Below are 72089 nucleotides of genomic sequence, written 5' to 3' on the forward strand. Positions count from 1 at the left end.
CAACATACTTGCGATCAGATGGAGCACGTCACTAAGGCGATCCATTCAGAATTTGCCACAAAGGCATCCCTTTCAAATTCCACCACAAAGACTATTCTTTACTACTATGTTTACGATTTAGATTTGTCTAAATCCACATTAAGTGAGGTTTGCCCATCATCGTCTTGGGACATTCTAACAGCCCATTTTTTAGTGCTGTTAGAATAGTGGCTTCGGGGCCACAAATACTACGTGTGAATCCATAAATATTATTATTTAATATTTAAGAATAATATATGGTGTAATGATCAAATTTTTTTTTTAAATTTTTAGTTAAATGGAAGAACAATTAAGTTCAAGTAGTATGACCCTAAAGTCAAGTGGTTTTAGAAAATGAGGTATCGAGACCTCGTTTCTATAGATCAAGCTGTAAATATTTTTCTAAATATTTATGGAGTGTTATTAAGGTCGTATTAAAGTTTCGTCAAGAAATTTTGACGTTTAAATGGTTAATTAATTGAAAAGGATTAAATTGTAAAAGATGCAAAAGTTGAATTCTATTAATTAAAGGTATCAATAGATAAGGTAAGGTAATTAAATGGACTAAAATGGAAAATAAACCATTATATAACCTAGTGGGTGGTTGGTGACTAATTTTATTAGTTTAAATGGTATATTTTAATGTTAAAAAGGTAAATAATAAGTATTAATTAAGGGTAAAAAAAAAGAAAAACAACATAAATTTGTTTGTGTTCTTCTTCTTCGACGTGAAGAACTCCATTTTTGGAGAAGGGAGATTCGGACAATTTATTTTCAAATCATGTGGCATATTTTAAGGCCCGTTTCTAATCATTTTTATGTTTTTGAGATCATTGCAACTAGGTCCAGTTAGTTCGTCCCTTCGTTTGTGAAACTGTTAAAGATTTTGAATGTTACCATTGATGAATATTTGTGATTTTAGATGTTAAATGATGAATTTGAGGTATTAGTTGTTATTTAAGTATTTTGTTAAGTAATTTTGATGAATTTAACGATTAGGGATTAAATTGTTAATATAGTAAAAATACAAGGATTTGGTGTAATATTGCTACAAATGTGGGTTGTAATGGATGCTATTAACACTCAGGCAGTATGAATTTTCAATAAAATTTGTTTATTTTCATGATTAGGACATATGGACTAAATTGAGTAAAAATGAAAAGTTGAGGGCAATTTTATAAAAATGTCAAAAAGAACTAAATTTCATAAAATGAAGTTGTATTCCTATCTAAATTAATGAATTGAATTATATTATTAATTTAGATCAAGAACGAGTCAAAAATCAAGAAGAAGAGAAAATTTACCAAATAGCCCCTATACTTAGTCATTGCTGCAATTTAGTCAGGTAAGTTTGTATGAACTATAATCACTTAAATGTTGATTAAATTAAATGTTTAATGTGTTGTTTTAATGTAAATAAATCAATATATATAATATGTTGTTTTAGTCAGGTAAGTTTGTATGAACTATAATCACTTAAATGTTGATTAAATTAAATGTTTAATGTGTTGTTTTAATGTAAATGAATCAATATATATATGATTATGTCTACATTATGAAAAATTGACGGTTATTGAGCCCCAATTGAACCCCAAGAATATATAGGATACAAATGACATGTCATTAAGGTTTTCATGTTTCGGGTGCTGGTCTTGAATGTCCTATTCATGGCTGAGGTCTTGCATTTGTTGCAGGTACTCCACAGCTCATGTGAGCAATGATGTAATGGAAAGGAAAGGTTATGGTTATATATTTAGCACACTTCGTGTGAGCTATCCTATGTATCCGATGATATTGTAAACTATTCAACTAGCATGAAAAGAAAGGAATGGTAAGTGTACAAAAGGAACCATAAGTGTACAAAAGGAACTATGTCATGTATTTATGAAAAGGGTTGAAATGGTAAGTTTCATTGAAAGTATGATATGTTAAAGAAAATGATGATTTCAAATGAATTATGTTCATGTGTAATGGCTTACCCATGTTAAATTCATGTAGATTATGTTTGAATATGCTAACATGTGTTGTTGTTGGTGCTTCGGCTTGTGCCAAGCTTATGGTTGGATTATATCATGATTAATCTCAATGATATACTTTGAAATGGTAAGTTTCCAAATGTAAATATGCTTATGTTCATGAAAAGGTTGTATGAGTCAAAAGATATATTTTCTTATGAAATGGCTTATCATGTGGTCGATCCCAAAAGAGTTATGTATAAATGCACTAACTTGTGTATTGATGATGATGTTTAGGCTTAAACTTGTGGTTATTGTTGATGTTTATGCTTATGCCTTATATCATGCAAATGAAACAGGTAAGAAAAGGTAATGAAACGATAAGTTCATATTGAGATGTAATTTGATGATATAAAAGGATTGATGAGTTAAATAAGGTACTTATACGTGAGAAATCTACTTATGCTATGGATGAATTTACCTATGTCATGGATAGATACACTAATTCATGAACTGATAATTTTATTTAAGTTTATGCTAAGAAAATGGAATGGAAAGTAAGTAAGTAAATGAGGTGGAAAGTAAGTAAATGGAATGGTTCATCGACTTAAGAAAAGGTTGATGATTATGTAATACAACTTATAAAATCCTATTATGTTAGGAATGATAAATATAAGTGATGTTGTTGGACTTACTCATTTGTGAGTTGATGGTTATATAGTTTAATAAATCTTGTGCCATTGATATAGGTTTATATTTACCTTATAAAGTTTATTATTGAAATGGAATATTATGTTTTAAGTTTATACGAGCTTGCAAGCATTCATTTCTTATGTAATTAATTTTCTTTACTTTACAGATTATAAGAAGCTCAATTAGTTTGGAAGCTCGACAGAGATCCATCACAATATCCAACATAACTATCGATAGTTTTTTATGTGTTGGTTAAGGTTATAATGGCATGTATAGGTGGACTTGTGTTTGTATTTAATTGAATGTTAGTTGCTGATATTGGCATGTATAAGTTGATTTGGTACCATTTGATGTTGGTTGGTTAGTGTCATTTTGGTACTTATAGATGCCTTATTAGTATGTGTTAATTTGGTAATGTTTTGATGCATGTTTCAATGGCCAATATGGTATGTGATGGAATAGTTTCAAAATAGTCAAGTTAGGTATGTTTTGGAAAGGTATTGGACTTGATGTGCATGATTAAAATGTGGCATGTATACATGGCCAATATGGTTGGATGGATTTGGTCATTTGAATTTGGCCAATATCATGTCCACACAGCCTGAGACACGGGCGTGTGACTTAGCCGTGTGTCTGTGACATGGCCATGTGTCCCTTGTAGATTTTAATGCATGCAATTCAGGTTGTTACATGACCTAGCATACAGCCTGGAACATGGGTGTGTGGAGCTATTTCGAGAGTTACATGGCATGGCACACGGGCGTGTGGCTTGGCCGTGTGACCCAACTTTGAAATTTTTCCCCTACAGTTCAAAATTGAACTGTAAGGGTCACACGGGCTGGGACACAACCGTGTGTCCCTATTTAAATTGTTACACGACCTGGCCACACAGCCGTGTGACCCATACAGTTCAACTTTTCCAACTTTTTCTTAAATGTTCCAAATGTTTCCGACTTAGTCCCAAATCATTTCTAAAGTTTTTCAAATGAATAATTTATGTCATGTTTGTGTTAGGGTATTAAATGTATGTTTTAAAGTTTTTATTTCAGGGTAATGCTCCATAACCTTATTCCAGCGACGGATACGGGTTAGGGGTATTACAGACATGCAGAGAACCTCATTAGAAAATCACCACTCTTTAGTTCTTTTCCTTCAAAGTTCATATTAGAGTTCGAGTTTTTAGTCCTAATGGACTCCATTAGACACCACCGTGGTGAACAAACAGAGAATCTCTTAACTGACTCTTCATTTATTCACACAAACTAATTTCATCCATACACCAAAATAGAACACACATCTCATAGCATAATTTCAGTCATATACATACTCAACCATACTTCAATTTCAATACTCGTACACCAATCATTACATACTATACTCTTCATGATTCAATCAACTTTCTATAGATGACTCACATTATGAACAATATAAATGCGGGATTCTGTATGGAACTCACCTGAATCTCACTTACTATATTTCAAAACTCAGATCTAAATATCCATTACGAACCAGCAGCAACCACTGCTTAGAAACATAATTTCACCATTGATACTCTTGTACATACGAATTAATTATCATTTCAATCACTAACAGTCCCATGCAAAAACCTTATACTTACAGTCTTGCTGCTCAATTACCAAATACAAATTTACTCATTCAAAGCTTAAAATGCAAAGCTAAAATACTTACCATGGTGTGAAGTAACTTCTTATCGTAATAGAACCTTAGCCTCTAGATCATCGAGGTAGGATACATTCAGATTTAAAAAAGGTTTCAGTATATACCACTTAAGAAAAAGAAATAATAAGAAAGAGCCCCTTTCAGAACACATTCTCACCTATAAATATGACTCATCTTGCGTAGTGGAGTTTAACAAATGTCATGCATATCAGAACATGTCAGCTTATTGGCCTACAGTTCCCGGCATCAAACTTACCAGGCTAAACTATACAGTTGGTTTCTACCCAGATTACTTAAAATCTAACCAGCACAATATGCCTTACACTATAGGCGTACTATACATTTGGCACATACCCATCCCATATTTCTGTTTTATTCCTTAACACGGACATTTCTTTAATACATGGTAAGACATTAGAAAATAAAATTCTTAATTACTCTTGTGGCGATCACTACACGCCAAAACATATACGCAAAAAATAATTTTTTGGGCGGATAACACTATGATAGACAAACTATTTACTGCTAAACACTGGAACTTTGCATTCACCAGATCTGGAGTGTTATAGAAATATTCATGTACCAATCAAAACCTCTAATGGTAAAAGCACTAAACAAAGAAAATGACAAACGATTCCAATGAATCCTCGAGAAACTCAACCATTTGGGGACAACTGTCAAGCCGATAAAAGAGGAGCTACATTTGGATGCCAAACTAGAGGAGGAAACCTATGTAAACAATAGGGTTCTAGATCCTTATTCAAATGCCTAGAATCCTGGTTGGAATGATCATCCAAACTTCAATTGGGGAGGTAACCAAAGAAGTGTAAATCAAGTTCAAAATTGATAAAACCCTCTTTACCAACATCCGGCAGTAAAACGAGCTGTAGGGAATCACCATGTTGTATGTGGTCAAAGATTTGACCAGCTAGAGAGGGAGATAAAAATAATGAAGATAGAGATTCGACAAGTCCAAGCAATATGCGAGCGACTTGAATCCCAAATAGACAGTCTCTACAACCAAATGATCTAATTGATGACGACATTGCTAAAACAAAATGACCCAAGTCTCCCTAGCAATATGGAGAATAATTCTCAGAGAAATGGGAAGGAACACATAAAGGCAAATGCATTGCTATCAGGTAAGGAATTTGAGCCACCAAGCAAGCCCATCCATGAAGAGGAGGAAGTTCCGAAAAACGTCGACAAACCCACGAAAGAGGAGAAAAAAGCCGAGCACCATGAACCAACTGAAGATGTATCAAAATTTCTGACAAAACCAGTAATATCAAATTAGAGCATAACAAAGATACCCCCAAAATTAAAAGATCAAGGTTGCTTCGTGATTTTAATAAAGATTGGGGATCAATATAGTAGCAAATCCCTTTGCGGTTTAAGGGATAGCATAAATTTAATGCCCCTATTGATCTATCAGACACTCGGACTCGGGGATCTCAAAAACACCTCAATAACACTACAACTTGCCGATAGATCCTTAGTGTTCCCAAAAACTATACTTGAAGATATATTGTTTAAGGTACAGGGATTTATAATTCTCATCGAATTTGTAGTCCTAGACTTTGAGAAAGATCGAGAAATCCCCATATTGTTGGGTGGGCCATTTTTAGCCATTTCTAAATCGATAATAGATCTCAAGTGAAACAAAATTAGAATAAAAATTGATAACGAGATACAAGTGTTTCAATGTGGTCAAGATTCCAAAAACGAGGGATTGTTTAGGTAAGAATGTTATGTATTATTCAATTTATACCTTAACAACCTTGATCAAAGGTATTTTCTGAGTGGTACGAGTATAAGTACTCATACAATTTGAGAATGGGACAAATGGAAAGACTCCAGTGGAGGAAAACAAATTGAAGAGCCAAGACAAATCAGACCGACATCTAAAGTCGACGGTAAAGTTCAAGAAATTAGTAGACAAGCCTTGTACCACAACATAAATTTTTAACCATCACACTTAATTAGTTTGTACATACTGTATATTATTTTGTTTTTGATTCATTAGAATTAGGAATTAGATGTGCATTTGGTGCCAAAATTAGAAAGAACCAGGTTTTCGATGACAACGGAGGAGCTTGACGTTATTAGGGTGCATGTACAGGTAACTGAGGACTGTCTACAAGTCCCGAAGAGGGAAAATTGAATATGTGTCATGCCACATCCTACCTAGGCCCCAACACAAACTTAAACACAATGCAAACAGGGGAACAACTAGCGTCGTGTTGTGCCATGCCTTCTCTGTGGTGCATCACGCGAACCATTTTCAAAAACTTTACAAATTTTTTTGACATGATTTTCAAAGATAACTCCCAAGTTTGCACGAAAAATTCAGCCCTATAATGTTTTTATCAACAACCAACACCCTTCAAGCCACCAACCTCAAATATTCTTCCGAATATAGTCATCTTCCCCTATGAAGCCAAAACAAGTTATTTGCGAAATAACAATGAATGGCAATAAGAAGAAGCATAGACGAAAACTTTGACCCATTTAAACGACACATGGACTCAATACAATCAAGAAGTAGTGTATTTCGACCAAAGAAGCAAACATTGGAAGAAACAATCGTGCAAATACAACAACACTTGGAATATCAAGTAGTATGCAATGAAGAATGTGGGAAGTTAGCAACCAGAGCAGCTGAGAAATATGAAATTAAAGACTTTCAATGGCCACAACCACTACCTAGGGGAAACCACTCCAAGAACGTCAAGCCCACAAATCAATGGAAAGCTAGTGATAAAAAAAAGATTGAGCTACTTATGGGAGGAAGACATTTCTGCACATCTTGAATATATGGTGCAAGGTATTGCCAACATCAAGCCAATTATGGATCACTACACTAGAAAATATGGCATAAAACCACCCCGTGGACGACACCATACCCACAACCATTCAACAACATAACCACGAATAGGAATGCGACAAACCAGATGAAGAGTGAAATTGAAAAACCAACATCAAGTGGTAGGCATATTACAATGCAAGGCAACACTACTAGAGATAATAACTTGAGGGAAGTGTAAACTATAAATTATATAGAGCTTTCATAGTTGGTAATGGCACCTTTTTACTTGAAAAATTATGCTAATCCCGAAATCATGATAGGTGAATTTTGTTTATATTGAGATAATGGGCATGATTTAATAAATTATGCAATTTTATGCTTTTATGTATTAATTTTGTGCATAATTTAATTAATTCATGCTACATATTAATTTCCACTATTTAATTGTTACAGTGGGACCATGGAGTTAATAATTTGTGAAGCTTATTTTAATTTTGCATGGACAAGAGATTTATTCCACCTTAGTTGGACAGCAAAGGCATGTAAATTGGGTCAAGATGAAGTCATTTTGATCTAGTTAAAGATGATTTAATTGAAGGACAAGTCTGACAACTAATTGGGTCACAAAATTGTCCAAGCAAGGGGAAAGAAGCCCGATACGGCAAGCGCATATGAGCAGCCCAAAATCTGCTTTTGGGAGAATTATTCAGAGGTCACTACACTTGGAGAACAATTAAAAATCAGCACACAACTTTTACCCATGAAACCGTCCACCTCCTTGCTTGATTTATGTTGAAATCAAGCATGAATCAACAACCAACAACCTCCTCTTTCCATAATTCATGGCAGGCTAAGAGTGAGAGAAAACTAAGGAAATTTCAAACTATTTTTTGTAAACCTATTCGCCATCCCTCAAGTATAAATAGACCTCCCATTCACCTTACAAAACACATCTCATATCTCATCTCTCATCTCTCATTTCCTTTCATCATTCACTAACCTCTCATTTTTATTTCCACTTCTATTTCCCTCTCATGCATAATGTAACACCCCTAACCCGTATCCTTCTCCAGAATAGGGTTATAGAGCATTACCGGAGTTTACAAATAAATTTTTAGACATTTTATTTCATCAAGTATTCATATTTATGACCAATTAAAATCAAAACATTTATGAGCTAACATTAACCAATTTAACTTATACAAGTCATTATAACCAGAATAAAATCATCCAAAATTACCAATAGAACCAATGGATAATGTGATATATCTCCAACAAGCTTCCAACCCAATCGAGCTTCCGATAATCATTTAAATGCATCAAATAATTATACATATTACCAATAATAATTCGATTCCAATAATAAAACACACACACATATATATAATATTCATTACCAAATAGCATTCACTTCAATTAAAATTATATAGAATATAGCTCATACGAGCTCACCGGACAAAATTGCAGAAATACCAAAATTTAGGGACATTTTGGAAATTTTCTATTTTTCTCATATTTCCACCCAATATTGTTCTAAATTTCATTCAATTTTGTAATTTAGATAAATAACCAATCCATTTCATGCAATTTGGTCACTTTTTGACATTTTTACAAATTTACCCTTAAAGTTTCACATTTGTTCAATTTAGTCCCTGGACTTAAAACATGTAAATTGGTCATTTTTAATGAAAACTCATGCTAGTTAAATAATCATATATTTTCCTCCTCCTCCTCTCCATTCCACATCCTTAATGTATATAACATGCTTATAGGTAACATTGTCTATAATTTCACCATTTACTTATATAAATTCATTCAAAGCTGTCCACTTGAGTTGTAGTCACTAAATTATTTATATCTTGAGATACAGAGCTCAAAATTAAGATCTGTAAATTTTATCTGAAACTATACTCGTATATGTTCTTACCATAAAATTTTCAAAATTTTTTTCTTAGCCAATAAGTACAGTTTATTCTTCAAATTCATCCCTATTCTGCTGTCTAACAGTTCCGACCCTTCTTCACTAAAAATTAATTATCTCCTCGTACAGAATTCTAATAATGTTTCCATTTGTTTCTATTGAAAATAGACTCATTAAGGATTTAAAAATATAAATTTAAGCATCTAATTATTTTTCTAAAATTTTTGATGATTTTCCAAAGTCAGTACAAGGGAACCCGAAATCATTCTGACATTGTCTCACAAAATTTATTATATCTCATGATTTAAAATTCTATTGCTTACACCTTTTCTTCTATAAGAAACTAGACTCAATAAGATTTAATTTCATCTTTTATTCATCCTATAATTATATTTCCACAATTTATGGTGATTTTTCAATGTTAACCTACTGCTACTGTCCAAAACTGTTTTAGTGCAAAATATTGATTATTAAGTTTATAACACTCTTATTTTCCTTCTCTACACTATTTCTCATCACTTTCTCTTATTTTCTCTTCACTAACATATCAAGAACATAAAACCTTATATAACAAAACCCTACATTAACATCAATTTCATACTTTTTCAATAATATCAAACTCAAAAATATATTGAAATCTTGATGCACTTACCTTGCTCAATTAATTTCAATCTTTAACTTGATTTTCTCTCTCCTCTAGCCTCTATTTCTTGAATCTAACTTGATATTATAGCTCCCCATAGTCTCCTTGTTATCTTTCTCTCTTGATGGATATGGAAATTCTTTTGATTTTTAGGTGAAAATGGTAATTTTTTTGAAGGAGAGACCAAATTGTAAAGAAAGCAAAACTTTCTTTCTCTCTTCTCCTCACGCTGGATGCATGGAAGATGATGGGTTGGTTGGTTTTTTTTTCATCTTTCTTTCCACATATATATACTAAATAATAAAATAATAAAATATTATTTAAAATCAAATTAAAATATTAATAAACTAATATTTATTTATTTAATTTAAAATAATAAAATATTATTTAAAAATCAAATTAAAATATTAATAAACTAATATTTATTTATTTATTTAATCTAAAATATCTCCAACATCATCATTATCTTCTAGATTTCTCTCTCTTCTAAATGACCATTTTGCCCTTTATGATCTTTTAAAATTTCATCCTTGAGTCATCACTTAATTTGGTAAAATTACGATTTAGTCCCTCAAAATTCTTCACCTTTTTCAATTTGGTCCTAATCCATCCATTTTTCTTAGTTTCTAGATCATTCCACCCTTAAAATATTTACACCTTTGGTCCTTCAACTTTTTTGTATTTACACTTTAACCCCTCAAATTTTGAATATTTACTCTTGACCCACAAAACTTTTCTCACTTTTGCGATTTAAGCCTTTCTTGAATTAATATGTCATAATATAGTTCCCAATGTTGACATAACTAAATATTACCCTTTTTTCCCTTTATTTCCTTATTTTACTATACCAAGGATAATATCTTACTGTAGAAATTTTCAAAATATTACATTTGTGGTCCCAAAACCACTGTTCCGACTAGGCCCAATTTTAGGCTGTTACAACTCTCCCCCCCTTCAGGGATTTTCTTCCCCGAAAATCTTACCAAGAGAAGTTACTTGTAACTCTCATAAAACACTTTCACTAACTTTCCAGAATCACTAATCGATTTAATCTCATATATCTCTTTCCAATGAATATATCTCTATATCATACTTTCTGAAATATAGATTTTTCATTTCGACTATCCGTCTTTATACTCGTGAATACACATGCTTAAATACATACAACTCAAATTATATCTCGATAAATCAGTTCACTCTAATAAAACAATTGAGTTGATTTCAACTATCGAACATTAACTTATCAAAATACTCTTTTCTTCATGTTGAGAATATATCTCAAACACACAATCTTTCAACATTCTTTTAGCATGAAAATCACCAGAATCACCACATTTTGGCTCTGGAATTTCATCGTAGCAAAACAATACACTTTCTAAATATGCATGCAAAACAGAACAATAACCGATCACAAACCGGCCATCCAATAGAGCTTTCTTCTGACATTATAATTAGCTAATATTCTCATAACATAAGAACTCTATTAGAAACTGAACAATTATACACATATCTCTGAGGATAAAAGAATATATATATAGAATATCCAGAAAAAAAAAATCATCGTGTTCATTTTGATTGTAATCGTCACATATAGGCATCTTTACCACTTAATTATCATTTCTCTCACTAATTTTGTTATCACGGACCTCACATTATTCCATTCACTAACAATCTGATATTTCTTTAAAAATTGAGTTCAATTTCACTGTTCAATATGGTTTATCATATAAAATTTGCTTAACACTTACCACAATTTGTCAAATTAGAGAACGTCCTACGGAATTGAGTACCTCATTTTCTCGATGCCATAGTCCAACTATGGTCTTACATGTAATCACATATCATATACCGATGCCATAGCCCAGCTATGGTCCTATATGGAATCACATATCACTTACCGAAAGTACTCATTCCTGCGTTCTACTCAATTTAATCTTCTAATTCAATTTCCAGCAAGCTAATTTTTTGTGTCACGGTCACTAATTTATTTGTATCAAGAGTTATAGGGCTTCAAATTGAATTTCGTAAATTTTCCCCAAAACTAGACTCCTATACCTCTCCACCATAAAATTTTCAGAATTTTTACTTCATCCAATTAGTACATTTTATTCTCTAAATATTCCCCTGTTTCACTGCTCAATAGTTCTGACCTCTCCTTACTAAAATTTACTTAACTCCCTATACAGAATTCAAAAAATTTTCTTGTTTCTTTCTCTTAAAAATAGACTCATTAAGGAATTAAAGCATGTAAATTTCAAGCCATAATTATTTGTTTACAATTTTTGGTGATTTTCCAAAGTTGGAACAGGGGATTTCGAAATCAATTTAACTCTGTCTCAATAAAATTAAAATATCACAAAATATACAACTCTTTTGCTTCCCCTTTTTCTTCCATATGAAAATAGACTCATCATCTTCAATTTAATACATTACTCAACCTCTGATTCATTTTTCACCATTTATAGTGATTTTTCAAAGTTTCCCCATTGTTGTTGTTCAAAACAGTTTTGTATTTAAAATTACTCTTTTGTACTTTTGATATTTCCTCCCATCTTACATATGGGTTGATAAATTTTCAAACCCAAATATTTCTCACATAATCTTGTCCACCATATATATATTCACCTTTCAAATTTTCCCGTTGAACACTCGGAATGTTATCCGTTATCGATAGATTCAACACTTAGCAACCACCAGTGATTCGGGGAATCAGCACTTAGCAACCCCTGTCACATTCAATGATACGGTGGAATCAGCACTTAGCAACCACCAATGAATCGGGGAATCAGCACTTAGCAACCCCTTGGGGGAATCAGCACTTAGCAACCCCCTTCACATTTAAAATACGGTGGAATCAGCACTTAGCAACCACCAATGAATCGGGGAATCAGCACTTAGCAACCCCTTAGGGAATCAGCACTTAGCAACCCCCTTTATATCCAAAGATACCGGTTCACATAGTAGCCTGCACATAGTACTACACATGTGACCATCACTATCCGATACACGTAGTAGCCTACACATAGTACTACACACGTGATCGAAGCTATCCGGTACGCATAGTAGCCTGCACATAGTACTACACATGCGACCTATCATTCTGGTACACGTAAGCCTGCACATAGTACTACACACGTGACCATCACTTTCACTTTTACATAGTGGCCTACACACAGTCTGTGCCACACATATGATCATTTCTGTCACTTCATTAATATCCCTTTTTATTCCGAATGTTCAATCAGGAAATTTCTCACTTTTTCTCATTTTTCTTTTTACCAATCAATGTCAGTTTCTCATCTTTTTCAATTTATAATAACATATTTAGCTTATATAACATTCACATTATCCAATCCAGTCCAAAAATCACACTTTGGAAATTTTACATTTTTTCCCCTAGAGTTTGACAAAATTATGATTTTGCCCCTAGGCTCGTAAAATAATTTTTATTCAATTTCCTTTAATTTTTGGTCTAGCCGACCCATTTTCATAACTATAGCAGTCCACAATTCTCACTTATTCAAGTAAATGTATATAAACACACATTCCGTCTATTTAAGTAAATTCGCTTATCATATTCAATTAATCAAATATGTTAAGCACATAGCATCATATGATCACCAACATACTTGGATGAGCCTATCACAACATAAACTCTTTTTTTTTCATGAATTTCTATTCTTACCTTTCCAAATTCCAACATAACATGAGCATATTTCATTTATCTCAATATTGTTTGCAACATTATCAAAAATAGCTCGGTTGAAAATCATCTCTGACTTAACAAAACAATTTTGTTAGAGCCCGAAGATATCACACTATCACAACTAATAGCATGACATGTATTACTAGACTTCACATATGCTACGTTCGGTCTGAGAACTAACTAAACTGTAGCTTTGATACCACTAAATGTAACACCCCTAACCCGTATCCTTTCCAGAATAGGGTTATAGAGCATTACCGGAGTTTACAAATAAATTTTCAGACATTTCATTTCATCAAGCATTCATACTTTGACCAATTAAAATCAAAACATTTATAAGCTAACATTAACCAATTTAACTTATACAAGTCATTATAACCAGAATCAAATCATCCAAAATTACCAATAGAACTAATGGATAATGTGATATATCTCCAACAAGCTTCCAACCCAATCGAGCTTCCGATAATCATTTAAATGCATCAAATAATTATACATATTACCAATAATAATTCGATTCCAATAATAAAACACACATATATATAATATTCAGTACCAAATAGCATTCACTTCAATTAAAATTATATAGAATATAGCTCATACGAGCTCACCGAACTAAATTGCAGAAATACCAAAATTTAGGGACATTTTGGAAATTTTCTATTTTTCTCATATTTCCACCCAATATTGTTATAAATTTCATTCAATTTTTTAATTTAGACAAATAACCAATCAATTTCATGCAATTTGGTCACTTTTTGACATTTTTACAAATTTACCCTTAAAGTTTCACATTTGTTCAATTTAGTCCCTGGACCTAAAACATGTAAATTAGTCATTTTTAATGAAAACTCATGCTAATTAAATAATCATATATTTTCCTCCTCCTCCTCTCCATTCCACATCCTTAATGTATATAACATGCTTATGGGTAACATTATCTATAATTTCACCATTTACTTATATAAATTCATTCAAAGCTGTCCACTTGAGTTGTAGTTACTAAATTATTTATATCTTGAGATACAGAACTCAAAATTAAGATCTGTAAATTTTATCTGAAACTAGACTCCCATATGTTCTCACCATAAAATTTTCAGAATTTTTGGCTTAGCCAATAAGTACAGTTTATTCTTCAAATTCATCCCTATTCTGCTGTCTAACAGTTCCGACCCTTCTTCACTAAAAATTAATTATCTCCTCGTACAGAATTCTAATAATGTTTCCATTTGTTTCTATTGAAAATAGACTCATTAAGGATTTAAAAATATAAATTTAAGCCTCTAATTATTTTTCTCCAATTTTTGATGATTTTCCAAAGTCAGTACAAGGGAACCCGAAATCATTCTGACATTGTCTCACAAAATTTATTATATCTCATGATTTACAATTCTATTGCTTACACCGTTTCTTCTATAAGAAACTAGACTCAATAAGATTTAATTTAATCTTTTATTCATCCTATAATTAGATTTCCAAAATTTATGGTGATTTTTCAAAGTTAACCTACTGCTACTGTCCAAAACTGTTTTAGTGCAAAATATTGATTACTAAGTTTATAACACTTTTATTTTCCTTCTCTACACTATTTCTCATCACTTTCTCTTATTTTCTCTTCACTAACATATCAAGAACATAAAACCTTATATAATAAAACCCTACATTAACATCAATTTCATACTTTTTCAATAATATCAAACTCAAAAATATATTGAAATCCTGATGCTCTTACCTTGCTCAATTGATTTCAATCTTTAGCTTGATTTTCTCTCTCCTCCAACCTCTATTTCTTGAATCTAACTTGATATTATAGCTCCCCATAGTCTCCTTGTTATCTTTCTCTCTTGATGGATATGGAAATTCTTTTGATTTTTAGGTGAAAATGGTAATTTTTTTGAAGGAGGGACCAAATTGTAAAGAAAGCAAAACTTTCTTTCCTTCTCTCTTCTCCTCACGTTGGATGCATGGGAGATGATGGGTTGGTTGGTTTTTTTTTTCATCTTTCTTTCCACATATATATACTAAACAATAAAATAATAAAATATTATTTAAAAATTAAATTAAAATATTAATAAACTAATATTTATTTAATCTAAAATATCTCCAACATCATCATTATCTACTAGATTTCTCTCGTTCTAATTGACCATTTTGCCCTTTATGATCTTTTAAAGTTCTATCCTTGAGTCATCAGTTAATTTGGTAAAATTACGATTTAGTCCCTCAAAATTCTTCACCTTTTTCAATTTGGTCCTAATCCATCCATTTTTCTTAGTTTCTAGATCATTCCACCCTTAAAATATTTACACCTTTGGTCCTTCAACTTTTTTGTATTTACACTTTAACCCCTCAAATTTTGAATATTTACTCTTGACCCACAAAACTTTTCTCACTTTTGCGATTTAAGCCTTTCTTGAATTAATATGTCATAATATAGTTCCCAATGTTGACATAACTCAATATTACCCTTTTTTCCCCTTTATTTCCTTATTTTACTATACCAAGGATAATATCTTACTGTAGAAATTTTCAAAATATTACATTTGTGGTCCCAAAACCACTGTTCCGACTAGGCCCAATTTTAGGCTGTTACAACTCTCCCCCCTTCAGGGATTTTCTTCCCCGAAAATCTTACCAAGAGAAGTTACTTGTAACTCTCATAAAACACTTTCACTAACTTTCCAGAATCACTAATCGATTTAATCTCATATATCTTTTTCCAATGAATATATCTCTATATCATACTTTCTGAAATATAGATTTTTCATTTCGACTATCCGTCTTTATACTCGTGAATACACATGCTTAAATACATACAACTCAAATCATATCTCGATAAATCAGTTCACTCTAATAAAACAATTGAGTTGATTTCAACTATCGAACATTAACATATCAAAATACTCTTTTCTTCATGTTGAGAATATATCTCAAACACACAATCTTTCAACATTCTTTTAGCATGAAAATCACCAGAATCACCACATTTTAGCTCTGGAATTTCATCGTAGGAAAACAATACACTTTCTAAATATGCATGCAAAACAGAACAATAACCGATCACAAACCGGCCATCCAATAGAGCTTTCTTCTGACATTATAATTAGCTAATATTCCCATAACATAAGAACTCTATTAGAAACTGAACAATTATACACATATCTCTGAGGATAAAAGAATATATATATATAGAATATCCAGAAAAAAAATCATCGTGTTCATTTTGATTGTAATCGTCACATATAGGCATCTTTACCACTTAATTATAATTTCTCTCACTAATTTTGTTATCACGGACCTCACATTATTCCATTCACTAACAATCTGATATTTCTTTAAAAATTGAGTTCAATTTCACTGTTCAATATGGTTTATCATATAAAATTTGCTTAACACTTACCACAATTTGTCAAATTAGAGAACGTTTTACGGAATTGAGTACCTCATTTGGTCCTAATCCATCCATTTTTCTTAGTTTTTAGATCATTCCACCCTTAAAATATTTACACCTTTGGTCCTTCAAATTTTTTGTATTTACACTTTAACCCCTCAAATTTTGAATATTTACTCTTGACCCACAAAACTTTTCTCACTTTTGCGATTTAATCCTTTCTTGAATTAATATGTCATAATATACTTCCCAATGTTAACATAACTCAATATTACCCTTTTTATCACTTTATTTCCTTATTTTACTATACCAGGGATAATATCATACTGTAGAAATTTTCAAAATATTACATTTGTGGTCCCAAAACCACTATTCCGACTAGGCCCAATTTCAGGCTGTTACACATAAACCCCCCATTTAGCTAGCAATTCCTTGAGAAAATTCTCTCTTGGATGACCACCTTGAGGAGCGCCCTACAAAGGAGTAATTACAAGGATCGAAAAAAGCCACCGCGATTAATTTCTAGAAGACTATCGGAATTACTTTAGAGTTTCTTCTTCCTTAATCTTTATTATTGTTTAATATGTTTGCAATTTTCTTTGTTTTTTTGAATTAACGATGATAGCTTAATTTTGTTTAGCTAAAATGATTACGTCAATTTGATAAAGTTCATTTGATTTATGTTCATGATGTTTTGTTCCTCAATCGTTCATGCTTTCAATTAAAATCATGCATGTATTTCATTCATTAAAATGTGATTGAATGCATTAGAATTAGTTGTTCAATCTTAGCCTGATGATAATTAATGGACGTAATAATTGAAAGGTGCATGCTTAATTTAGATCCTAGCCCAATTAAATTAAAGGTTCATAATAACTCGAGAGAGCTCTATTACCTTACATAACTTTTAGATTTGTGTGATTAAATTGTTTTAAACCTAATCTGTCCCTGTTACTTAGCATAAACTCTAAAAAACCCTTAGTTAAATATGGTCATGGTAGTATGCATATTTTTCTAAGTAAAAGATTTTAAAAGGACTTAATACTGGTTTCAGAAAGTTCATGCAAGATTGTGTTGTCATGGAATATTTTCCGGAACATTGTGAACATATTGAAAATGAACCAAATCAAATGATGTGATTATTCTAACCTACTCATGTTATCATTGTTGAAATCTTGTGAATTCTGCTGCTAAATGCATCTCATCCATATTTATTCATCACACTTAGGTTAATTTGCATTAGGGATCATTTTGCATCTAGTTATTATTTTTACATCCAACAATAAAAATTATTGTGTTTTTTTACCAAATTGTTAATATTAATTTTGTAAAATATTGATTCACATATACAGTCCCTGTGGAGACGATAACTCTTTTACTTACTTATTACTTGCTAACGACTATGTACACTTGCACAAACCCCAACATTACAGGAAGTGACAACAAAGAAGCAAAACAATCATACATCGACCACGAAAAAATAATAAATTCGATCACATTAAGAAAAAGAAGAGGAGAATTTGGAAGCTAGTGGTGGAGTCGGATCTTGATTTAATCTTTTTGCATTTTCTGTCTCGTGTATAGTAGAAAATATGAGTATTTTTTGGGGAATTTATACTCGTGTGTCATTAAAACTCATTTTTTAAAACTCATGATTGGTTAATGATTTCCAAAAAGTGAGGATGATGCTGTCAACTAGTTAGATAGCACCAATGTGTACTATAAATTTTAACCCAGATTCATAATTAATTTGTTTTCCATACAATTTTTGTAATTAATTATTTTTTACTATTTTTATAAAGAAACCCATAATCACGATACCAGATATTTTTTGTAAAATCATAAGTTTCCATACAAAATTGCATAAAATCCTTAATTAAAACCATAATTTAGGGTAAATTAAATTGTAGAGTCTATAAATACCATCCTGCAAAATATGAACAAATCAATTTAGTCAGATTAATAAAGAATTATAAGGTATGTCTGAATATTATTTTTTGTTCAAATTAATTTATCATCTTTGAATATAATATTTACGCCTTTTTTATATTTTCTCTAATTGACGTGTTAAAATTTTATGTTTTTTCTTTTGCAATAGAAGTTGGAAGTTCTTCAAAGTGACAGAGAAATGGTACTTCTTCTGCACTAGTTATTTTGTTTAATATAGACTCCAACTTTATAACATATTTTCTTCTTGACTAAACATAGTTTGTTAAATTTGTTTTTTAGTTCTTACATTAGTATTGTTTTATATTTAGTGTAATAGTATAATAATTTCTATCATTTACTTTCATATTGATGAATGTGAACCTTGTAGAAAAAGGACAAAAAGAAGGCTAAGTTTTCAGATTATATGATATGTAAGTTTGGATAACTCTTGAAAAGAGTTATATTTAAAGCCTCTAAATAGAATTAATTGGTTGTAATTAAGTGAATACATTTTCATTTTTAGCATATTTTTAGAACATTGAATAATAAAGCTTGGATTGTGATATAATGGTCATTATTTGTTACTTTTATCACTTGGGGAAGAAATGTGTGGTTTTGTGTGAATAAAGGTGTAGGAAGAGCAAGAAGATGAAGAGGGAAAATAAGGAAAGTGAAACATTACCATGGCAATTGGTAAGATTGATTGCCAACAGAATTGCCAAGGTAATTCTGGGAAGATGACTCAGCATTCTATCCACGTCACTCTCAGCCAGCTGGACATGTACCAGAAAAACCAACTTGAAAAGAAGAATGAAAAATGTGTATTGAGGTGGGACGGATCTACCCAATAAAAGAATGAGAGAGAAGAAGAAAAAAAGGGAGCAGAATTTTTGTGAGAAAAAGACTGGTGACAGTAATCCTCTCTCTGCACAGAGAAAACTCCATTGGAGAATTTTAGAGAAAGAAAGGGTAGCAGCTACAGAGAGCAAAATACAAACATGAGAAGGAGCAGAGACATCTTTCCTGGATTCACGTATGATCTGGAAATAAAAGAGAAACAAGAGTGTGGCAAGAAATCCTGCAGTTTTGCCTTTAGTTTTCCTAATTTCTGTGATTCAAACTTCTTCAAATGTTGATGAATTATTTAAATTTGGTGTTTACTGAACTAAATCTTTTTTAAGTTGGATTTATTTGGGTGGATGTTTATAACCTTTAATGCTCATGATTTGAAATTGCCTATATCACTATTTCATTTGATTTATGCCTATTTTAAATACATGCATGCAAGCTCTAGACATAGCTAATTGTATGTTATGTTCATAGATGTATTTTTAATTCTGAAAAAGTTAAATATACTGGATCGAGAATCGTTTGATGCAAGTAAATACTCGACAGAATATTCGTAGCACTCTAAACATAGATGTTGCGAGTTGTGTAGAGAAGAACATTCATTGCAGCTATTAATCCAGAGTTCTGTAGACATACAGTAACTTAGATTTTTAGCTTAAAATCTAGATATTGAAAGAAGCAAGTTACAGTAGTAACTCTCTGAGCAGTTGACAATATTTTGCAATGACATTATTCTAATATGAACATTTCATTGTGAGATTGTGCCAGATCTTGGTTGAATGCATTACCATCAGGTACGGTGGCATCTTGAGATGAACTGTGTTAGGGATTTTTGCTTAGGTACAATCCTCCCAACATGAATTCCAAGTTGAGGAATGACATTATCTCGTTTAGGCAATTTGAAGATGATACATTATACGAAGCATGCGTGTGTTTTAAGGAATTAATTAGAAAATGCCCGATGCATGTTTTTCAGCATTGGACACAAATGAAAATGTTTTAAAATAGATTAAATGCTCATACGTAAATTGTGGTGGATGCATCTGCTAATGGGATGTTGCTTGACAAATCCTATAATGAAGAATACGAAATTCTGGAAAGAATATCAAATAATGGTTATCAATACCCCACTACTAGAGTTGGTACTGGTAAAAGAGTTACTGGAGCAATAGAACTTGATGCGATTACATCGTTAACAACTTAGGTATCATCTTTAACGAATATGATTAAAAATCTAAAAAGACCCTCAGTAGTGCAAGAGATGAAGGTTGCGAAAACTAGGATGTGTGTACTGTGGAGAATATAATGTTTTTGCTGAATGCCCATCCAATCCAACCTCTGCATATTACATGGGAAATTTTAAACATAGCAACAATAATCCCTACTCCAACTCCTACAATCCAGGGTGGAAGCAACATCAAAATTTCAACTGGAATGATTAGGGAATGGGACATGCCAGCACTATTAATAGATAGAATGCGGCTGGTGTACCACCTGGACATAGTCAACGAATGTCGCAAAAAAATGGGCAAAAAAGTTCGTCATCTTCAACATCAATTATGGAAGCTTTATTAAAGAGTATATGGCTGAGAATGATGTAATTATTTAGAGCCAGACAACTTCCATAAGAGCTCTGGAGAATCAAGTGGGACAAATTGCCACTGCATTAAGCTCCAGACAACAAAGAGCATTGTCTAGTGACACAAAAAGTTCTAGATCTCAAGGAAAATAACAATGTAAAGCCATAATACTCCAGAGTGGCACTCAGCTAGCAAGAGTTGTGAAAGATGCCTTGTCTAAGGAGGAAAGTTCTGAAGTTCCTGGAAGCACAACTTTCAAACCAGAAGTGGAATAAACTAAAAAATATGGGAGTAGACAAAAGCATATAGAAGCAAATTCATCTTGCCAAGCCAATACAAATGTCATGGCAAGGAAACCTCAACAAATGGAAAGAAGGCCACTGCCACCTTTTCCCCAATGTTTTCAAAATTCAAAACAAGATGTTCAATTCAAGAAATTTCTGGAGGTCTTGAAGCAATTATACATCAATATACCTTTGGTGGAAGCATTAGAACAAATGCCTAACTATGTGAAATTCAAGAAAGATATCTTATCCAAGAAGAGAATGTTAAGGGAGTTAGAAACTCTTGCACTTACTGAAGGATGCACAGTAATGCTAAAGAACAAACTACCACCAAAATTAAAAGATCTAGGGAGTTTCACTATACACTGTTCGATTGGAAATGATTATGTAGGCAAAGTATTATGTGATTTAGGTGCAAGTATCAATCTAATGCCTATGTCTATTTTCAGGAACCTTGGGATAGGAAAGGCAAGACCTACTACATTCACACTACAACTAGCTGATAGATCATATGTCCATCCATAAGGTAAAATTGAATATGTACTGGTAAGAGTTGACAAGTTCATCTTTCCAGCAGATTTTATTATTTTGGAATGTGAAGCAGATAAAGAGGTATCTATAATACTTGGACAACCTTTCTTAGAAACTGGTAAAACGTTGATTGATGTATAGAAATGTGAGTTAACCATGAGAATTAATGATCAACAGTTGACTTTTAATGTGTTTGATGCTTTAAAGTGTGTAGATCTAGATGAAGAATGTCATGCTGTAGAATTTGTTGACATTGTAATTCAGGAAGAATTTGCAAGACATATGCACAACAATTCTGATGCAAACTCTATCAAATTAAATGAAACAAATTAGACTGAAGAATCTGAAGAACTGATGGAAACTCAGCAATTTGAAAATGGATGCAGAAGGAGCTTGGAATCATTAGATTTATCAAGTCGCCCTTTCAACCCTCATAGCTCATCAAATAGAAGATCCACTAGTCCTGGATTTTAAGTCATTACCAGTGCATTTGAAGTACGCTTATTTGGGAGAAAATGATACACTGCCTATAGTTATTTCTATTGAGCTTACAATAGACCAGAAGATGTAATTATTGGAGGTTAGGATGGTCAACTGCAAATATCAAAGGAATTAGCCCAACAATCTACATGCACAAAATAATACTTGAAGATTGCCATGGCAAATCTATTGAACAGCAAAGGAGACTAAATCCTATCATAAAGGAAGTAGTTAAGAAGGAGATTATCAAATGGTTGGATGCTGGGATAATATACCCAATTTCTGATAGCTCTTGGGTGAGCCTTATTCAGTGTGTATCCAAGAGTTATCACAGCCCCAATTTCTGATAGCTCTTGGGTGAGCAATAATTGGTTATAATTAAGTGAATACATTTTCATTTTTAAGATATTTTTAGAACATTGCATAACAAAGCTTGGATTGTGATATAATGGTCATTATTTGTTACTTTTATCACTTAGGGAGGAAAAGTGTGGTTTTGTGTGAATAAAGGTATAGGAAGAGCAAGAAGATGAAGAGGGAAAATAAAGGAAGTGAAACATGTCGTGGAAATTGGTAAGATTGATTGCCAACAGAATTGTCATGGCAATTCTGGGAAAATGACTCAGCACTTTATCCACGTCACTCTTAACTAGCTGGACATGTACCAGAAAAACCAACTTGAAAAGAGGAATGAAAAATGTGTGCTGAGGTGGGATAGATCTACCCAATAAAATAAGGAGAGATAAGAAGAAAAAGGGGAGGAGAATTTGTGTGAGAAATAGAGTGGTGACAACAATCCTTTTTCTGCACAGAGAAAAACTCCATTGGAGAATTTTAGAGAAAGAAATGGTAGTAGCTACATAGAGCAGAATACAGACGTGAAGAAGGGGAAGAGACGTCTATCCTGGATTCACGTACGATCAGGAGATAAAACAGAAGCTGGAGTGTGGTGAGAAATCCTGCAGTTCTGCCTTTAGTTTTCCTGATTTTTTTGATTCAAACTTCTTTAAATGTTGATAAATGATTTAAATTTGGTGTTTACTTTTCCACCCATGAACTAAATCTTTTCTGAGTTGGATTTATTTGGGTGGATGTTTATCATCTTTAATGCTCATGATTTGAGATTGTCTATATCATTGTTTCATTCAATTTATACCTATTTTAAATACATGCATGCAAGCTCTAGACATAGCTGATAGTATGTTGTGCTCATAGATGTATTTTTAATTTTGAAAAGGTTAAATATACTGGATCTAGAATCGTTTGATGCAAGTGAATACTTGACAGAATATTCGTAGCACTCTAGACATAGATGTTGCGAGTTGTGCAGAGAAGAACGTTCATTGCAGTTATTAATCCAAAGTTCTGTAGACATACAATAACTTAGATTTTTAGCTTAAAATCTAGCTATCAAAAGAGGCAAGTTACAGTAGTAACTCTCTAAGAAGTTGATTAGACAATATTTTGCCATGACATTATTCTAATATGAGCATTTCACTTTAATAATTCCAAACCTATTCATTCAACAACAGAATTGCCCATGCTTTTCTCTGTAATTTTCCACTACATTTTATTTCCCATATCAATTCTCTGTTTTTAGCATTAAATTATATTAATTCATTATACCAACATCTTATTCAATTTAAGAGTATTTCCTATTATTTAGTATAGTTAAAAGGACTATAATAACTTAATCAATCTCTTACCAATTTCTAATCCTTATGGAGACGATACTTACTTATCACTTTATTACTTGAATAACATGTACACTTGCACAATTGCATTATTTATTTATACGCAACAAGTTCTTGGTGCTGTAGCTGGGGATCGACAGCATTGGAGAAAAGTTGATTTGTTATTATTCTTGTTATTTTTGTTAGAATAGTTAATTACTATTTTATTTGATTTTTTAGGTTTTGTATTAGTGCATAAGAAGAAGTATTCAAGAGGATATAGAATATTTTTTTGATCCTAAGATTGAAAGGACATTAAGGTGAAGAAGGAAAGAATTAAGAGAAATTGAGAGGATTATAAATTATCCAATCAGAGAAGATCAGACACTCCAGAATGAAAGGAATGTTGATATTCCTCGAATCTTAGATGACAGAGATAGACCCGTCAGAGAACATGTAGTGCCTACTTTGGGTAATCTAAGTCCAGGTATTGTTAGGCCATATATTCAAGCTCAACACTTTGAATTAAAACCAGTAATGTTTTAGATGCTGCAGACGGTAGCGAAGTTTAGTGGTTTACCAACTAAAGATCCCAGATTGCACTTGAGACCTTTTTTGAAGCCTATGACTCATTCAGGCAGTAGGGTGTTCCTGAAGATAACCTTAGATTAAAATTATTCCCTTATTCATTGCGAGATCGTGTCAGATCATGATTGAATGCATTACCATCAAGTACGGAGAATAGGAGAATAATTTAGGTATCAACTTAAAGAAATAGGAATAATTCAGGTACTAATTTGTGGGTTAAGCCTTTTTAAAATAGATTTAACAATTTGACCAACAATTTAACTAACGAAAGTACCAACTTAGGGAAAAAATAGTTTACATACCACTTGTGACCAAACAAAATTTTAGGTACCAAGATGGGAAAAAAGGTATATTTTAGTACCAATTTTTGGGTTGCTTATTTTAACTTCATGGTTCACGATAGTTTTTATAGCAAGTGTATGTTAATCCATTCTTTCTCTCCCCACTTTACCTACTCTCTTTCTTGTAGTGCTTTGTTTTTCCTAATTTATATTTTCTTCTTAGTTTGTAGTGTATTATACTATGATGATTTTTGTTTGTTAGATTTTAGCTATTTTGGGTTCTCATAAATAAGTAATTGGGTATCTCTATGTGTCTCGTATAATACCTTTCATGATCTCTTTTATAGTTAATATTATATATGGGTTTGTTTTGGCTTGTTGATTTACTCAATTTGAACATTATTTGGCACACACAACAGGTGTAAAAGTGAAGTGACATGTTAAATAACACTTAATTATTAAAAATGTATATGAAATTTGTTAGATAGTTCCTCCATTGTCATTTTCCTCCCTTTCCAAATCTTCAATGACGCCAATTGTTGTTTAGGTATCCTTTCTAGTCGCACGACATTTACTGTATATCATGCTTAGATCTTCAAAATATGGTAGTGTCCTTGTCTTGAATGGGGTTGCATTATTGTTTCTCTATATACATACTAAGTTATCAACAAATAAGATAAAATATAAATATAGAATTAAAATAAAATTATAATTTATGTAATTACCTTAAGGAATTCATCCCACGTTGCTTGCTCAACTGTCACCACTTTCCTTGTGGCATCCTATTCAAAGCCACTAGTTTGCTTGCCATATATCATGTCATATACAATTTACCACTCTTTCCTAAGTGTCTTTAACATATTCTCAGTGTGAGGCTTAACGTTGAAACCAGATAAGGGGAGTTTTTATTATAACATTTTTATAGCACCTGTAGATGTCCTTGTTTGAATCCACAATTAACATTGTAGCTGCATAAGTGGTACAATTCAACAAGGCAATGCATCAACATTTTGTCTTCTTTATTTGTCCAACGTCTCCTATTAGATTTGCTACTTGAACTATCACTTTCAAAATTCACCTCTTAGTTTGTCATTCATCTAATATATGTTAAAGTGGAATGATATAATATATTATAATTATTACCAAATCGCATATAATAAATAATGAAAAATACAATTAAGTTATAATAGATATCACAAGTTACCACATTTCATTCAATTAAAATAAAATGCTTAACAAAAATAATTTGCACTTCAACAACTAAAATCAGTTCAACATTTATTGAAAGATTCCTACAATTAAGTTTATTTCAATTTGTTTCATTATTTCACCTCCTTGATCAAGTAGCCCTCCACTCATTAAACATATCAATAGCAAGTTGTTGTCAAAATATGGTCCACTTATTTGTAGGCTTAATTCCAGAAAATATTGTTTCATGGGAATAATCATCTTCGACTTCCTCACTAGTTGAAGCTTCATCATCACATTCCAAATGGTTATAAGAAATTTCCTTACAAATATTGTAACAGCCCATTTTTTAGTGGTGTCAGAAATAATGGTTTCGAGGCCACCAAATCCAACGAGTAAGTTTGTAAATATTAATATTTAATATTTACTAGTCAAATATGGTTTTAAAAAGGTTTTTGGTATAGTGATTTTTATTATATAAGTGATTTATAAGTTCAAGTGGTAAGACCTTAAGGTCAAGCAGTTTTAGACTATGAGGTATTGGGACATCGTTTCTATAAATCGAGTCGTAAATATTTTTATAAATATTTACGGAGTTTCATTAAGGTGGTATCAAAGTTTTGTTGGAAAATTTTAACGTTTCAATAGTTAATTAGACCATTTTGAAACTGTTAAAGATTTTGAATGTTGTCATTGATGAATCTTGTGATTTTTTATGTTAGATGATGAATTTGGAATGTTTATTGATAATTAAAAGTATTTTGTTAAATGATTTTTGATGAATTTATCAATTAGGGACTAATTTGTTAAAATAATAAAAGTTCAATGATTTGATGTGAAATTGTTGCAAATATAGGCTGATATGGGTGCCATGAATATTTGACTGTTATAAATTGGCATTAAAAATGGTTAATTTGCATGTTTTGGGCTCAGGGACTAAATTGAATAAAAGTAAAAATTTTAATGGTAAGTTTGTAAAAATGTCAAAATGACTAAAATGCATAAAATACATTATTTTACTATCTATATTAATAGTTTGAATGAAATTATTAATTTAGATCAAGATCGAGTGGGAAATTAAGGAGAATGGAAAATTACCAAAATGCTCACATACTTTGGCATTTCTGCAATTTAGCCAAGTAAGTTCGTATGAACTGTATTCTATATAATTTTGATTAAATTGAATGTTAATATGTGATTATATTGTGAGTAAATCAATATATATATGTTAGTATGCAATTTATCTTGTAATGAAACAATAGAAAGCCAACGATGTTTCGACGACTACCGAGCCCCGTTTGATCCTTAGGAATTCGTAGGATACAAATGACATGTCATTAGGGTTTACATGATTCGGGTGCTGGTTTTGAACGTCCTACCGATGGCTGAGGTCTGGCATGTGCTGCTGATACTCCACAACTTGTGTAAGCAGCATCGTGTAGCTAAGTTTCAACCCACAGCTCGTGTGAGCAGGCCCATTTTCACAGCTTGTGTGAGTATATATGTGCAGGAATTGACTGATTACAGGTATATGAGTTAGCTCACTTTGTGTGAGCTATCTCGAGTATCCAACGGAATTCTAAACAGTTCAACGGGCATGAATTGGAAAGGAAACGGTAAATGTTCAATACGAACAAATACATGTATATATGAAATACATTGAAATGATGAGATATATGGTAAGCATGTTATGTTGTGAAGGATGTTATATCAAATTGAATCATATTCAAGTATAATGGTTATCCATGTTTAATTCAAATGAAATATGTTCAAGTATGCTAACATGTGTGGTTGTTTGATGCTTAGGCATGTGTCAAGCTATTGGTTGGATTGTATTATGTTTACTTATAAAGTTATGCATTGAAATGGTAAGTGCCCAAATGGAAATATGCTTGTGTTCATGAAAGAGTGGTAAGGTTTGAATTATGTAATTTCTTATGAAATGGTTTATCATGTGGTTAATTCCAAAATAGCTATGTTTAAGTGCACTAGCTTGTAGCAATGGTTGATGATATGCTTATGTCTTGTGTGTTATGCATATGAAACGGGTGTGGAAAGGTAATGAAATAGTAAGTTTATACTTGAAGTGTAAATTGATGAAAAAGGAAATGATGAGTTGAATTGATGCTGTTATTTAAGCTAAAGAAAGTAAATGCAATGAAAGTAATAAAGTGCAAATGAAAATAAGAAAATTTGAAAGGGTTTAAGTTTTATAAAATCCTACTATGTTAGGGATGATATGTATATGTGATGCTGTGGATTTATTCACTTTGTGAGTTGTTAATATGGTTTCATGAATCTTGCAGTATTGATATAGGATTATTCTTGATATGTATAAATTTCATATTTGAAATGGATTGATATGAATAAAGTTTATATGAGCTTACTAAGCATTCATTGCTTACACGGTTGTTTTTTCTTTACTTTTCAGATTATTGGAAGCTCGATCTGGTTGGAATCTAGTCGGAGATCCATCACACTATCCATCGATTTTATCGATATATTTCTATGCTTTGGTCGCAGTTATAATGACATGTATAGGTGGACTATGTCTAATGTGTAATTGATGAGTTTGATATATATATGTCATTTTGGTTTATGATTATGGCATGAACTGTTGCCTTGGATTTGAGGTACTTAAGGTACTATTGATAGCTTGTTGGTTGTGTTAATATGGTCAAACTGGTGTATGTTTTGAAATGACCAAAATTGGTATGATTGTTATGTATCAATTATGTTATGTTTTTTCATGAAAACAAGTTAGGTGATAACTATTTAAATATGCACATGTATTGGTGTTTTGGTTGATATTATAGCCATTATGTTTTGGCTTGTAATTATGGTATTTTGAGTGATTGAAATGGTTGTTAGGTTGATATATATATATATGTGGCCTTATGATTGTTGATTTTGTAGTCTTTATGATGCTTAAATAATAGAAGTTGAAATGGTATTTAAAATGTATGTAATGGTATGTTCTTTGACATGGTTAAATGTGGTCACTTTTGGTATATGGAATATAGTTGACATAGATGGCTAATGGTGCTAAATGTTAAATGGTCAATTTGGTAGTATGAGTGTGGATTTGATATGTGAACAAAATGGTAAGTTTTGGCTAAACTATGCATATGGTTATACATGTTTTAATTATTGTGATTCAAGTGCCTTTTGGGCATATTGGTTGTATGAACAAATAATTTATTTGGATAGCTTGTTGTTGCATAGTTTGGTGCACTTTGGAATGCTTGATTATATGTGGAAAATTGGTTGTAGGTGTATGCATGATTGGGTGAGAAAATTGGCTTGGAAATGGCCTATTTTTCATCCACACAGCCAGAGACATGGGTGTGTGTCTCAGCCATGTATCCTTTGTAGTTTTTTTAAAGCTTGCATTTCGAGAGTTACACGGCCTGGCACACGGACGTGTGGCTTGGCCTTGTAACCCAAGTCAAGGAGTTACACCGGCATGGGCACGGGCTGGGACATGGTTATGTGTCCCTATTTCGAATGCCCACACGGCCTAAGACACAAGCGTGTGTCTCAGCCATGTGACCCCTGCAATTTGAAAATTTTCCTCTTTTTCTAAAAAATTCTATATGTTTCCAATTTAGTCCCGACTTATTTCTCATATGTTTTTAGGGTCTTGAGGGCTCGTATAAGGGACAATATGTATGTCATTAATTGGTTTTGCTATGATTGATGTTGTGAATTAAAATGTTTAAAATTTTGTTAGTTTTGAAATGTAAACTCTAGTAATGCTTTGTAACCCTATTCCGGCAACGGATACGGGTTAAAGGTGTTACATTTATAATTGTGTGCCAAGTAACGTGCAAGAATAATTCGATTTTGTATCCTAATGGTTATAGAAAGAATGACTCCTAAGATACCCCACCTCATCTTTAAAATACCAAAACACCTTTCAATAACATTTCTTATGGAAGCATGCTTTATGTTGAAAAACTCTTTAGGGGTGATGGGCTCATAACCACGTTTTCACTCATTTAAGTGATATCTTTGCCCTCTAAAGGGTGCTAGAAGCCCTTCTGAAGTGTGTAACTTACATCAACAAGGTAATAGCAACCTAGTAAATTTTATAACAAATATTCTAAAATTTACTTTGTTAAACAAAAAAAACAACTTAAACAGTTTGAAATGCCTAGTAGGAAGCCTAAATATTATCATAACCTAAAGAAACATATCGGTAGGCACTTTTAGGCCATTCGTCCTACTCAAAGCATCTTAAAGAACTCTTCCATCCATTAATGACCCTTCCCAACCATGTAACATGTATGTCAATTACATTTTAGAGGCATGTTGAATATCAACACCAACTTATTGGAAAATAAGTGTAAAGCGTTTTCTTAGTAGGGAATGAATCCCACATTGCCTAGGACCAAAAGACAAAGGGATTATAAGTTTATATAAAACTCATATTTCGCATTGCTTAGAAAAACTAGGGTAGTAGGACCTTCGGTCTATATAAAGACCTATGTTATAAGTGTTATTTGCACCAAACCAAATATTGAATCTTCTATTTGGTTCTTTAAATTACTTCTTTAATATTTCTTATTTTGGAGTTTTATGAAGTGTAGCTAAATTTTAGTTTAGTGGTGTCGTGGGCATAGGTGTTCTACAGAACATTAATGGATACCTCATTTTTCCTTGTACAGTACCTAGTTTCTTTTCAAGTGGCACTCGTACTTTGATGTGAGTTCCATCTAATGCCCTAATACAATTTTAATATCACATAATCACAACGCTTAAATTACCTAACTAGTATTAGTAATATGTATATCAAATCTATAACATTATTTTTAATTAATTATCTTGAACCATTTCCACTTGTCATTAGTTGAATCACTGTGAATACATTCAGTCTTTCTAAATAGCAAGTGTTGTACTTTAATAATACAAATAAAGACTTTATTGAAATACCTACTCACTGTTTCACCTGACCTTTAATGTGTATCACTACAAGTTTTATTCTTAATATGATAAACAAGTATCAAAAGGAAAGTTGCAACTTACTCATCAATTAACAAGGGTTTTGTGTCTTTCAACTGTAACACCCAAATGGTTGAACGACCAACCCTTTTTAAAGTTCAACTTCTAAAGTAAGTATTCATAATTTAATAATCAATTAACAATTTCATAGGGTTTCGTTGTTAATGCATAATATATGGAACAACTTTCTGATAAAATTCATCTCTTATAATAATATATCCAACAATTTAAGATAGTCTAATTACAATTTGAACTTGATTTGAAAAGTTTCAATACAAGCACAAAATAGACATTTAAACTCTGTGATGCCTTGACATTTACACGTTACAAAACAAAAGATGTCATGCGCACACAAAGCTTGGAGCTTCTGGCTTAGTTCATTAACTCTCCTCGAACTACAGTTTAGTATTACTTGAAATGAAGAAAAGAAACATGGTAAGTTCATGAGGAACTTAGTGAGCTCTAAAATTATAAGTTACTTCATTTTTTTATAGATTCACCAAGATTCTTTCATAGCTTATACTTGTGAGACCATTTTTTTTACAACTTGTATTTGAGCACAAACCACAAAGTGGCGCAATACAATATGCATGAGAACTCCTCCTTTTAAAGATCATAAGGCATATAGTTTCTTCATATAGAATTGTTGCATAAAATCTTAATATAATCCACCAAAAGAAGAGAGAGAGAGAAAGAGAGTCATTTCAGATTAACTTGAAGGACAATCCTACAGACATTTTAATGCAGACTCATAAGAAGATTCATGGGTACAGCGGCTCATACATATGTATTCGTAGAAGAAGATTCGCAATATGGCGGACTCAATCATGGGTACCCATATAAGTAGATTCAAGAATGTAGCAGCCCATTCATGCGAAATCATAGAAGGAAATTCAAAGTTAAAACATATTTAAATATGCAAATTCATAAAAGAACTTCGCAATTATAGTAAATTTATACAAGCGGACTTTGTAGCAGACTTCATTTGGCGAAATCTCACTTTTAACTTTGACATAAAACTTAGTTTTTATCGAATAAGTTTAGCAGACCTTCATATCTTTCATATGCCATGGTCAGGGACTTGCTTACACATAGAAGGCTTAAAGCCTTAGACTCTATAAAATCTCATACATACATAGAACCCACATTAGGTTATCATATTCATTTGCACATATATCTCCATACATATACATTCTCCGTACTATCCATCCAAACTTCTGCAAAGCTAGATCACACGTGGCACAGAGTGCGCAATGTAACATTTCTTCATCTTTCATCCGCCAAAACAACCCTCCATACTTCTCATATCCTTCATATTTATAACAGGCATATAGAAACATTCAACTATTCATTTCATTGATGATACATCATATCATACCAAACATAACATCTAGCAGATCATTGCAAAGATAACTTTATCAATAATTATTTTCCCAATAAAAGTTTATCAAACAGTGATTTGGAAAGTATAATCAAACATGCAATTGTAAATCCAAACTTTATATAGATCATCCGCAATAATGCAACTCATCATCAGCAGAACATGAAGACAACCACAACATGGAAACACAATAATGATGAATATATAAGAAACCACCAAAAGTTTGAGTTTAGAAACTCGCCAGGAAAATACCTGGGTTGACACAGCTTACACTTACATAGACTTCCCTTTATCACTTGAATCTCCTCTTACTTGGTTGGCTAAATATAACAAGTATATAAAGATCAAAACGAAAATATACATGTATAACAAATCTTAATCCATATGCATGTAGAAGAATTATAGTTGTTAACTGTGACTTTAACATCACAATTCAAAATGAATTATACAGAAATTCCCAGACCTTCCTTCCTTTTTCTTAAATCAAAAGGTACATAAGAGTTAGAAAGATTATCGGCTTGCTAAGTTCTCAAATGTTTATGCTAACACCTTAAATTCTTCCTTACATGCAACCCGTTTCTTAATTTCCTTTCTTACAAAATGAAACAGAGAAGAAGAAGATAGAATAACGATAGAAAAAAATGAATATCAGCATGAAGAACCCTTCCTATATATAGTCTTTCTACCACTGCTTCCTTTAATCCCAAGACGGTCAGTCTTATAATACCCTAAATCATAATGTTTCCTACTAATAAAGATTCTTAGTTCTAATTTGACAGAACTAAATTCAAAGTCTAGCTATTTACCCAACCAGCCTACAAGGTTCACATAATTACACTAGAACCTGCTAAAACAGAAAATTCTCTAATTAAGTACTCAGAATTTCAATTATGTAAAACCTTTAATATTTCCAAGTGTGACATCAAACTTCTTTTTCTGTAACAATTCACACAACTTAAAAAAGAAAACTTTAGATATTCTTAATTTATCAATACATGTTTGTTCATCACCATAAACAAAAGCTCTAATCCTATCTCGTTTTGCAAAAAAATCCAAAGTCTATGATGTCATTTTAGACCTATAAGAAATTAAACTTTTCTCCATGATTAAGTAAACAAAGCACCAATTTACTAGTGCCACCATTTTAATCCAATGACTCACTACACTTAAAATCCTCCTTCTTCGACCCTTAGATCCAATCAAGTTAAAATATCTACTTCTCCGAATATTAATACCGAAACAATTCGTTTTTTTTTATGAAATGCCTACAATTATTTAACTGTATACAAAAATAATTTTAATATCAAGAACACAACTCATGCCCAACAATATAGCTCATAAAAAAAATACAACTCACAAATAGCAATAGTCAAAATTAATAATAGGAACCTATTGCAATCTTTCTATCATGACAAACTGAATAGCATCCAACAGAAAATTTTAAGAATTTTAAGAATTAATTACAACATGAAATTTTTTTTTTATAAAATTGTATATTTCACATAATCACTCAAAAACAAAAAAATACACCCTACACCCAAATAAAGCCACCACACAAATATCCAATTCTTCATAAGGTTCATGTAAGCAATTGGTAAAATATCATGAAAAGTTTAAACATTCCGTCATCAGCACTCAAATACATTGATTTTGAAGTTTGTGTGGTTAAAATTCTAGCATTCTCTTTGTTGTTATTTCTAGACATTTTGTTTTAATGGATTTAGAGTCGTAAATTTCTTTCTTTTAATTTTAAAATTAACAAGAGAAAATTTTCTTTAACTAATAGGCTCGAATCAGATAGAGGCATTATATCAATATGCAAAACTTCAGTTCAAGTGTGGGAATTACTCGAGTGCTACTATCTCTATCAGTATAAAGATAAAAATTAACTTAAAACTAAATGAGAAAAGAAAAGCCAAAAAATATAAAATAAATAAATAAATATCTTGAATCTAGAAGCTGCTTCAGCTTCAATACAAAATTAAAAGAGAAACCCAATTGGGAAAAAGAACATTTTACAGATCGGCAAAGAGAGAGTTTTGTTTTTTAATCATGTCTGTCTTGATTTTATGGAACCCAAAAACATCTCAAGCTACAAAAGAGTTTTTTCAAAAAAAATAAAATAAATTATTTCATAAACATAAATAAAAATAAAATAAAGAAATGACTTTTAGATTTCTTATTTTGTTTAATTTGGATCAAATGGAGAATAGAAGAGCAACTAAAAAGTGTGTAGAAATTTTTACCCTTTATTCAAAATCTAAATGTAATTTATTTAATTATACGAGGGTATAATTGAAAAAATAATAATTAAAACCATATCATTAAATTTCTATGTTAAATAAATACCACCTCTACCTCACTGATACATACCACTCAACCTACGCATAAAAATATTTTTAATGTGACATATTAATTTATACCTCTACAAAATAAATGATTATTTGTAACATGCGACATGATGAAAGATTTCAACATGAAAAGAAATGGAAAACTCACCCAACATGTTCGTTTTAGAAAAGTCTGAATGAGATCAGCGCACTTCAACAGTTATCTGCAAGAAGTTAATGCAAAAATATGGCGTTGGGTTCGTTTTAGAAGTTGTTTATTTCATGTCTGAGTGATTTGTAAAGGTTGTAATAATAAAAAATTAAATAATACAATTTATTGAGTTTTTTTTTTCTTTAATTTTGGCATATCTTCAATTTAGGTCCTTTAAGCTTAAATTTTGATTCAATTTGATCCTTTTGTTCACAATTTTTCATTGATTTAATTTAGCATTTATTTTACATGTAATTTATTAATGTTATTGAATTTAGTTAATATTTTTTATGTTTTATAATTATTAATGTGTTTGCATGTATAGGGTATTGTATAATTTAATTAACTTAGTTATCGTAAAGTGATTGTATATTTTAATAAACTTGGTTATTATGAATTTCTTGATGATGATATATTTGAATGATTATATTAATTTTTGCAAGTAAAAATTGATGAAACATTTCATAACGTGTTCCTCTACCCAAAACAATTGATATGTGGTTAAGTTATATTTAAGAAATTAAGAAATTCAATATTACATATCATATAATTTTAATCTGTATGTGAAATAAAAACATTTTATTGCTTTCCGAATAATTACACATAAAAAATAGAATAACCAATATAATTATACAATTAAAAGAAAATGCTTTGAAACAGTCAAAGCCGCCATAATTGTCCAGGACTCGAAAAATCTGAGTGATAAAGAGAAAAGGCAGACCCATTAGACAGTAATTGGCGAGCGTCAGGACAAAAAGAAGGGGTTTCTTGTAACACCATGTCAGCAACACTTTGATGTCACATCTTACCTATCAATCCAGATCGTAATATACAAAGTGAACCGATCCTTCCTGTGAGTTCTGTCAACTTTCAGTTTGGGTTTTCCTCCCCAACAAAAACAATGCTTTCTTTCATGAATCATCACCGGACCCACATCGTAGAACAATGTAATATTAAGTCATTAACTAATGCCCTCAAGTTTCACACAAAAGAGGCATCCGGTATTATAGATATATTTGTATTATTTTCATAGGGTGCTGACAGCTTTGTGGGCGACGTTCAAACAGATTCCGATATTTTGATTCATTTGAGTAACCTAAAATTCCTTCTGCTTATTTTTGTTCCATTACTTTGTTATATGTCCCGATTTCAAAATCACTTCCAACAGTACTTCTGACTATTAGAATTTCGTATGTCACTACGTCATTTCCATGCATGCTTAATTCCAAGTTGCTAGGGGAACTATCTCCTACTTAAGTCGGCAATATCCAGCTGCATTGTGTTGTGGTCTATGAACTGCCTTCGTCCACCATTAGTGTCACTCTCTTTGAACCAATTTATATAAACAACTTTCTCGTTGCTTGTCCTACCATTGGTGATTAATCTGTTGCACTAGGCAAACAGGACCAGCCTGCAAGTTAATTAAGTAGCAATGGTATATTTTCTGATATTCTTGGCATCATTTGCTCACTCATTTTCCGGTGAAGGGAATAAAATATTTTCATGCTTTTGTTGTAGGAGAAACTCGAGCTTGTTGATGGTAAGGTGAATTGGAAGGGGGAAACAGCTGTGAAGCACAAGCATGGAGGACTGAGAGCTGCTTTGTTCGTTCTATGTAAGTGAAGGCTTTACTATACATCCTTTGTATTGCAAAATGGAGAAGAACTTTTTGGTTATGAACTCACATGTATAGGACTTGTTGTTTTTCTGCAGTGGCGTTTGCATTTGAGAACTTGGCAAATCTTCATTTGGCCGTCAACCTGACGACTTACTTCAATGGGATTTTGCACTTCGAAGTATCTGATGCAGCTAATGCTCTAACCAACTTCATGGGGACTGGTTATATCCTTTCTATTATCTTTGCTGTCTTCGCAGACACTTATATTGGCAGATTTAAAAGTATTCTCATTTCTGGATCCGTTGAGTTCCTGGTAGGCTATTGCTAGAGCTAGATTTCATGGTTCTTAATTTCATGGCAGACTAGAAACTTCATAAAGCAACTGACAAACTTGTTGGTTTCATGGTGTGTGTGTGTGTGTGTGTGTGTGTGTGTGTTTTTTTTTTTTTTTTTTTGTGAATGATCGTTATATCTAGGGACTAGCATTGCTCACAGCGCAAGCTCACTATTCGAGCCTCAGGCCACCGCCTTGTAACGTCTTCGATCCGACTTCTCGTTGCGAGAAACTTGAAAGTAGTGATACTGTGTTCCTCTACGTTGCTCTATACTTGGTTGCTGCGGGAATGGCGGGGATTAAAGCCTCGATACCATCCCATGGAGCTGATCAATTCGATGAGAAAGACCCTCGAGAAGCTAAGACAATGTCCAGTTTCTTCAACGGTTTATTGTTCGCCTTGTGCATTGGTGGTGCAGTTAGTTTAACGCTCTATGTCTGGCTTGATGATCATAAAGGATGGGATGTTGGATTCGGAGTCTCTGCCATCGCCATGTTCTTGGCTCTCATCGTTGCTGTATTGGGATGGCCATTGTATAGGATACATGTGGTTCAAGGAAGTAGTGTCCTTCTGGAACTCATTCAGGTTTGCTTGCATGAAATTCCATCAATTAATTCTCATTCATATATAGTTCATCTCGCCATGGACAGAACTTTACTTGCTTTTGGTTTGCTTGAAGGTTTTTGTTGCAGCAATCCGCAATAGAAATCTTAAACTCCCTGAGAACCCTCTGGAGCTTTATGAGATTGACAAAGACAAGGAAGCTGCTTTGGAAGATGATTTCCTGCCTCACAGAGACGTTTACAGGTTCCTGGATAAAGCAGCCATTAAAACAGCATCTGAGAAACCAAATCCATGGAAGCTCTGCAGGGTAACCCAAGTAGAAAACGCAAAGATCTTACTTGGAATGACCCCAGTTTTCGCTTGTACCATAATCATGACCCTTTGCTTAGCTCAACTCCAAACCTTTTCAGTCCAACAAGGCCTTACGATGGATACAACAATCGTTGGCTCTTTCCACATCCCACCTGCTTCTCTACCAATCATTCCCGTTGTTTTCTTGATCTTCATAATCCCCTTCTATGACCAAATTGCTGTTCCCCTTCTCCGTAAGGTCACTGGCCATGTCACCGGGATCTCTCACCTTCAACGTATAGGAGTTGGCCTCATCCTCTCCTCCATATCCATGGCTACCGCTTCAATCATGGAAGTGAAGCGCAAATCCGTGGCTCGAGACCACAATATGCTGGATGCTTTACCAGTGCTCCAACCATTGCCCATCAGCGTCTTCTGGCTCTCATTCCAGTACTTCATTTTTGGAATTGCGGACATGTTTACCTATGTGGGTCTTCTTGAATTTTTCTATTCTGAAGCTCCTCAAGGACTTAAAACCGTATCCACTTGCTTCTTGTGGACTTCCATGGCACTTGGCTACTACCTCAGTACCATTCTGGTTCAGATAGTGAATCGTGCAACAAAACATATTACAAACAGTGGGGGTTGGTTAGCTGGCAACAATATTAACAAGAATCATCTCAATCTCTTCTACTTGTTACTTGCTTTGCTGAGTTTGGTCAATTTCTGTGTGTATTTGTTTGTTTCTTCGCGTTATAAGTACAGGTCTAAGAACTAAGATGGACCCAAGACAGAAGCCAACTAGACCTTCATTTTATTCCATTTCCGCTTTATGTTTATGTCAAATTAAGTTGGTAACAAGATGTAGAGATCGAGTTCCAAATGTATTTGTATTTGTATTTTCATATTATGTTGTTTGATGATATAAAAGTAAAACCCCAAACTCAATTTGTATTCATTTCTTCTTTCTGGTTTCATCAAATTTAAGAGACATAAAAGATGGCAGAGAAAATCTTGGCATTACTGAACTTTTAAGATCGGCCCCAAGTTTCCCTCACAAGCACCCACCTGTCGAGACATCTCGCCACCGTCAGCCACCTCATCACCATGCATGTCAAGGTGGCCACCAAATATTCCTCCACGTTCCCTCACCTACTTTCTCGATTCCCTTATAACCCCCTAAATTTTCAGAACAATCTTCAAACCATACCCCCTCCACAAGTTCTTTTCAATGGCTTCCAGTGACAAGTGCCCGGCTCCAACACCGGCTAAAGGTGCGGAGGCAGCGCCACCAGGGCAACCCATGACGATGGGTCAGCATGTGGTGGACAAGGGAGCATCAATGCTGCAGGCATTGACCCCAGTGAAGCAAATCAGCCAACATGTCTGCACCTTTGCCTTGTATAGCCATGATATGTGCCGTCAAATCGAGACTCACCACTATGTTAGCAGGCTCAACCAGGACTTTCTCCAGTGTCCTGTTTATGATTCCGATGACTCCAACGCCCGCCTCATTGGTCAGTTTCCTTTTACCAATATAGTTGACAATCAAACAATACGTTGAACAAGTTTTTGTATTTTTTGCATTTCAATGCAGGAATTGAATATATAATATCCGATAGATTGTTTGAAGCTCTGCCTCAAGAAGAGCAAAAACTTTGGCATTCCCATGCTTATGAGGTCTCTGTTGTTTAATCCCTTTTCTTCTTAGTGTTTACGTAGTAAATTATAGTACTAATGAAGATGATAAGCGTGGAATTTGTCGCAGATAAAATCAGGGCTCTGGGTTAATCCCAGAATACCAGAAATGATAGGGAAACCTGAATTGGAAAATCTGGCAAAAACCTATGGCAAGTTTTGGTGCACATGGCAAGTTGACAGAGGTATATATACAAGTTAATTTATAGTACCTACAAATCCTTGCAACGGCCGCCCTTTAGACCCGAGTTTGTTTCGTTCTTACCAAAAATTTGCACACCAACTTTGGGCTCCAACAGTCAACGGTCGACCTGCTCAATTTTTTTTATTTAATATCTAAATAATTATTATTATTTTGAAAAATTTTTAAATATTATTTAATATCTCAATTTTTGTCATGTGATTGACGTATAATTTTAACAATTTTTTATCTTGAATCTCGAATAGAATCTCAAATTCATAACCTTGTATCTTTGAACAAAAATTTGTAAAACTCTAAAATTGAACTTTGAACCCAACTCAAAATCTGAATTCAAACTTCAAATTTTGAAGTCAAGCTTTAAAGTTTAAGCTTCAAATTTAAGTTTTTTTGAAGTCAAGCTTTAAAGTTGTAAGCTTCAAATTTAAGTTTTGAAGTTTGGATTTAGGGTTAATGGTAAAATAATTATATTTTTTTTAAATGGATTGCGTAAAAATAAAAAATATTAATTTATGAAAAAAGATAAAATGATTAAAATTTGTAAAAGAAGAAAATATGTATGTTTATAATTTAAAAAATTAATTATTTTAAGTTAAAGAAGATATTAGATATAGATGAGTGTCTAATAATATTTTATTATTTTTTAAATTTTTTAAATTTAATGGCGTGATATTATTTTTTATAATTTTATAAATTTACTATTTTTTATAATTTTGCTACATATGTACCATAATTTACCAGTATTATTTTATTTTACTTTTATCTAGAATTATTTTATATATAATATAATTTATATCACATTTACATGACATTATAATTTAAATATTAAAAAAATAAAAGTATAAATTGTATATATTTAAAATTTTAAATTATATATATAATTTTAAAATTATTAAATATTAGATAAAAAAGTTTATAAAAATAAAATAATTTTAAAATAAAAAATATGAATATAAATTAATATTTTTAATTGAAATTCTATTGAACGAGGATATGCTGGCAACAATTTTAATATAAACTGAAACACAGTTAGCGGACATTTTTAAAAATTAAAAAAAATAAAGAAAAGAAGAAGAAGAGATAATTGACACTTTTATAAAAAGTAATAATGGACCCAAAATTAATGGATGAAATCAAATCATAGTTTAATTTACTCCATGGATGGGACCAACTCAATCTGATTCAACCCATATTAAAACGATTTGGGTAGTGATGGGTTAATAGGAATGTAGTCGAGTAAGTTGCGAGGTTTATGTTTCGAGTCTATCATATATAAACTCGATTAGATTTTGGTTTGGATGCATAGATGGATTTAATCAAATGTGTATGATATTGATAATATATACAATAACTTGATAAATGGACACCAAATGAGTGATGTTGGGTGGGGATGAAGGTGACAGACTTCCACTTGGAGCACCAGCATTGATGATGTCACCACAGGGGGTGAACCTGGGGAAAATCGACCCAGAGCTGGTGAAGAAGAGGGATGACAATTACAGCATCTCAACCGAAGCAATTATGGAGTCAAGGGTGGAAATTGAAGAACCTGAATGGATCAATCCACAGGCTGATTACTGGAAACAGCATGCCAAGGGTTTCGCCATTGACATCGAGAAAACTGAAATGAAGTTGAGAGCTCCCTTCCCTTAGAACTTGCCTTTGCCTATAACCACAAAATATTGTGCCTAATCACTACTAGTCTTGTGTTGCTTTTCAATTGTGTGTGGGGTAGGTTTTTTGCAATAATCTGTAGAAATGATGTATCACATTTGTACTTTTGAGTCAAAGTAGTTTTTCTTTAAGCAAATTACAGAAGAGCTTGTAATTTCTCCTAATTTTATTGGACAGTTAGAGGTCAGCACAAAAATTTAGTTACACTTCCAATTTCTAGTGCTTTTTAGAAATACTTTTGTAGAAAATTTTTAAAATTTTTAACTTTTCTCCATTTTTCATAAGCTTAATTACATTTTCATCCTTTCAACATTCTAGTTAGTTGCTTGAAAAATATTTAAAATTATTTTTCATATATTAAAATATTAACAACAAATTATAATAAATTATTTTCTATATTCTTATTAAAATATCATAATATTAATTAATTTAAATTTTATTTAAATATATATTTATTACTTTATAACATCATGTCTAAAATAGACATTTTATTTCTAAAAAGCACTTCTTATAACCATACTAAACACTTAAATCTTAAACAAAATTTTTTAAAATCTCTCAAAAGTAATGCCAAACTAATACTAATTCACCTAAATCAATCCCCAATTTTTTTACTTGAAAAGCATACTAGCTCTTTATACGAACAAAATAGAAGTTAATTAAATCTCGTACATAAAACAAAATCGTGCTATTTTAATCTCATACATAAAACGAAAACAAGCTTCTCCTCAATAATCTTAGATAAGTACAATCAATCCAATTCAGACAGACATCATTACATAATAATTAAAATATCTTTGCTTGATTCGACTTTCTTTAGCAAAACCGTTTTCCCCAATTCCAATTCCAATTCCAATTCATATGGTCCAAATACGTTGTTCTTGTAGTAGTTCCCTTAGCTGATTACGATAACATACTTTTCTTTTATGCAGCTTATGATAGCATACATAATGTACAGTAGAAGTTACAAACAAATGGAGTGGAACAAAATGTAGTTTTCAGCCCACAAGGCAGAAGGGAGAACAAATCTTAAAGACATCAAACATTTTTTTTTCAAGTATGCTCCTGGTTATACGCTCAATCTTTTAGCCAATAAACTGAATAAATTTTGCAGAATTATAAGCTTTGCAAGATAAAACACCAGCCATTCATTCAAATGCTGTTAGTAGATCGAGATGAATTGCTACGGCTGCTTGGACTAGAATGATCTTTCTTCAGCATTGCCTCCAGATTCTGAAAGCATTTTAGTGGTCTAACCTGTACATTTTGCAAGCAGCCAATATTAGTTAAAAATGCACCAAGATGTTACCTTTTGAAAGGGACTCGGACACTAAACCAAATTAAGAGATGACTAGCCATCCATTCTAGCCAACCAAAAATATGACTGATACTGCTACTTGACAAACAAGGCGAAAGGATCCTGTTTGCTAGCCATGAACCAACATCACGAGGGAGGCCTGGACTAATGGCCTATTTTGCTAGCCATTCAATAACAGGAAATTTGGCAACTCAATATAACACCCTTATTTTCATCACTTCTGACCTTTCACTAGGGATCAGAATGTATTAAGAAGAAGCTGATTGCCTCACAAAATTTCAATAGCTATGTGCCTTTTTGTTTGATAATAAGCTTCAAATATGAGAACCTTCGATGGAAACATGTGCGTGAGAGAATGACAGGGTGAGGCTTTGGAGAAAGAGAGAGGATACCTTCCAACGCTTTCTATGACTGAAACTGTTGTGAATAGATTCAAGTCTGGTTATAATCTGTCTGAATGTAGGTCGCTTGGCAGGTTTCTCATTCCAACACTCCTCAATTAACCTGGAATTAGAAGGATAATATTAGCATATCTTCTATATATACATATATAATATATATATATGTCAGGCCCCTAGATGCATATACCGCCCTGACAGAGAGATGCAATGACTAGTATGCTACATGCTAATTCATAGAATTAAAATTTCTTCAAAAGATTACCAGATGCCTTGCAGAAGAGAATACGGGATTATTAATTCATTTCAGATGTATACATGCATGTTGGTATGCCTCTGGTGCCATGAGTGCATATCCTGAACTAAGACTTAAGAATTAAGCTTGATGACAAACTAAAAGAAAGAAGCAAAATTACTATAACTATTATTGAAGCCAAAATGTAGTACTCACTCTTTGAGCCCATGGGCATAATGCTTAGCTGGAGCTTTGAAAGGTGGACGCTCCCTTGCTGCATATACCTTGGGAACTTCATTGTCTTGCTTAGCAGAAAATGGTGGGTAGCCTTCAATCATCTACAGAATAGCACAATAAAATCACTTATTAAGGCTGTTACAATTATTAGACTTGGTATAGAACAAAAAGAAGAATAAAAAGAAAAATTAAATTAAAAACAGCACAACAGGCATCACAAGAAAGGGGATCGAGCAGGGAAGAAAAGCAGAAACCCCATTGTGCCTTCCATCGTCTTATGGGGAGAAGTGGAAATAGAAACAAACTTTTAATGCCCGGCTAATCATTTACAAATGTCAAACCCTAATGTATATAATATTTAATTTAGAGGAGAAAGAAAAAGACAATTGTCCGGCTTCATATTTTTCAGGTAAGGTAGAGCAATGAAAAGCCCCAACTACTCAGAAAAGCTAGACTCGTAATTGACATTTTAAATAATGTTAAAATATTCAGGTTATACATTCGCGCATGCACACACAGACACACACAGACACACACACACACATATATATGCCAAAATATTTGCTATCATTCAAGATTTCCTGCAATATCTCAACTACCGCTCATTGAATGAGTACAAACAACTTGCAAAATTAAAATATTTCTTAACCATGGTTTAAGAACTGTAAAAACTGGTAAAATTATCATAATATCTGTTTTCCCCCTTCTTAACACCGTGTAAAACAAATCTCCTTTTCATAAATATTCTTCTCAATAATCATCAAGGCATTTGACTTTGAATCACGCTGATCATATGATCAAAAAACCGAAATAATTTACCTCCTGTAAGATCAGAGCAAATGAAAACACGTCTACTTTGGTATCATAATCATCATTCTTGAACACCTCTGGAGCAACATATCGGCCTGTATCAATAAGATCAAATATGTTTCAGCTTACAGCAAAAAAAATAAAGGTAAAAAAATGACAGCTTGAATTTGTAAAATAGAAAAAATTGAGGATAAACAGAACCAAATAGAAAGAGAACTCACAAGATGTGTCTAGACAAGTTAGAGGTTTATCTTCTTTAACGGTTAGCAGCTTGCTAACTCCAAAATCTGCAACTTTCAGATGTCCAGAATCATCCCTCAAAATGTTTCTGTTATTTCAATTGTAAGCACATAAAAAGTTCTGACCATTTCAGAAAATTCAAGGGGACAAAACGTCTATACAGTAGCCTAAAGCTAATTTTGTTCCAGATCTAAATTTTGTTAGGAAAAGAAAACCCCTCTAAACAAGAAAACTTACGAAGGCTCAAGATCACGGTGAATTATTGGTGCCGGTTTGTTCTCATGTAAATAATTCATTCCCCTGCAAAAGATTATAGAAGATAAGTTAATATTCGATTTCACGAGGAAGAGACTATCAGCCAGCAAAAGAATGTTTCATGCATTAATCAGTTTTATTTCTCACTTAACTCTAAACATAAGCTTTGTAGTGATCATCTCAACTACAATCATTTAAGACCAGCAAGCACAGTCTTAAGTTTAAATACTATTTTTTTTCCCTGCACTAAAATGTATAATCATTTTGCAGCTTTCAGATTTCCCTATTCATGTTCTTCACAAAGACCGGGTATCGTGCAACAGATATACTCATGTACAATTAGCACTAACTCTAAAATGAAATTTGACAAAAAAACTGTCCATTTATGGCTAGGAAAATAGCCATTTGTCAACGTGTATTCAAGGATAATAATTTCAGTATATTAACAAACCTTGCAATATCAAGTGCAAATCTCAGAGCTGTCATTGGTTTCAAGGCTCCTTTTCTCTTCAAGAAGGCTCGTAAATCTCCCTGCAAACAAGCAGCAATCAAGACAATTTCTAATGATAATTTTAGATTTAAACCAAATAAGCTAAGAGATAGATTTAAGGTGAATATCTTAAAATCCTATTATTCATCCACAAACAAAATTAACAAAACAAAGGAAAGATATGACATTATAGTTCCCTATCAATGCCTTAACCAACATTTCATACAAACAAAAACAATTCATGGCACCTCAATTACGCAGCAAATTTATAACAACATCAGCAAGCCAAAATGTCAGAGGGAAGTAAATTATTCATACAAAAGAGTCCATAGATGCTATGGTAGCAAATAAGATGCCGATTAAAACCTTGGGTAAATATTCTGTCACAATCATCATAGGACTACTTTGAGTTACTGCACCAAGAAATTGAACTACATTTGGATGTCGAATTTTCTGAAATAATGCAAGCTCATCTCGAAATGCCCTCCTGAGAAAAACCAAGAATTCATGTATCATAATGTGTGGAAGAAAAGGACCAACGCTTAGTCCAAGAATTCTTATCCCTAAAGGCAGGCATCAGGCTCTAGGGTTTGAAGACCCAATAAAAGGTCCAGAATCTTGATACCACAATAACAAAAGAGAAAACATAAAGCAAAACATGCCAACCCCTCACCTCAGCTCCTCATCTCACTCATGCTCTCCTCCCAGAATATATATATATATATACACACACACACACACACAACATAGAAAGACAGGAAGAACATCTTGAGTTATTGAACTTACACTTTATCCTCATCGGTAAAAACTTCATCCCCAACCCTTTTCACAGCAACTTGTGTTCCACGCCATAATGCAATACAGAAGGTTCCCTGCAATTTAGTCATAGACATGACTTAGCTCAGCAGCAACTAAAGAAAAATTGAAGATGCAATAACACATGGTCATCAGGTCATGAGTTGAATGTACATATATATATTTAACACGAACGAAAAAACCTATGTTTTTAGAAGCACTTTGCTCATAGAAATGCATAACTGCCCTTATGTGTCTCTCTTCGGAACTGCATTGCATAGATAATGAAACTCTTTGCTCTGTGCAACAAAAAATTTTATATACCTTTTACTGGTCATCTACCAATTCTTTATTGTCAGCTCTAACCTCCCACCATAACTAGAAAAAACAAAATAACTTACATAGATACAACCGAGCCACTACTTCAAAAATTACTAGCATTCTCCACAAATGTTGATAAGCATTATATTAGGCCACATTTGGATGGATGGTGAAATTGGAAATAATAATTGAAGTCAAATTAGTTGTTGTAGGTGTATAATCTGGGTAATGTCAGAGTCAGAGTGAAACCAGAGGGATATCTATTTAGAGGAAAGGCAGTTGCGAGTGCTGAGGTGAAACTTAGTGAAAGAGAAAATAGTCATTAAAAATACTAATATATTTGTAATAGACTATTTTTTTTATAGATATTCCAACACTATTTAAATATAAATTCTCAAAATTTCTATTATCTACTTTTTTTTTATACAAAGCCTAAAACTATGCATAATCCCTCTCCAACCCTGAGGATAAGCACATTTGAACACACATCCTCCTATACTGGCAACAATACTGTTGCCAACTGAGCTAAGACTTGGTCAGCATTTCTATTATCTACTTATGTATTCACTTATAAAATAAATTTATTTATCATTTTAAATGAAAAAATAATTAAAAACCTTTAAATGAAACAAAATAGAAAATTAGAAATAGCCAAGTGTTGAAAATTTAAAGAACGAAAGCAAGGGTGAAAATGGCAAGGTGAGTGCGATTGGAGGGAATTCTCCACCAGACCCAAAAGGGTCCAGCTGTCCAGTGAAATTGCAGTATGTTAGAATGGTCTCCACCGTGCTGCCCTCGTAATCAGAACAACAATTCGGGGCGATGGAAGATCAATTACGCCGTACCGGGCGCCCAGTTAAACGTACACTGAGAAACAGGTCCAAACCAAAATTGTTCTCCTTATGAATGCAAATGTAACCACTATTAGCAAGTCCCCAGGACTTGATGAATTTCCCAATAAAAGTAGTCCTTGACATGACTATGATTTAAACAATTACGAAACCATGATCAGTTACATATAATAAAATAAGAGATTACCTTTGTAATGTTGATGCTGTTAGTAAAATCAAGTTCTTTTGGATCAATCTCATATTCTGGAACTTCACGCGCGTGATTTACATGCATTGGAGCCATCTAAGATTAAAATTCAACAAGCAACATAAATAGAAAAATCAGCAAAGGAAAAAGATTTCCAAATAGAAAATGCAAAAGGAACTTACAAAAGGCTTAGCTCCATGTTTCTCCAGAAGTTTAATCACATCATGATTCTTATAATATACAGCATCCGCCAAAGGCTATTTAACCAAAAATATATATATTAGAGAAAAAAAATAGAAAAAGAGCAAAACAGGAGGCAATTTTGGTTTTTTGCTTACAGTGCTTCCCCATCGATCTGTAGATTCGACGTCAGCGCCGCGCTGAAGGAGCAAGGAAACGACATCGGTCTGTCCTTGACAAGCTGCAATATGGAGAGCCGTCCGATCATCGATGTCGCGGAAATTAACATTGATCCCCGAGTCCAAGAGCTCGCGAATGCCGTCCAAATCACCTTCGTTGGCCAAGTACATCAACCTAACTCCTTCGTCTATCTCCTCTCCTTCCTCGTTCTCTTTCCCATCCGCTTCGCCTCTGTCTCTCTCCGGAGCCATCGACGATTGCTTCCCTAATGTAAACCTCACCGCCGCTTTGTTTTCCATCACTTAACAAGAACAAGAAAATCAAAGAAAAGATAGCTACTTCTCTTCGTAAATCCAAAATAAGTATGATCTTCAATTTGATTAACGCTTAATTAGAGAAGAATTAAACAGAACTAGGATCTGACGTGTAGATTTTTACAATGAAAGTAGATTGAGAGATTTTGGGGAGGTTTTATATAGAGTTCAAACCCAAAAAAAAAAAAGGAAAAGAAATGAAAGCTGAAGTTTCAGTATTGGTTAAGGTAACGTATTTTCCTAAGGGGCTGTGGTATCCACTCGCTGTAGATGCGTGAGAGTAATTTCGGCGACGTAGCGGAGGATAGGAGACAGTTGACTAACTTATGATGGGAAGTTAACGCGCTCCGTTAAGCGGAACAATAACAAAACGAAATGGGAAAACGACGACTTTATACTTTATTAGATATTTGCGGAAAGGGGTAAAGAAATCACCGCTAATTCATGATCAGACAGTTTTAGTGCAGATGAGCCGTGTGTAGGGGACCACATATTTTAACAAAAAAATAATTGCACTCGTACATCTCAAAACAAATGTCTCAATTGAATTTTTAAATGAAAATATTATTCCAATCAATAAAATAATTTATTTATTTACAAAAATTATCTAAGTCAAAAATTATATAAGTAAATGAAGCATTTTTCATCGTGATCATCAATGTCACTCGATTAGCCAATCATCAATTTTTTCTAAAAATATTTTTTTGAATGTTGTCACTACATTAGGCGACATCAATATATATTTTTTAAAATGTTTGTTAAAAATGTGGGTATACAAGGAAGGTGACATAAGGTTTTTTTTTAAAATATTTTTAGGTGTCATCATCATGTTAGATGACACCAACAATATTTTTAAAAAAATCATTGTAGAAAAAGTGGTTCAAAGTTTTGGTCATTGATTTAGAATATTTAAAGTCAGCTATTAGGAGATCAGAACCGTAGAAGTCAACGAGAAAGAGAAAATATCTTCTTTGATGTTGAAATCGGTATGAAAGACCACTATAAACGGCGGCATCGGTGGTTATTAAATACGACGACTAGAGTTTTCAATTGAGGAAAAAAAAAAGAGAAATAAAAAATATAAAAAAAAAAAAGACAACTTAGTACATAGAAAAAGAAGAGAAATTTGAATGGGAAAGGAAAATAGAGTATATGAGAAATAGAAAATCAAATATGGGAAAAGAAATATAATAACATATATTGAAAATAGAGATATGAAAGGGAATTTAATATTTTATGGAAAATACATATCTCTATTTTTTATATATGTTATTCTCTTTCCTTTCTCATATTTGATTCTTTATTTTCCATGTATGTTATTCTCTTTGTTTTCCAATATTTGATTTTCCATTTCCTATTTCTATTTTGCATATTTGTTATTCTCTTTTCTTCCCATATTTGATTCTCTATTTTTCATATATGTTAGTATCTTTCTTTTCTCATATTTGATTCTTGTTTTCCATAAAATATTCAATTCCTTTTTATATCTTTATTTTACATATTTGTTTTTCTTTTTCTTTTCCCTTTCCCAGATTTGTCTTTCTCTCTCTCATCCCTCTATATTTCTCTCATATCTCTTTCTTTCTCACTCTCATCTCATTGAAGATTATATTTTTTGAAATAATACTTCATCCACTGATGGTGGCATAAACAAGTCAAGAAAACAAGAACCACCTATGAAGCAAGCATCAGTCACGGGCTTCTCCTTTTATTATTTTTTTATTTTTTATTATTTCAATTGTTTCTTTTCAGCTATTTTTCTATTTCACTTTTTTTTAATTCTCACCGCCTGATAGACCAACAGTACTTATTAAAAAAATTCTCTCCTTGAATACTCGTATTTTTTACGAATATTTTGAAAAATATATACTAGAACCGCTTGACATAGTGGCAGCATCCAAAAAAATTATTTTTTAAAAAAAAACCGATAATTGGCTAATGATGAGGGGGCAGTGCCGCCCGTCGTTCACTGTAGAGAACGAATAATTTATGTACATAAATTTTAACTTGAATCATTTTCGTAAATAATTAATTTCTTTAGGTTAATTACCTAAAAAAGCCTCATATTTTTCATTACTCTACTGTGAGCTTTGGTTTTAAATGTTTATTTGTATTTCGTTTTATTCTTTTTTTCACACACGTATAAATTAAGAAACAGACGATATTTTAAGAAATCGATTGTAATGTTTTAAATTTTAAGCACTAGTTTAAAATTTGGCTCATAATTTGAATACATTTAGTGTAGTTAATCCAAAAAAGTTAGTTGAACCACGTGGAACACTTATTTTGGTGATCTGAATTAGGTGTGATCGAGTATACGGGACAATTGGTATGTGCTTAAACTATTCAGTTTAGCCGACGTTTGAAAAAGCCATCATCAAAAATGTAGATAAGGCAGAATTTAATGATGTTGGGAACAAATACAAGTGGGTGGGATATTGTATTTGTGTATATATAAAATATATTATGCTTGGATCCGCAAGTTGGAAATACATTTTTGTAAGGCAGAGTGGTATACTGTGAATTTTGGATGGTGTTCTGAATAAGTACTAAGTACGTGTTATACCTTACGTCATGGATTTTGTGAATTTTATAGTGTATCTTGTGAATCCGGTCGTGTATTTATAAAGAGCTGAACATATTTCTTTTTAATGAAATTAATTATATTGTAAACTTAGGTTAGTTCACAAATCCCAACTCGGAGAACTTTGGAAAGGGATAGTTCCACTGATACCATGTGAGGGACATGTTGAGATCCAAAGTAATTGATTATTAGTCGCCCTAATCTGTCTCATCCTAGGACATCAAGTCACGTCACCGTCACTGCCAAGGATATCAAATCAAGCTTCCACGTCAGCGTTCTTAGCTGCGTTCTTAGGACACATAGCTAAGTTTGTTCCCCACTATAAAAATGTCATGCAAACAAATTACGTGCGACGCTCCTTCTTAATCTCCAATTTTTTCTCGAAAATAGAAATCTCTCTTAGACCTTCACCCTTCTCTCCTTTATTCTACCTTCAACTTCTTACCTTGTTCACCTCACGAGTTAACATTTGGTGCGATGAGCGTAGACTTATATGATGCATCCAGGTAGTAGTGATCCTCCTAGCACTGAGTTTGATCCTACTAATGATCAGGTTACAAACCCTATTGGTCATAACACTGGAGCAAATATGGAGCAGACCAAGAAATCAAACCAAGACCCATTGCATTCTGGTCAGCAATATCCCCCACAAAACCGAAACCAACAAAATCCATACCATCACTTTTACCAATATCCTCTCATGGTATTATAACCTATAACAATCTATTTTTCAGTGGTGTCGGAAACAATAATTTCAGAATCACAATTTCGACAAGTGAGTCCGTAGATATATTTAATTGATATTTATTAGTTAAATATAGTATAATAATGAAATGTGATTTAATAGATTTTATTAATTGGTCAATTAGTCAAGGTACAAGTGGTGTGTACCGAAAGTCAGTGGTTTTGGAAATGAGGTATCGAGACCTCGTTTTCATAAACTGAGCTCATAAATATTATTTTTGAATATTTATGGGGCTATAGTATAGGTGGATTAAAGTTTGGTTTGATAAATTAGCAAACTTGATAGTTAATTAAAAAAGGACTAAATTGTAAAATTCGTAAAAGTTAATCCTATTTGATTTTTAATAGCTATGAGGGTTTAAAACGTAAATGTTTAAGTTCAAAAGTGGCAAATAACCACTCTTGTATAGTAGTGGACGGTAGGCGTGTTTTAATTAGTGAAAATTTAATGGTTATTTTATAATTAAAAAACATAAAACATAAAATAATATGTAATTATCATCTTCATTTTTCATCCAGCACTGTTTCCACCATTTTCGAGTGAAGGAAGAAAGGTTCAAATGTTGAAATCCATTCAACCATTGCATGGTATGAAATTTTAAACCAATTTTTTTTTGTAATTTTTATGTTTTTGAGATCGTTGCAACTAGGTCCAATTAATTTGTATCTCTGTTTTCAAAACTATTAAAGGTTTTAAAATTTACATTGATGAATTTTAGATTTCTTGTTTTTTATATAGAAAATGGTAGATTTGGAAGTTATTAAATGTTTAAGGATTATTTAATAAAGTAAATTTTGTTAATCTTGCATTTAGGGACTAAATTGTGAATATGAAAAATTAACATTAAATTTTTGTAAATTTAGATTTTTGAGGGCTGCAAAAGGACATAATTGAAATTGGAATGAAAAACGAAGCTTAATTGTGAAAGTTATACGTTTTTCGTTTTACAGACTAAATTGAATAAAATGTAAAAGTTAAGAGAAATTATTTAAAATGAAAACAAAATATTATAAGCATGAATTTGAGTGTTAATATGAGATTGATATTGAAATTTTAAATTTTAATTATTATATAGATCAAGTTGTTGATTTAGGCGAAAAAGTGAAAACTGCCAAATAGTCTCTTGTATCTAAAGCGTTATCATTTTGTCAGGTAAGTTCATACGATATAATTTAATTGTTTATGCTGATGTGTTATATTAGAATTGTTAATATTGATTGTTGGTGATTTGGAACTGTTTTATAACGTGAGATAAATCCCGATGAAATTAGTAAAAATTTCATATACAAGGTAATGAGTTTTGCTCAAGTTACGAGCTCTTGCATATGTTGCGGACTCGAGAATACAAGAATATTAAGCCTTGGCCAGACTATTTATCGTGTAGGTTCAATCATAACGAGTAACCAGACACTATTATTTTCATTTGTATACAAACTTTTTTACGAAGTTTCATTAGGTAGAATTGTGATTGATGTTTTGGAGATATGCCATTGGAGGTTGGCTAAGTAATGAATGTGTTTTGGTTACGAGATTTAACTTAGTTTGATTGAAAATGAGAATGATTATGGTTATTCATGTGATTGAACTCAAAACCTTTTATGTTAATGTTGTGGTTTGAAGTTTGATAGGTATATTTGTATTACATTATGATTATGTATGTGATAAGAAATTGAGGTAAGTAAATGTTTATATTGTATGAGCTTATTAAGTATTCTATAAACTTACCTGTTTTATTGTTTTTCTATAGATTTTGGACGTCCGAAACGTGTCATTCAGATCGATGAGAAGCTTATACCTACTGTCTCTCGTTTCGGTAGACATTTTGATGTTTTGATCTTGGTTACTTGTGACATGTCATAGGACAATTTCGTTGTTAATCAATTTTGTATGTTTTAGTATACTTATGTTGGTATGTAAGTTTGATGTTATATTATGATATGTGGTACTTGACTTGATGTGTCAAACTTAACACTTTGAAGTTTGAAGGAAATGGCTAATTTATTGGTATTATGAATATTATGTTGAATTTTTATATGGAATGATTTAAGGTTTGGCTTGAGTTTTATAGTTTTGATTTAATGAATTGTTGGTGCCAATGAGGGCATATTGATTGTATGTTAAAATGATTAGTTGAATTGGTATTTTGGATTTGAAATATAAATGTTTTGATCTTGGCTTGAATAACATGAAATGGCATTATAGGTCACTTAATGAAATGGTATGAAATATTGTTTAAATAGGTCATTTATGCCACATATGGGCTACCACACGACCGCGTGTCACAAATGGCTGAATGACATGACCATGTGTTCAAAACGTTTAGGTTGATTTTGGTTCACACTGCATCAAGCTGTTACACGGCTTGGTGACACGATCGCGTGACCTTTGATTACACGACATCAAGCTATTATATGATTTTTGGACACGATTGTGTGATAGCACCACACGACCTCAACCTTGTCACACGGCCTGGCCACAAGACCATGTGACCCTTGTTTTACCATTTTACTTAAATTTTTATAAATGTTTCAAAATGGTCTTGATTTGGTTTCGAGTCGGTTTTAGGGCTTTCGTAAGCTTGATTAAGACTCGATTTTATTTGTAATGCATGTTAAACATAGACTTACCTTATATTTATTAAATTTATGAATGTTATTGTGTAAATTACTTATGAATGTTCCAGTTTTTTGTTGTAGCATCCTGTAGCTCGAATCTGGCGACTAGACCGGGTATAGTGTTACATTTACTGGTATTAAAAATATGGTTTAGTTAATTCTAGGACTGAAGTTGTGTGTATTGAGTCTATAAATACATGTCACAATAACCTATATTTTTGGTGTGATGCTTCTGACCCGATTTGACTATGTGTTTCTTATAGATATACAATATCGATAGGTTCTAATCATGATGTGCCTAATAAAGTTGATAATAATGTTCCGATTTCTAAGAAGGAATCAAGTCACGGTCTTCTAGTTTTGTAAATGTTAGAAAGTGATATGAAAAATGTCATTTTCAGTATGATGAGCTAGTGGTTTTTAAAGTGTTTAAGAGTTATTCTTGAGGCTCGACAACCTCTACCCCCAATTGTGCCTTTTTCGACACTTCCCTATCTTTAAAATATTAATAGGGTAAATGATCAGCAGTTTTTGATTGATAATTTGGTTGAGCATGAGACAGATTATTGTGAGGGAAAAAAGGAGAACAAATGTATTGAGAAAAAGCAAGACATGTTCAAGATCAGAAATTCACGGAAACCCAGTGCAATCGGATCATCTTTGATGTCTTCATCTAAAAAAGTCTAGAGACCTCCAAAATTAGTTCTTTACTTCTTCAAATGTGATTCTACTGAATGTTTTGTGTGGGATTGTTCAAATAAACTAAATGTTATCAATGATCAAATTATTAAATTGATATCAACTTCACAAAAAAATAGAGGATTAGCAATTGGTGACAGTGGTATTGCCAATTTAGGTGAAACTAGAGATACATCAGTAAAATTTGAAACCTGTGCATTTTCTCAAGTTTATATTGATCAATTCAGAGAAAAGGTTACTATTCCTGATGATATTACGGGTACATTTTCTTTATCTACTATTTTTATACAGATCAAGATTAATTCTTGAGTAATGCATTCTTACTTTTGAATTGTTTTAATAATTGAGGAGATTATGCTTGTAGAGTTGACTGATTATGATATTAGAATAATAAATCTATTAGATCAGTATGTTTACGCTAATAACATATTTCACTGAGAAGTTATGGTTGTGAAATTCTTGTCAATTTGATGTCATTAACATTCGATGAGTTTGATATTACTTTCAGTATGAACTGATTGATTTTATATGATACTATGATTAACTGTAGATAGATGCAGAATGTACTTAAGCGTCAATGTGGAAAGTCTATAAATATTAAGGTTGATAGATTTGATTGTGTGAACAAAAGCATGTTAGTGTTAACAAACTATGAAATGATTAGGAAGAGGTTGTGAATCATATCTTATTTGTATCCTAGATATTAGAATGTTAGAATTGAAGATTAATTAGGTACATATGATTAAAGAATTTATCAATATATTTTTGGAAGAATGATCTGGATTATCACCCAAGAGATAAGATGAGTTTGTAACTAATATAATACTCGGAACCTCCCTTCTCTCCCTTTATTGTAAAAAAAAAGGATAGGGAGTTGTCCCAAGAGTTAAAGGAGTTCACTTATCTTTCATCCCCTTTTCGAAGGCATTCACAAACCCACTCTTTTTGAGTTGTCCGGTTCCTTCTCCATGCTGCCAGTGAAGTGTGGACCCTTGAGCTGGTCCTTTCAAAAGGCTTTTGTTGAAATTAAAGCTAAGTGGGCAGAATCTAAGAGGACCATTCTCTTTGGCGAGTAATCTCTTAACCAGCTTCGCCAATCATATGAAGCCTCTGTTCGCCAAAATAATGAGCTCACAAAATCTGTCTTCACCTGGGAGACCAAGTACCAGTCCCTAGAGACCCGAGTAAGGGAGTTGGAAGAGAGGGTTCGCCAAATGGAAACCCTCGAGAGACAACACCTCATTGAGAAAAATAATTATAAAGGGAAAATAATGAGGCCCTTGAGAAATATAAGACAGGCACCTAGCCGAGCATTTAGGAATATCTACCTAATTTAAGTCCAACCTAATTCTGCATTCGCAAGTCACTGTGGGTCTCATTAACTTGAGTTTAGTGAACTTCAATTGAATGCGAAGGCTCATCAATGCCGACCTTAGCTTCAACGCTTATAATCCTTCAAGGGTCGAGTGGGAGGAGTTTCAGAGGAAGTGAAAGGCATTCAGGGAACTCTTTTATGCTCAGAGGTTGGGAGTGTCTAACTCTAATTCTTCAGAGGAGGTTGACCCAGATAATGAAAATCCAAAAGATGTCACCACTTCTCATTCTCAAGGGTAAAATTAAGTCTCTCTTTTTGCATATCTATATTGATTCTCTTTTATAATGGAATTACCCTTCTTCACTTGTCTTTTATTTTCGTTGCACTTATCTTTCTTTCTATTGTTCCCAACATCTTTACTGCCACTTAATATTGGTCCACGAATCCTATATTTAATCACATAACAAAATATAATATCCCTATCTTGATTTAAAAGACTAAGTCAGACCTAAAGTAACATGCATATATGGGTTATTCCATATCTTCTTATGTCTGGAGGATCAGCTAAATCGAAGCTCTGATACCACTAAATGTAATATACTTTAACTGACCTGGTCGTCAAATCCGTATACCTAGTGTCACAATTAACCTATATTACTTAACCAAATTTTTAACCTATGTTACTTATAGACCTAGACAAATTCAACTTTATTCAATTCTTTGGATAACAATAGATTTCAAAATTTAAACTTCTAGCATGTTCTATATCATACAAATACTAAAATCTTACAAATCATTATACCTTGATAAACATGAATAATTAATTACAATAAATTGAAACTTAAGGTTTTATTACAATTATACTCCATTAATCCTTGAGGTGTGACCTCTAAGGGTGCCCCTCTATATACACGATATAGCTATCATGACCTTCACGCAATTTTGGCAGTGTTTGGCTTGGTCCCTCCAAAAGATCATTGGGTCACTTATTCACCTTGCATTTTAGACATTACGTTTGTATGTTCATATTAACTTAGTGAGATCTTGTATATCGATATTCATAGAGAACTCTTAAATTTTAGGAAAAATAAGGTTTCATCCTATGTATTTTAAGAGATTTTGTAGTTAGATTGGCATTGTCGGTGCCCATACTTTCTCTATATTAATCGTTGGTGGACATGTCGATTGATTTAGTCCTAAATGTATTCTTCCAAGCAACCCTTTTCTGGAACTTAACTCTGTTTAGCTTCAACTCATATTTCTATTTTACCTTCTTGAATTACTCATCATAAGATAACCATATGTGCAACCATACTGATTAGTATCAACTATTAGCAGAAAAGTAGATATCTTGCCATACGACGAATTCTTTCATAAACCCTTTCATCCCATTCTAAACTTAATATAGACCTGTTGTATCACATTGGCAATTATCTTCTCACAACTTAACCTGTGCAAAAACCCTACTTTTAAGGAGGACCTATTTCTTTGCGGACTAGACTCACAAAACTACCCTGTTAAAACTTTTTCTCTTAGACCATTCTACAAAGATATTCCCTATAACAGATAGTTTGCGGTGGATTATCTCTTTCATAGACTTCTCTTAGTGAACTTCCACATTTAATAGCCCCAAGTGGACTTTTCCGTGCTTTATAGTCTCAACGAAAATTTGTTTCTCTTGTTATTTCCCAATGGGCTTTCCACATTTAAGTTTGCGTAATCATCTCTCCTTATCATAGCCAATATTGGTTTACTCCTCAAACTCTAGCGAACACTTGATGGCGGATACCTATTTGCAAATACTTTGAAGGAACTACCCCATTTCTTCCGTACATACCCACGTTTAACATACTTCTATCGACTCCTCTTACCTTCGTATTTTTGGCAGATGAAAAATGTGTGATTATATGGCATAAGACCATGGCTTGGCTGTAGCGACATAAAATAGTCCACCGGGACAATAAACATGAGTAGACGATCAAAATAGCAATCGTGGAAAAACTTGCAACAAGGAAAAGGGTTTAAAGGAAAGTAGAAGTATAGGACACAAAAGTTAGCCAACAAATTAGGGAATCTACCAATGAATAGTAGCCATGAGAATAGTAACTGTGCATGCTAGAGCGGTATAAGGGTAATAACCCGATTAGAAGCAGACACGAGAAATGATATATCAATGGTAATTGGTATACAAACAAATGAATGAATGATTAACCAAGGATCCATGAATAAAAATTCTCCATTAGGGATCTCGAGAGTGTTTAGGAAACCTAGTAAGCCAGTGGTTGATCGGGAGCACGCCAACTAATCCAAGGGAAATGAGGGATTGGCTAGAACCCAAATGATAAAGAATGTAACCAAAAAGTGAGAAACATTGAATGACAGAATTGCTTGTCAAGACCATTCGTCTCTAAAGGGAAATGACTAGTGTAAAGGTACAAGCCAAATCACTTTTTGAGTCGAAAAGCAATATGTAAAAGAACTTGTGAACTCATACGGTCACTCAGTAATGGCGACTGAGTATTATAGGCCAAAGTGGTACATAATAGAAGATGGTGCTACGCTTAAGGGTAAGGTAAAGTGACTAAAGTGGATTACAAGAAGAAATTCAATCACTAATTAAACTAAGCAGAGTTTACTCCTCCAAGGTAGCGTGGGATTGTGTTAGTTATACCTGTCGTGTTAGTTATACTAATGGATAGAAGGTGAATAAGTTATATGGGGTTATAAAAAGGAAAGAGTTTTTCATGGGCTAAATTGATATAGAAAGATCGCCAAAAGGAAAAGGCCCAATGGCTATTAACAGGGTAGATTGTAGGATTACCCTTTGGGAACATGGTGGGAAGAAGATTTTCCTTTTAAGAATAAAAGAAAGAATACAAGAAAGTGTAATGATAAGATCCGCAGAAATGATGAGACAACTAGAGGAGTAGTTAAGTTTGATTGAAGGTCGATAGGGTGGCCGAAAGATAATCAATCAATGATCTATCTACTAGTAGATAGGATCAGGAATAAGAAAAGTCCACTACGACAAGTTTAAGGGAGTAACCCACTCAAATAGGGAGTCATCCATTTTGAGTTTCTTTCTATTTAAACCCCTAAAAGACGAGGTCTAATTTCAAGTAATATAGGAACTCACTAAGGCCATCTGAACTTATCAAAGAATGACATGTTTTGTAGGAAAGAAGAAAATGAAGGACTCAAGGAAGGGACCAAGCCAGATTGTGTGGAATCAAGGACTTATCGTCAGTATAGAGTCATGCACATAAGATAGGAGTTACCTTTACAAACTTCACCAAGGAGGCGAACCTATTGTAACTAGTTAAATTCTTTATAGTTCTGGAGTTGAAACTGTAGACTTTCAGTTGAAACTATAGACTTTCATTTTTATAAACTCTATTGTATATTATTTAAATAAATAGGTAATTTAGTTTGATTGATTCTTTTAATTTAGCGAAGTAAGAGTATGTACAATAACCCGATTCAAAAGTGACACCTACACCTGGATCCGATGATTGGGTTGGGTGAGGGTGTTACAAGTTTAGTGGTATTAGAGCAAAGGTTTAGGTGGTCCTTTGGACCTAGGAATGGGAAAAAGTACCTCTTATGTGTATGACGTTTGATCTAGCTATGCCTCTCGAGTCTTTATGTAATTAAGTTATCAAGTGGTACGTGTATATATACATATTTGCCTAAATTGGTAGGCAGAAATAAAAAGATGAATAGAGATAAAGACATAAAGAAAGGTAAGAAAGATATATTGATTGAAAAGTACAAGTATTGGAAAAGTACAGTTATTATTAAGACAAAGATACAACAAAGGTAAAGTATAGTAGTCTTTTGAATGCGTGTTTATGCCTTTTTTTTCATCTGAGTCCTCTGAGAGGATATATGAATGATTGCGAGTTGAAACCTATTAAGGAAGACCTTGGATTTGGGGTGAATGGGGAGGAATGTATGCTTGGAAGGTGGACTTGGTGTCCCTTGTACACTTCTCAAGAACTTAGAGACTCTCCATTTTGTAGTCGTAACTCCTTAACGTGTGGCCACCATAGTTAGTATCTTCTAGACCCTTTTTTCAAGCCTTTAAAAGATTTGAGCTTAAACATCCAGGCGAGAATAGAAGGGGTGTTATTCCTAATTCGAAAGAAATACAGGGAGAAATGAGTGACACGGGTTGACTCTCTCCCCCAAAATGGACCGAACTCCTTATTATAAGGAGCTTCATCGAGTAAGGTCTAAGTAAGGAATCTGCGTGTAGTTGTTAACCTTTGAAATGAGTTCGCTGACTCTACTAGATAGAAAGGGTATGCTCTAGAGAGGAAGTGAGGATGAGCCAATAGAACTCTCCCGGTCTTTGAGGTAGACACTTGCCTTGTTTTGGGATGACCGGGAAACAGGGAGAATGTGACGTCTTATGTGATAAAATGTCTCCTCTTAGAGAGAGGGAAATAGGCATTGGTAGCATTTGGCCGGCCTTCCCCTTGAATTTTCCCTAATAGTAGAACTAAGGTAGGGAAAACATATTTTTTGGGGTAATGAATAGCCCACCATGATATAATCAATGAGTGTAGTAGACCGGAAATCATTATCTTGTTTATGATCTTGGCTGAGAGTTTAGCCAACGAGTATGTAAGTAAGGCAGAGAATGAAGGATTTTAATTTAATAAGGTGCGTTGGGAGTGACCAGGGGAAAACTACACCCTGATAGTGTAAGGGATGAGGAAAAAAAAGATAAGTGGGAAAGATATGGAAGATAATAGAAAATCTGAGCGAGTCCAAGGTTGGTAGGCTTAAGAACTACCCTCTTGATGTACTGGTCTATTTATAACCTAAAGATGCGTAAAAGAAGTTATGAAAAGTAAATGAATGATAAGTAACCGTTTGGAACCACCAATATATGGAGAACACTTGTTGGCATAGGAAGAAGAGAAATCTTTTAGGACTCCCAAGGTGTAACACCCCAAACTCGTGTCCGTTACCAGATTAGGGTTACGAGGCATTACCGATCAAAACCCAACTCAGAACAGTCTTTCATTTTAAAATTTATTCATAAATTAGACTAACTCAATCACGAAATTTCATTCCATATATTTTTTTTTCTTTTGATCAAATTCAAATAGCAATCATTCACTCGCTCGATAAGTCATCTCATATATATATAATTATATATAAGCACATAACCAATTAAAATCAAACATGCATCATTAATCAAATTACATATACCAACCATGTTTCAAAATTCAACCATATCATTATCATTTACCTAATCAAATTTTGATATCATTCAAATTCTTAAAACATTTTCAACATATATGATTATATATCATATACCAAACATATATCAAAACATCTATTTGTACACATTTATTTCATTTCAATTTACTACCTATACTACATATTACAAACATAGGTAATCTACCCTGTTTGGACAGCTCTTATACATCAAATTGGATAGCATTTTTACACCAAAATTGGACAGCATTTATACACCAAATTGGGCAGCATATATATACCAAATTGGATAGCATTTTTTACACCAAAACTAGACAGCATTTATACACCAAATTGGGCAGTATATATATACCAAATTGGACAGCATTTTTACACCAAAATTGGACAGCATTTATACACCAAATTGGGCAGCATATATATACCAAATGGGACAGCATTTTTACACCAAAATTCACTTGAATCGAGTCATAACAATCCACATTTGCAAATCCTACCACAAATATATATATCATGAAGCATAATTTTTCCAACATGAACATATACCATGACCAAACATACAAAAACATAAACATCATCTCTAGCCATTTTTGCATAGCTTTATATTTACAATTTCAAAATCAACCAAGACAAGTACTAGCCTATACATGCCATAGGTTCATAATTCAAGCTTTTACAATATACCGAAATAGTAATCGATAGTGTGATGGATTTCTCTGACGATCCCCGAACTCATAACTAGCTTCCAAAATCTATAAAACCGGGGCAAACATACATACACAATAAGCTATCACAACTTAGTAAGTCATAAGCAAATAAACAATTCAATAACATTAATAATTCAATATAACAAAACCGAATAATGCTATCGTATTCATACATACACATTTGAGTTGGCAAAATTTAAATATCAAACATGTAACTTTGAATCAAATTCATCTTGGCTGAATACACATGTATACTTTCAAAAATAACATAGTTGTTTTTCATTTTCAAGTCACATACACACTCTTTACCGAATGTATTCATTCATATAGAAATGCATATAAATCACAATTTCGATATCACATATACTTACCATTTGGCCAAATATAGACTTTCATACACATGTATACTTTCATTTGCATCATATATATTTTATATCACAAATCAAGTAGCCAACTTACCTTGTTATCATATAGTATTTAATTTACTACATACCTGTAATAACATGTATTTATATATCACGTTTACCACATTAGATCTCGATATATTAACTCATTTGATCACTTTTTTATCATTCATTGGATCCATACAATTAGTGCTCAATAATTAGCTGAAGCCATAATGAATCGCACACTTAGTGCCCTCGTATTAAACCAAATTGGTCTCGATATAGCACACTTAGTGCCTGTTATTCATACATCGTCGTTTTAGTTTCGCACACTTAGTGCCATTTGTATAGCCGTAGCTATTTTATACTCGCACATTCAGTGCTAAATATCAACAATTCACATTCAGCTACCATATATATTTTTTGCATATTTCATTTCAGCAATATGTAACTAACATTTATTTAAAATTTACAACGTCTATTTGCTTGTAAACTTACCTCGAACAACGATAATCGAAACGGAACGGTTAATCGACGACTTTAGTTTTCTCCCGATCCAAGTCTGATTTCTTTAATTCATGATCTAAACATATTCAAATTAAACTCATTTAAACATTATTTCATTCAATTCATTCCAAAACACATAAATGAGAAAATTTCCATTTTGCCCCTGACATTTAACACTATTTACAATTTAGTCCAAATTGCACAAAACGCAAAACATGCAAAATTTGCACACACCATGCTTAGGCCAAATCTTCCTCATACTCATACAAGTCCATGCATTTCATTTATTTCACATTTTAGTCATTCAAAATATTATTTTCACAATTTAGCCCAAATTACTCAAATTCATCAAAAATCCAAAGACAAAACATATTAATCCAACACCTATCTTTAATAATTCATCAATTAACATCATTAAACTCATAAATTTATCAATGGCTTATCTCAAAATCTTCATCCAAATCAAAAATTGAAGCATGGGCTCAATAATATGTTAAACAAAAATCATAGAAACATAGAAATTATCAAAAATAAATCAAAATACAAACCTTAATCACCCAAAATCATCGTCGAACCCTTGTTTAATCTTTTTCTTCTCTTTTCTTGTTAGTATCAGCCAAAGATGAACATAATGGCCTAAATTTTCATACTTTTATTTATTATTTCATTATTAAAATTTACATTTCCCTTTTTAGCCTTTATGGTTTCATTTAAAATCCACTAACCTTAGGCATTTATATCCATCCAAAAATTCAAGGGTATAATTTCAACATAAGGCCCCACCTAAACCAAGCCATATCACTATAGTACTTTAACAATTAGCAAATCACTTTTTTATTTTACGCTATTAAGTCTTTTTCTCAATTAAGCACACAAACAGATAAATTAAATTATAAAAATTTCACACATGTCAATTCAGATACAATAAGCACGGAAAATAATATTAAAATTTTTTTGACTCGAATTTGTGGGCAATCGAAAGTTAACCTTGGCAACTCGTTAAGGTAGGAATGAAAACATTTAGTGGGCAAGCTTAGCTACCTTATGATAGGAATGCAATTGAACCATTAAGTGGTCAAGGTTAGTGCATCAATAAATTAGGAAATTACAGAATTTTCCGCCAGAAGTTGAAAAATAGGATGATAGATAGACCGTGTTTATCACGGTGCATTTGCCTAAAGTTTGGACCTAAATGAAGTAACAGACTAGGATGAGTCTAACGATAGAAGGGTTAGATACCCACGAATAAACAGGTATTCATAATTGTCAAGTGCTTGAGAGGATCCACAAGTTGGATAAAGCGAGAACAATACGAGTATACAAATAAAGAGAAATAAGTTAAAGAATTGGTAAGAATAAAATAAAGTATCTCTAAGTCCGTCTCTTCGACTAGAAGAGGGAGGAGATTGTGAGAAAAAAATTTTTAGGGTGAGAGAGTTGTCACACCCGAAATCTTAAAAATTTGGAAATTTAGAACTTTAGGGGTTAAATTGAAAAAGACTATAACTTGGCCGTCTCTATCAGAAAGATAGGAAAAGTTAGAAATGGAATGGAGTATAGTTTGGATCAAATTCTACTTCGGTAGGATTAGAACCAGCATGTCCCTTAGTGGGGGATAAAATGATTACGAATAAGTGGTTGAGATACGATTGGAGATCACTTATGAAGGGCTATAAATAGCTGAAGAGTGACTTCCTAAGAGACTTGTTCTCCAATCTATTTTGTTTTTCTTCTTCAACTTCTTCCTTAGTAACTCTTAGAGGAGAAGGATACGAGAAAGTTCTGCATGGAGTGATGAATAGGAGGATTAAGTCAGAAAAGTAGAGAAACCAGTAAACTGGTAAGGTTCTAAGCCCTTCGATATATGTAAGACTTAGAAAACAAAGACTTAGAAAACAAAGTTAAGAGTTTCCAAAACCATTTTAAGGATTATGCATGTTTCTGGAAAATTAAGGTTTAAAGTGAAAATACTGGGTTTAACCTATGATTTGGTTGTCATACTTAACTGCTAGGAGAATAGAAGCTCTAGCATTCATAGAAGCTAAGCTAATGAGACAAAATGAAGAAGCATTAGGTGAGCTTCTGCACTCTATCTTGAAATGTTAAGTATATTTAAAGTTTGTATGGGTTATGAGTATCTGCCATTTTAGTTCAGTATGCATGATCCTATGATGCTTTATTCAGAAAAAATATGTATTACATACAAAAAGGGGATAAATGATAGGTTAGACAAAGTTATGAATGGGGAAGAGAGTGATTCCATTAGATACTTCCATATGGTGTTTTTGTGTGCACGTGATGAACGAAACTCTAGGCTTTGCAGAGGGAACACCATGGTGTGGATCTGCTACAATTTGTTGTAGCAGATTAAACCATTATACGTACTTAATGAGCTCAAATGAAAGTAATTAGTTATGTTTTATTTAGTTTTTTATTCTAACTCATAATTAATAAAAACTGCAATTTGAGCTATTTATATGTCCTTGGGAGCCAAAGTAAGGCTAAAAGTAGACTAACATATATGGTGAGTGTGCAAGACACCATTCAAAGGTGTAAGAACATAAGACTACCCGCAATGTTTCAACACGGAGCTTCGATGTCACAACATAGTGAACATAACGCTTAAAAGGAATAGTCTACCTTCGGTGTCGCAACATAGCTAGAGGGTGTCGTGACACAACCTTGAAATCAAACCCTAGCTCGTAAACTGCCATCAATGTCACGACACAGGCCAAAGGGTGTTGACGTGACGTGAGGAATTAATGAGCCAAGGATGTTTTCTTCAACACAATAAACTGTAATACAAAAACATCAGCTGAATTAGGTCAATGATCCATGGGCAACCTTAAGCCTATAAATATAAGGATTTAAAGACATAATGAATGGTTTTTATTCAAGTTTTTCATTCAGTTTTTATTCATCTTTTTATTAAGTTTTTCTTTAGTTTAGTTTTTCTTTTATTTCGTTCTTTGCGGGGATCATATTGTAGATCGCCATACTCTTCAACATTCGTTCTTTGTGGGGATCATATTGTAGATCGCCATACTCTTCAACGGATTATTATTCGCACATCTATTATTATATTATCAAGATCTTTCTTATCTTTACTCTTTATTTCTTTTGTAATGTTTATCTTTATTATCAAGTGTTTTGCATGTGTTAAATCTATGGGAAGTAATCTGGTAAGAGAGATTAACGAGTGGATGTGGGATTGATTAACTTCTGTCTAGGGATTCTTAGCGGATCAGCTAGTAAGGAAAGGAACAACTTAGAACCCTAGGCTTGACAGCTTTAGGAAGTTATATATGTGAGAATGAACTTTAAATCAGTATTGCCTATCTGTGAAAACCTTACCCCAATCTGGTTTGGGCTATGACATTAAGAGATAAATTGTTCTTACTAACTCATTAGGTTAGTGAAAGGCCGAGAGACCTTGCTAGATTAATGACTATTTGATTGAATAGAACTCGAAATAGGAGTTAATAACGAGTTAGCCTTCCATCGTTAAATCTGATAGAATATACAATTTATTTCTACCATAGTTTTTATTAATTTTATCTAGAATAGTTTTTACCATCACCCTATGATTAATCGTAATATAGTTTAATTAAATTACTAATTAGATCTAGTAGCGTAGAAATTAATATTAGTTTAGTCTTTCCGCCCTAGGGTATGATTCTTGGAGTACTTCCATACTTCATTGAAAACTATATTACAACCTGACACGTATACTTGAGGACACCGCCTAATTCTTATCCTTAAGATTAGTATTCACATTTCTGATGAGGCAATGCCACTAAATTAATTTTAATTTTTGTGTTTAATAGGATAGTTAAGAAATTTTTTGATTCTAGATACGATTTATATTTCCTTTTATTTTTATTCATTCACTTTTCTAAATCTTTCTTTTACTTTGTGGATTTCAGTGTATGACTTAGAGTAGGGGCATACTTATAGAGTCAACCACTATCTGGAAAGATTTATATGCAGGAATTGTTGGCAGCAGCAACTATAGTAGATGCAAAATAAGTCTCCTACTGCGGTTGATCCACTACGCGATAATCCGCTCTTCGACTATCCTAACTTTCCAAACCTACCACCACCACCACAACAGTTACCAATAGCCACCAATGGCTCGAGAAGAATGTATGCTGAGAGACTATGTGTTACAAACCCTTGATGCAGTCGAAGGTAGTATCACAAGTCCGACCATTACAGCCAATCAATAATTTTGAAATGAAGCTGGCCATAATCCCAATGATTCAGAATAACCTATAATTTAGAGGAATTATGAAGGATGACCCAAATCAACACTTAAAATGATTTCTCCAATTTTGTGATACTTTTAAATTTAACAAGGTCACCGATGACTCTATTCATTTTCGATTGTTCTCCTTCTCCTTAATAGATAATGCTTTCTCTTAGTTAGATTCACCGACACCAAGATCCATGACGACATGGAATAAACTTGAAAAAAATGTTCTTGTACAAGTTCTTTCCTATTAACAAGACGGTTAAACTAAGGAGAGAGATCACAACGTTTAAACAAATTGAAGGGGAGATTTTTCACGAAGCTTGTAAACAATTTAAGTTGCTGGTTCAAAGATGCCCTTACCATGGTTTACCTGAACGGTTGAGGTTACAAATGTTCTACAACGGGCTAGATGCAGACTAAAGGTTAGGACTAGATGGAGTCATAGAAGGAGCCTTAATGAATCGTACGTATGAATACACCTATCAGTTGATCGAGAATATGGCAATGAATTCCTGCCAATGGCTAAACAAGCGATTCACTTATGGTTTGAGACTATCCAGAATCAAAGTTGTCCACGAGGAAGATAAGTATCAACAAAATTTTGACAAGCTTAACCAGTTAGAGTCAACATCTAGTAGGCCTATGATGTACGATGCAGATAGACCAATGACCAATTCCCTGAGAACCCAGCCGAAAACGTAAATTACATCAGGAATAGGGGTGAATATCTCTATTCAAACACTTATCTCGGTTGGAGAGACCACCCAAATCTGAGATGGGGGTAACCAAAGAAGAGGTAACAATTCTAACCGAAGTAAAAAAAAATTACTTACCAACCTCCTTATTTGCAAAAACCTTAGGAAAGGGCCAACTCCAATGACTATACTGTATGTCGTCAAAGACAAGATTGAATTGAGGGAGAAATGCAATCAATGTGGACAAATGTAAGATAAGTGCAGTTTGAATGCACTCAAATGTAAACCACATTAACTAATATCGAAGACCAAATGAGCCAATTGATAAGCATGATGGGAGACATCAAAAGGCAAATTGGCACAGGCATCCCGAGCAACACTGAGAATAATCCTCGAAGAGAAGGGAATGAGCAAGTGAAAACAATAGCACTTCGTTTGGGTAAAATACTGGGTAGCACGAATAACCCCACTCAAAAGGAGGTTGAAGAGGATGCTAATGATCTTGAATAAGAGAACCCTCAACGAGATGATACTAAAACCAAGCCAAAGATGGTAGCTAAGTCAGAAGCTTAGCAGAACACCAAACATGTCCTCACAAAGATACCATTTCCCTCACGGTTAAAGGACAAACGAAAACATGATAAAGTGGAGTTTGTAAGTTTTCTAAAATTATTTAAACCACTTAATGTTAATTTGCCTCTCATCGAATTAATAGAAAAATTCCTAAATACGCAAAGTACCTAAAAGAAATACTGGCTTGGCGTAGGAAAATTAAACAAAGAGATCAAATTAACACAGACGCATCATGTAGTGTGATTATCACTAAATAGATACCCCCAAAATTAAAAGACCCGAGGAGTTTTACAAATCTAATAAAGATAGGGAATATACATTTTAGAAATGCCCTATGTTACCTAGGAGTCAGTATAAACGTAATGCCCTTATCAATATAAGAAACTCGAGTTAGGAGAGCTCAAGAATACGCACATTACACTAAAGTTAGCTGATAGATCTTAGGTACAACCGAAAGGGGTGCTCAAAGATTTGTTAGTTAAGGTGTGCAATTTTATTATCCCAGTATATTTTGTAATATTAGATTTCGAGGAAGACCATGAGATCCCCATTCTGTTAAGGAGACCTTTTTAGTTACATCTAGGTCCACTATTAACCTAAAAAATAACAAATTAATCATGAAAATCAATGGTAGATTGAAACTTTCAAATGTGGTCACCTACAGAATGAGGGATTTAAGGAAATTTTTGGGAAGACGTGTTATGAAATACCTTTGAATTTCCCTAACCTTGATCTAAGAAGGGTGTATTCTGTAGTTGATACAGGTCGAAAAGGTAGGTTCAGAGAATGGGACAAGTGGAGCAAGGTGGAGTAGCACAACGGACGTTGGACCAATAGAGATAGACAACCAATAAATACGTCTATGTACAGACTAACTGAGCTGACAGATGAATCCGACAGCCATACGTAATAATAGAAATTATGTCAATTTTTTTGTAATTTATTGTAAATTTAATTTTTGATATATTTAAATAGAAGTATGAATTAATTAGGTAGATTAAGACTTAATTTGATTGACATAATTTAGATAATGGGTAAAGAGTTACCCAAACACCTTGAAATTAAGAAATTAGTCAAAAATAGGGCTGGTTTCGCGATAAAAAACCCTCATGTCACAACACCGACCACAGATTCGAGAAATCAAGCAATTCAGCTCGATGTCACGACTCGTAATCCCATGTGTTGCGACAACATAGCTAGTAGCATCAAAATTTCAAAACTTTAGGGTATGTCGCGATATCGAACCCTGATGTCACGATATTGGGACATTGCTAGGGGTGTCACGACACGGAGCCCCTGTGCCGCGACATCGTTGCAAAAATCTATAGGGTTGACCTGACCCATTGTGCAACCCGCCGAACACAATGATAGTTTTACCTAGTGTCTAACCTAATATACCACTTTTACTTAAACTAAAACACTCCTAAATACTCCCTAACTCTAAAACATCCCAAAAACCTATCAAACTTTAAAACCCTTTTGCTTCTTGTCCCCCTATTTTCTTTACTTTCATTGTTAGTGCACTTTTTCTTTTCTTTTTTCTTTCACTCTTCTTTTGTGCAGGTATAAGCTTCACATCAACCACCAGCTTGCAACGAACTTACACAAGGAACAACAAGCATTCGACATAATAAGGTTAAGGTTTTCCTTTCGATTTTTATTGTTACATTGCATTGACTATTAGTGAAATATATTGCTTGATTTTTTTAGTTCACCTAGTAAAAATTTTATAAAAATGCCTTCAAGAAAAGCTAGATGAACTAATGAACAGTAAGCACCAGTGGTCGTAAATCCCTCTACTTCCCGTACCCAAACTTGAAATTTTTTTTCTAGAACTTCAAGGGAAGACATTCATACAAGAGAGGGAATTCGAACCATCAATGATCTTGTGTAAGGAGATACGGGCATTGGTCCGATACCATAGGTAGGAGCGCATTTACGTGACCCCCAAAAAAGACAATGCTGTTATCCCTATAGTACAAGAATTTTATGCATCATTTAGGACCAGGAGTCTAAGAGACCTTATGATGCCATTTGGGAAACGGTAACAGTTAGGGGAAAAGAGGCACTTGTCACCCTTAGGGAAATTTCTGAATTTTACATTGCACCATACTATAGTCAAATTTGATTGATAACACTGATTTAACCTATTTTAAAAACATAAATATGGATAACATTGTGAATTATTTGACCGAGGGTCGGGGTGTATGGAAGCATTGACTGGGTACCGATGTTCCAACTTTATTTAATCAAGCTATTATGTTTTCAATTGCAAAAATGTGGATGAAATCTCTATTCACTCAGATTAAACCTACTCTAAATGTATCTAGCGTTAATACCTTTCGAGCTATTTTGTTGTATGGTATTTTGCAGAAAAAACAGATATACATCGGGTGATGGTTCTATCACACCATGAAGAGATGCATAAGCAACCAGAAGATCAGGGTCTTTCCCCCCCCCACCTAGTATCTACGCATTGTAAAAAGGCTAAGGTTCTAATGCAAACAAATGAACAATTGATGAGGCCGAAGAAAATCTTAATCTAGGACTCAATGTATACACAATATGCCGAGCTTCAAAGAAAGCAAATAAATGATTGGAACCAATACTGAAAGGAAAAGATGGATGTCCCAGAGTTAGTAAAAAGTAAAACACCATTAACATCTCGAAGAGGGTCAGAGGGAAGAAATATCTTAGATTTAGAGTGGGTCATAAGGTAGATGCAGGAGATGGGACTAGTGGGGCTAGAATTTTCACGACAAAATGGTATGCGAATACCCGAGCTGCCCCCAAATAAAGACGACCCAATGCAATTTCATAACAATCCGAGGAGCAAGGAAGTGAGGAAGAAAGAAAGGAGTGATGACAATAAGGAAGAGGAGGGAGACATGGAGTAAGATTTCCACGAGAATGATGAGGATTATGAGATGGCATTTCAGCCAAAATGATTTACGCAAAAAGGGCCAGTTATCCACAGTCCAAAACCCGGCATGCACATTCGTTGGGTGGAGGCTTCTCATGAGCCAAATTTCGGCAAGGGAAAATCTCCGATGGACGAGTGGCAACCACCCCAATTTGATGTTTAAACTTTTATTTAAATTTCTATTTTAAAGACATGTAAACAATTAAATTGGATGATTTTAATTTTCGTTTTAGATTAAGAGTAGGTTAACATTAGTATATATATATGTGTATGTGTGTTTTGTTTTTAAATTTTCTATGCAGGAACCCTACATGAGGAGAGCACTACATTTACGAGCGATTAACGATCAAGGAAGGAGAAACCCACCATAAGGTTATAAAAAATGTCATGATCAATCGGATAACTTCTTTCTTATATACTTAAGGGCTGTATATTAGAGATAATGTGCTATTTAAAGTGTGACGAGGCAACATAGGAAGTTTATGATTTTATTTTTTTTCTTGTCTAAAGTGTGCTTGAGCTTGTAGAAATACAAGTGATA

General features: G+C 33.0%; 3 protein-coding genes and 2 non-coding genes across 5 annotated transcripts; 2 read left to right on the plus strand and 3 right to left on the minus strand.

The window, feature by feature from the left end:
- Positions 1 to 20459: 20459 nt before the first annotated feature.
- On the minus strand, positions 20460 to 20566 carry LOC121218962 (small nucleolar RNA R71). The gene has a single exon (XR_005915444.1). It is a non-coding gene; the product is annotated as a small nucleolar RNA R71 (small nucleolar RNA).
- A 15780-nt stretch (positions 20567 to 36346) lies between these two features.
- On the plus strand, positions 36347 to 38891 carry LOC107938537 (protein NRT1/ PTR FAMILY 4.5). Its single transcript, XM_041095851.1, has 5 exons — positions 36347 to 36560; positions 36644 to 36740; positions 36839 to 37056; positions 37220 to 37663; positions 37758 to 38891. The coding sequence occupies exons 1-5, from the start codon at positions 36558 to 36560 to the stop codon at positions 38709 to 38711; spliced, it is 1716 nt and encodes a 571-aa protein (XP_040951785.1). The 5' UTR covers positions 36347 to 36557; the 3' UTR covers positions 38712 to 38891.
- A 225-nt stretch (positions 38892 to 39116) lies between these two features.
- On the plus strand, positions 39117 to 41710 carry LOC107938538 (oil body-associated protein 2A). Its single transcript, XM_016871730.2, has 4 exons — positions 39117 to 39450; positions 39531 to 39613; positions 39702 to 39816; positions 41227 to 41710. Exons 1-4 carry the CDS (start codon positions 39165 to 39167, stop codon positions 41481 to 41483), a joined length of 741 nt encoding a protein of 246 aa, XP_016727219.1. The 5' UTR covers positions 39117 to 39164; the 3' UTR covers positions 41484 to 41710.
- Positions 41711 to 42210: 500 nt separating this feature from the next.
- On the minus strand, positions 42211 to 48682 carry LOC107938542 (integrin-linked protein kinase 1). Its single transcript, XM_016871733.2, has 12 exons — positions 47980 to 48682; positions 47824 to 47898; positions 47642 to 47737; positions 46274 to 46359; positions 45854 to 45974; positions 45449 to 45528; positions 44980 to 45042; positions 44724 to 44830; positions 44512 to 44597; positions 43672 to 43793; positions 43215 to 43326; positions 42211 to 42761 (listed from the first exon to the last, which is right to left on the minus strand). The coding sequence occupies exons 1-12, from the start codon at positions 48298 to 48300 to the stop codon at positions 42657 to 42659; spliced, it is 1374 nt and encodes a 457-aa protein (XP_016727222.1). The 5' UTR covers positions 48301 to 48682; the 3' UTR covers positions 42211 to 42656.
- An 18936-nt stretch (positions 48683 to 67618) lies between these two features.
- LOC121218901 (small nucleolar RNA R71) lies at positions 67619 to 67725 on the minus strand. The gene has a single exon (XR_005915383.1). It is a non-coding gene; the product is annotated as a small nucleolar RNA R71 (small nucleolar RNA).
- Between the last annotated feature and the right edge of the window lie 4364 nt (positions 67726 to 72089).

Source organism: Gossypium hirsutum, chromosome D06, assembly GCF_007990345.1.
Source record: "Gossypium hirsutum isolate 1008001.06 chromosome D06, Gossypium_hirsutum_v2.1, whole genome shotgun sequence".
Lineage (NCBI taxonomy): Eukaryota > Viridiplantae > Streptophyta > Magnoliopsida > Malvales > Malvaceae > Gossypium > Gossypium hirsutum.

Bases quoted from the DNA above. Each gene is read 5' to 3' on its own strand.
- LOC107938537 (XM_041095851.1), top strand. The intron at 36,741-36,838 runs GTAAGTGAAGGC...GTTTTTCTGCAG, and splicing joins AGCTGCTTTGTTCGTTCTAT to TGGCGTTTGCATTTGAGAAC. The intron at 37,664-37,757 runs GTTTGCTTGCAT...GTTTGCTTGAAG, and splicing joins TCCTTCTGGAACTCATTCAG to GTTTTTGTTGCAGCAATCCG.
- LOC107938538 (XM_016871730.2), top strand. From the start codon at position 39,165: ATGGCTTCCAGTGACAAGTGCCCGGCTCCAACACCGGCTAAAGGTGCG. The intron at 39,451-39,530 runs GTCAGTTTCCTT...ATTTCAATGCAG, and splicing joins CTCCAACGCCCGCCTCATTG to GAATTGAATATATAATATCC. The intron at 39,817-41,226 runs GTATATATACAA...GTGGGGATGAAG, and splicing joins CACATGGCAAGTTGACAGAG to GTGACAGACTTCCACTTGGA.
- LOC107938542 (XM_016871733.2), bottom strand. From the start codon at position 48,300: ATGGAAAACAAAGCGGCGGTGAGGTTTACATTAGGGAAGCAATCGTCG. The intron at 47,899-47,979 runs GTAAGCAAAAAA...TTGGTTAAATAG, and splicing joins CAGATCGATGGGGAAGCACT to CCTTTGGCGGATGCTGTATA. The intron at 47,738-47,823 runs GTAAGTTCCTTT...TTTTAATCTTAG, and splicing joins AACATGGAGCTAAGCCTTTT to ATGGCTCCAATGCATGTAAA.